This window comes from Capra hircus, chromosome 18, assembly GCF_001704415.2.
Source record: "Capra hircus breed San Clemente chromosome 18, ASM170441v1, whole genome shotgun sequence".
In the NCBI taxonomy this organism is placed as follows: domain Eukaryota; kingdom Metazoa; phylum Chordata; class Mammalia; order Artiodactyla; family Bovidae; genus Capra; species Capra hircus.
Window position 1 is genome coordinate 49,922,319 of NC_030825.1, and position 67,882 is coordinate 49,990,200.

The following is a 67,882-nucleotide window of genomic DNA, read 5'->3' on the forward strand; positions in this document are numbered from 1 at the left end:
ACTCACTCCTGTTTCTCTCCAATGACAAGGACCACCGCCAACCACCATCAGAGGGCCACCAAAGAGCTTTGTGGCACCGGACCCAATAGTTAATTCTTAATCTTCATCTGCCGTGCCCTGTTAGCTGCATCTGGTATCGTCCATCACTCCTGTGCCCAAAACACTTTCTTCACTTGACTTCCGGAACACCACCCCAGCTTGAATTTCCTCTGGCTTTTCTGGCTGCCCCTTCTCAGTTCCTTTCTTAAAAGTTTATAGGGGGCGGTCCTAAGATGGCGGAGGAATAGGACGGGAAGACCACTCTCTCCCTCACAAATTCCTCAAAAGAATATTTCAACGCTGAGCAAACTCCACAAAACAACTTCTGAATGCTGGCAGAGGACATCAGGCATCCAGAAAAGCAGATCATTGTCTTCAAAAACAGCCCCCAGTCTCCTCTGTCCATGGGATTCTCCAGGCAAGAATAATGGAGTGGGTTTTGATGCCCTCCTCCAGAGGATTTTCCCAACCCAGAGATAGAACCCGCATTTCTTATATCCCTTGCATTGGCAGAGAGCAACAGAATGATTCCCAGACACTACTGGAGTAGATGGCATCGAACCTGAGTTTCCAACAATGATGCAGATTAAAAATTCTCAAAAGATGGAAAATCCTTTAAATCAGAAAAAAGTTCTGAGCCCCTGAAGCACCTGATAGAGGAAATCTTCCACCGCCTACTGGGGAACTCTTTTTAACTTTACATTAATGGCCGTAACAATGTTCAGAATTGATGGGGGAAGCTCCTTTCCCATTCTCATTTATTTCAGACTCTCCCAAAACTTAATGCCTCAAGTTCTGAAGATGAGAGCAAAAGATTAAAAGGGAATACACACCTGCCTAAGTTTTTCTTGACATCTGTGTGAGTTGTAATAAAGTGATAATTTTAAAATCCCCCCCCAAAAAAAAGTTTATAGAAGCACAGTTGACTTACAATGTATTAATTTCTACTGTAGAGTAAGGTGATTCAGCTAAACATATATATACAATGTTTTTCATTTCCTTGGCTGCACCATGAGGCTTGTGGGATAAAAGTGCCCAGACTAGGAATTGAACCTGTGGCCTTGGCAGTGAAAGTGCAAAGTCCTAACCACTGAACCACCAAGGAAGTCCCTCCTATTCTTTTCCACTATGGTTTATGACAGGATTTGAATGCAGGTCCCTGTGCTATACAGAGGACCTCGTTGTTTATCCATTCTCCATGTAACAGTTTGCATCGGCTAATCCCAAACTTCCCATCCATCCCTTTCCCACCCCCTCCTCCTTGGCAACCACAAATCTATTCTCTATGTCTGGGAGTCTATTTGTTTCACAGATAAGTTCATTTGTATCATTGTTTAGATTCTACGTTTAAGTGATACAGTATTTGTCTTTCTGACTTACTTCACTTAGTATGACAATCCTTAGGGGCACCCACGCTGCTGCAAATGGCCTTATTTCATTCTTTTCCATAGCTGAGTAGTATTCTATTGTATGTATGCATTGCATCTTTATTCCTTCCTCTGTTGATGGACACTTAGGTTGCTTCCCTGTCATAGCTATTGTAAATAGTGCTGCAAGGAGCATTGGAGTATATATATCTTCTTGAATTATAGTTTTCTCTGAATATATGCCCAGGAGTGGGGTTGCAGGATCACATATCAGCTTCCTTTTAAGAGTCATGTGTCCTCGGGCTCAGCCCTCAGTCTGCTTCTCTTTTCTATCCTCCTTCCCATCTTCCTGAGAGCATCAGTCTCTTAGTATTCAAAGGGGGATACCCTAATTATTTCCCCAGCCTGGGCCTCTCTAGGCTCTTATGTCCAACTGCCAGCATGACCCCATCTGGATGTCTTGGAGTCATCCTTGACCCATCTCTTTCCTCTGACAATGTACCTTAAAACCTGCCACCTCTGAACTTCCAAACATAACCAGACTGGCTCACTCCTCCCCTTCCACAGCCTATAATCTGCCCCTGCTGCCTTCAGCTTCTGCCTGAACTCTCATAGTAGCTTCCTCACTGTTTTTCTGCTCCCACCTCCCTCCCCACCCTCTATTCTTCATAGGACTGTCGAGAGAGATCCCAATAAAACCCAAACCAAGCCAGGAATTCCCTGGTGGTCCAGGGGTTAAGATAGGCTACAGTCCATGAGGTCGCAAAGAGTCGGACATGACTGAGCAACTTCACTTTCACTTTCCAGGGGTTAAGACTCCACGCTTCAACTGCAGGGGGTATGGGTTCAATCCCTGGTCAGTGTGAACTTCACACATTGTGCAGTGAAGCCAAAACAAAACAAAACAAAACAAAAACCCAAACCAACTGACACACCTGTTTACTCAATACTCTCTCATGTCTCCCGTATTATCTGGGTAAAAGCAAAAGTCCTTATAGTGGCCTTAAAAGCTCTTAATATCTGCCACCATCCCTCCTCTGTTACATCCTGGATCTTGTCTTTCAGTACTCTCTTTGCTCACTTCTATCCAGCCGCACTAGCCTTTTTCTGGTTCTGAGAGTGATCCTGACATCAGGTCTTTTCACGTGCTGGCTCCTTTTTCTTGAACCCTCCTTCCTTCATGATTCACCCCTTCACTCCTTCAGATTTCTGGTCAAATGTCACCTGATCAAAGAAGCCTTTCCCTTATCTAAAACAGTGCCGATCCCATTTCTCCATCCCCTTGCTGCTGCTGCTGCTGCTACTAAGTCGCTTCAGTCGTGTCCGACTGTGCAACCCCATAGAGGGCAGCTCACCAGGCTCCCCGGTCCCTGGGATTCTTTAGGCAACAACACTGGAGTGGGTTGCCATTTCCTTCTCCACTGCATGAAAGTGAAAAGTGAAAGTGAAAAGTGAAAGTGAAAAGTGAAAGTGAAAAGTGAAAATGAAGTCGCTCAGTCGTGTCCGATTCTCAGTGACCCCATGGACTGCAGCCTACTAGGCTCCTCCATCCATGGGATTTTCCAGGCGAGAGTACTGGAGTGGGTTGCCATTGCCTTCTCCGCTCCATCCCCTTAGCTTGCTTTCATTTTCTCTATAGAACTTATCACCAAGTTACATTGAAATATACCAAATAAACATTGAAAGTATCCTTTGTTTCTGCCCCCCAACTACAATGTAAGCTTCATGCCTGCCTCATTCGTTGTTGGACATTTAGGACATTTTAGTACCTTGAGCCACGCTTGGCACATATTACTCAAGAAATATTATTGAATAAATAAATGAACCAGTGTCCTTGGAGCCCAACCATTCTATATGGCGTTGAAAGTTGTTGCTGAAACGGAGGTGTCAACGCTTGCAGTTAGTGATGTATCCCCGCCGTCTTTTAAAACGGCCTATCTGCACAGCGCCAGAGACGCCTGGGTTTCCTGGTTTACCTCCTCACTCTCTCTGGCTGCTGCTTCTCAATCTTTGTTGAAAGTGTCGATTTCTTTGTTCAAACCTTATGTGTCTCCTCTTCTCAAGGTTCTATCTGGTGTTTGTTTCCATTCACCCTTCATACCTTCCCCAGGCTAGGTCACTAACTCCCACAGCTTTACTTACTATCTTGGATCATTCTCAAACATAGGCTTCTGGCCCCAATATCTCTCTTAAGCCCCAGTCCCAGGGGTTGCGGTGCCTCCTAAATCCTGTTGCTGGGTAGCCAACACTGGACTCAGCAACTTCCTAACCTCAGCAACTTCACCTCTGGGTCTCCTCCTCAGGGAAGCCCCCAACCCCTCCCCCTCCACCTTCCAGCCAGAGGACCTTGTCTTGAATTTCTCCCTCCCTCACCATCTGTGGCCTCGGAGTAGGTTCTCCGAAGCTCCTGGGCATCGGTCCCTGGCACCTACTCCTCCTCCTCTTCCCTCCTCCCCTGATGCAAACGCCCCTCTTCCACCCCAGCTGGCTCCCCGAACACCCAGCTCCAGTTTTATTCCCCCCAATCCATCCTCCATATAGAAGCCAGGGACAGCTTTCCAACCTTCCTCTCCCCTCAACCCCCCGACTCTCCTTGGGGCGAAGACCTTCCATGGCTCCTCAGCGCCCTTGGGACAAGTCCAAACTCTTTCAGGTGGCCAAATTTCTGGCCACGGCTTATTTCCCACCACTCCCTGCCTTAAACTCTACATTCCTCTCTGACTCCCTTTCTTTGGGTTCCTCTAACAACCACGCCTGTCACCTGGGAGCCTTCAGTGAGTGCCCCCGCAGTGCTTAGTTCACGCTGCTCCAGGGCAGTGTGTGAAATGAATAGGTCACTACTGGCAGAGCAATGACTCCCATTTATTGACCGCCTGCTTTGTGCCCAGCGCTTTGTATACATCGTCTCTTTCAGTCCTATTCTCAATTGAGAGAAGCAATAGACTCAGACGGACAAGGCAATGGCATCCCACTCCAGTACTCTTGCCTGGAAAATCCCATGGACGGAGGAGCCTGGTAGGCTGCAGCGTATCGGGTCGCTAAGAGTCGGACACGACTGAGCGACTTCACTTTCACTTTTCACTTTCATGCAGTGGAGAAGGAAATGGCAACCCACTCCAGTGTTGTTGCCTAGAGAATCCCAGGAGGGAGCCTGGTGGGCTGCCGTCTCTGGGGTCTCACAGAGTCGGACACGACTGAAGCGACTTAGCAGCAGCAGAAGCAGCAGTAGACTCAGGGTTGCGATGGAGAAACTGAGACTCCAGCTGCCCTAGCGTCTGCCCGCAACCTGGATGATCAGGGCGTCGTGGGGCCCAGGCCTAGAGCCCGGCTTGAGGGCCAGGCGGACCACCGGGCCTTGAACGCCAGAATCAGGAATTGTGACTTAGTTGCAAAGCTGAGGTAGACAAGCGCGAGACTGCCCCCTGCGGGCCGGGAGGCCCAATCCCGGGCGCCGCCGGGCCCGTTGCCCATGGCAACGCCCCGCGCGCCCCGCCTCTTCCCCCCCTACCCCGCAGGGCTGACTGCCCGTCAGCTGAGCAGCCGACCAATCCGACGGGGCGGGAGGTGGGCCTCGTGGGCCTTGTTCAACCCCCGCGGCCCCCCTCTTCGCCGGGACCCAGCCTTTCTCCGCGCACACCTCCCGCCCTTCGGACTGCCCTCGCCGCCCGTTGGCGAGCGCGCGGTTCGTCACCGCGGCGTCAACTAATGCTGGCGCGCGGCGGTCCCGTCGGGGAGGGGCCAGGGGCGGTGACGCACGGCGCGGTGACGCAGCGCGACGGCGGCGGTGGCGGCGGTGGTGGTCGGTGCGGGAGGAGGGAGGGGAGCTCGCGGGCCGGAGAGGGGGCGACGGTGGTGGCGGTGGCCTGAGGAGGCCCGGGCGGTGGCGGCGGCAGCCGAGGCGGTGAGTGGCGAGCAGAGCCAGGCGGGCGCGGGGCGGCGGCGGGTCGGGGCTCTCGGGGCTCACCTCAGGGCGCCCCAGGCCGCGCGGGCGGCCCCGCCCCCTCAGGGACCCCGGGCGGCGGCGGGCGCGGAGCGCGGGCCTCAGGGGTCCCGACCCTCGAGAGAATCTCTCACACTCGTATCCGGAGTCGCCTTCACAGGCCGCTTCTCAAGCTTCTCCCCGAATTCCTCGCCCCTCGGGGTGGCCCGGGAGCCCAGCCAGCGGCCCATCTCGTGATCCCCCCGCCCAGGTCTACCTCAGACAGCTCCCTAGAGGGCACGCCCACAGACCCCCCCGAATCCACTCGAAGCCCTCCGTCCCCTCCCGCCGTGCGCAAGGCTTGTCGAGAGACCATCCCTGATATTTCCACGTCTGCTCCAGACCCTGTCCTACGCCTCAAAAATCTTCCTCAGAGAACCCTGCTCTGGCCCTAGATTCCCCGTCCTCCTCCTCAGTCTAGAAATATTCCCCCCGGGCCACTCCTCGTATTCCAACAATATGTGTCAGATATCTTCTCCAGGAGCCTCCCTCATAAGCCCTAAAAATCTTCAGATCAGAGACTCCCCGAAATCCCCTCCAGACCCCATGCATTCCAGAAATCTCCCCCGGCGACCTACTTCTTACATCCCAACAATATCGCCCAGACTTCCTTCTCACACATCCCAAGAATTTTCCCTCCCATCTGTCCCCATACCAGCAATCGCCTTGGAGATTTTCCATTTATGGCCCCCAAATCTCAGAGCCCCTTCCCCTGGAATGCTCCTGATGTACCCTGGAAAATCTTCCAAAGAGACTCTCTGAAATGGCTCGGATCCTCAAAACTCACCTGGAGCCCCACCTCTCCCCCAATTCATCTCCCATATACACTCCCTCTCCATATACACATCCCAAAAGTCATCTCTTTGGACCCTTCCACAGGTCCCAAAAATCTCTCCCAAAGATCTCTTCATGTTCCTCAAATCTCCCCACCCTAAATGCTCTATAGAGCACCCTCACATACCCCAAAAATCTTCCCATGAGACCCTCCTCACTTATGCCAAAAATCTCCAAAGATCCCCTGAATCTACAGAGAACTTTTTCCACATTCCACGAGCCTCTTCCAAAACCTTTTTTATGTATCCAAAATCTTTCCCATTAACCTACACAAAATGTTTCAAAAATTGCTTCCTAGGATTCCAAAAGGTTTCCCATAGTTTCTCTCTGATATTTTCTTCAATCCCCCTTAGAATCCTCCTTTCAAGGTCCCTCCTTATAGACCCGCTTTCTGATGAACTTTCCTCCTCACAACCCTTGTAAACCCTAAGACCCTTTCTTCTCAACCCCTCTGAGATGCAGTTTTTTAAGACCTCCTCATACCTTCTCAGAGACCCCCGGAACCCCCACGAGCCCTCTGAGATATGCACTTAAAACCTCTCCTAGAGACACTTCCAGTAACCCTTGAATCACTACTTACAGACCTCCTGCCTTACTGAGAGTGGAGAAGGAAATGGCAACCCAATCCAGTATTATTGTCTGGAGAATTCCATGGACAGAGGAGCCTGGGGTGCTACTGGGGTGCTACAGTCCATTGAGTCAGACTCGACTAAGTGACTAACACCACCACTACTACTACTTACTTACTATGAGACTTTTCCTAGATAATTCCCTCCCTGAACTCACCCTTACAGCTTCCCTCAAATCCTCTAGAACCCTCTGTGAAAGACACCCAACGCCAATGCAGTCTTCCCTCAAAATAACTCTGAGCTCATTTTCTTAGAAAGTCCCAGAATTCTTTCTGAAAAACCCTTTACTATGACATTGCCACGTTCCCTCTCAGAAGAACCACCTTCCCCATATACCTTATTGAAAGCTTTACTGAGATTTCTCATCTGAGCTCTTTGAGAATTGTTCCTAAAAAGACCTCTGTCATCCTGCTCCAGTAAATCTAAGATCTCTCACAGAAGACCACACATCCACAGACTCCTTTTAGAGAATTTTTTCCAAAATTGCTGTGCATCAACAACTCTACCACTTTGTGAGACTTCCTCAGAACACACTCTCTGATTCTCCCTCTGACATCTCCAAGAAACCTTATTCAAGGCCTTATTACATATCCCTTTTAGAACCTCCATTTATACCCTTTCATCTCCTCCATTCTCTTTCCTGTGAAATCAACTTAGAGATCCTTCTCAGATCTGAGCTTCTTTCCCCCATTATCCCACCATAGGCCCCCAGCATCCTACAGACTTCCCCTATCAGGAGCCTCTGTGTCCCCTTTTATTAAAAGATCCTCAAGAGATACCCTCACCCCTTGAAGTTTCAGCCCTCAGAGCTCTTTCTCTCAGGACATTTTTCTTTGGCTCTATCTTCATAGACCCCTCCTCCCTTCAGATCTTCCCTTCAGAGATAGACAGACCCTTCCTTAGACTTTTCTTGAGGACTCCCTCAATTTTCCTCTCAGAAGTTTTCTCCTTCCTTTTCCACATTGAGAGCTTCCTCACAAAAGAATCCCTCCCCATATAGTAGTCAAAGTGTTGACCCTGGACCAGCAGCACAAACATCACCTGATAACTTGTTAAAATGCAAATTCTTGAGTCCCAACCCAGACCTACTGAATCAGAAAGCCTGGCAGTAGCTATCTGTTTTTAGGAACCTTCCTGGTGATTCTGATGCATGCTCAAGTTTGAGAACCACTGCCCTCTAAGAGGATTTCCCTTTCCCCACATAAAGGCCCCTTGAAAGATGCCTCAGAGTATGCCTCTGTGCCCTTCTGCTCACCCCCATTTTCCTGGGAGCCCCATTTGTGAAATCCTTACCTTCCAGAAGATTCCTTACTTTCCTTGAAAGGTTTCTGGCTTGTCCACAAGGTTACCCACCCTCTGAGCAATTACTTCAGATTCTGCCTTTGAATGGTTCCCTTTCAGATCTTCCTCAGCATTTTCTCCTTCTGGCTTCCTCTCTACTGCTCCATACCATCCCACATCCTTCAGTGTTTCTGGTTCAGGTTGCTCCCTCCTTGAACACACATGTCCATCTCTTCTTACCTGTTCCTCATCTGTCCTCCACATAAACACCCTTCCCTTAAGGCACCTTCCAGTCTTCATTCTCTTACTACCCAGGGCCTTCCATTGTACTTCGTAGAGTGCCACTCATCTTCTCCCTTGTAGTTTTTCATGTACTTTTCCACTCACGCTGACCAGATAGGGAGTTTGGAAAGTACTGGGATGTAACTTGTCCTTCTCTGAATTCTACAAAGTGGGCTCTTCCCTCTGTAAGTTGTAGGGAATCATTGGCTAACCGGCAGCTGAGTTCGAGAAGAGTAAACAGATTACAAGGGTAACACTGGGGTCTGCCTTCAGGGAGCTCACAGCCCAGTAGAGAGGTTGGTCAGGTACATGGGACAGAATGTGAGGTAAAAACTATATACTGTGGGAATTTGGCAGTGAGAAAAGGAACCCTCTATCTGTAAAGACTTCATAGAAGAGGTGGTAAGACTGGGTGCTGTTCCACAAGAGTTGGGACAAGGATGATTGGCCTTCCAGGCAGAGGAAGCAGCTTATGCAGTTGATCAAAAGCAAGAAAGACTCTAACCCATGGCATCTATTCTCTTCACCTGAAGGACACAGATGAAAGAAAACAGATCTCCTCTATCTGCACTGTATTTGCCAGGTGCAGTTTAGTGACCCAAACAGTAATAATGATCATTGTTTATTGAGTAATTATTATCTACCAGTCACTGTTTAAGTGCTGCACGTGTATTGTCTCATCTCATATTCACAGGAACTCTGTGAGGTAGCTAAAGTATGATTATCCTCATTTTACAAAGGATGAAATTGAGGACAAGTGGCTCAAATAGGTTTCTGGCTCTGTCCATCCGAGGATGATAGTGTCTGAAGTCAGAGTTGGATTTTCTCTTCAGGTAGACAGGATTTGCATCCCACTCATTGCTTACCCGTTTTGTGACCTACAACAAATTACTGAATTTCTCTAGTCCTTAGTTTCCAGAGTTAAAAAATGAAGGTAATAACAATACCTTACTTTATAGAATTGTTATAAGGCTTAAATAGTTAATATGTATATAGTACTTAGAACAAGGGCTTCCCTGGTGGCTCAGATAGAAAAGAATCTGTCCACAATGCAGGAGACCAGGGTTGATCCCTGGGTTGGGAAGATCCCCTGGAGGAGGAAATGGCAGCCCACTCCAGTATTCTTACCTGGAGAATTCCATGGACAGAGGAGCTTGGCAGCCTACAGTCCGTGGTATCACAAAGAGTCGGACACAACTGAGTGACTGACACACAAACACACACTTGGAACAATGCCCTGTATATGAAAGTGCTCAGTTTCAGGAAAAAAAAAAAAAGCTTGCAGCAGCCAAGACTCTAAAGATGTAAGTGCCATTACCTTAGCTCAAGTTGGCTTAATTAAAAAAAAAGAATTAATTGCCTCGTGTTACTGAAAAGGCCAGAACTAGGATGGTTCCTAGATAGACCTAGCTGCATCCAGAAGTTCAAACAGTCTTCCTAGTAATCGCCCCATTTCTCCACTGACTTAACTTCATCCTCGGCTGGTTTCTGCTTTGTGACAACAAAATGGCCCTTAGCAACCCCAGACTTGAACTCTGCCTCCTTAGCAGTCTCAGTGGAAAGAGAACTCTTTGCTGAGAGCTCCAGTTTGAAAACAGTTTCTTCTCTGAGCTAAGTGTGAGACAGTGGCAGAAGATCCTCAGAGACATGTTTTAGGTGAGCGGTGCTCTTAGAGATTCTCTTGCTGAACCAGATAGAACTGTGATTCCATCCTTTGACCTTTGAGTGTTGATGATAGTCCCCTCCTCACTGTTCCCCAGCCCCAGTCATTCTCTTCTCTATGATTGTTTGGATCCAGAGATTGTTTTTGGCTAGTCTGACCCCACCAGACTTGACTTTGGGATCTCACTGGTAGAAACAGAGCTTCCCTGGTAACTCAGCTGATAAAAGAGTCCACCTGCAATGCAGGAGGACACGACTGAAACGACTTAGCATCAGCAGCAGCAATGCGGGAGACCTGGGTTTGATCCCTAGGTTGAGAAGATCCCCTGGAGAAGGGAATGGCCTCCCACTCCAGTATTCTGGCCTGGAGAATTCCATGGACTGTATAGTCCATGGGGTCGCAAAGAGTCAGACATGACTGAACAATTTTCACTTGGGAGAAACAGGAATGAGATGACTGACTTGGTTTGGTTATAGTCTTGAGGTAGTAGAATCCAGGAGTACTGGTGTTCAGTTCCCTACCTCAACTTTGGGTTTCCAGTACTCAGAGCTTTAGAAGAGGGTTAAATAGGTTACTGTGAGTAAGTTTTGTTTTGTTTGTTTTAGGGTAAATTTGTTGAATAGAGTCTGCTTGAGGGCAACAGAACAACATTATTATATAGAGTATGCACATCTCAAATGTCTCCAGCAGTCAAACAGTTTATGAAGGCACTTTTTAGGTACTGGAGATACAGCAGTGAATGAAATAGTCAAGGTCTTAGAGCTCTTGGATCTTATATTCTGATGGAGGGAGGATATATGAATAAGTCAGATAGGTGTGTGCTATGAAGGAATTAAATTGAATGGGTTAGGGGATTGTCCACTGTACACAGGGTGGTCAGAATTGGCCTTTTTGAGGAAGTGACAATTGAGCCTGATAACCTGAAAGATAAGAAGGCACCAGTTGTGAGAGGATCTGAGATTTGGGCATTCTAATTTAACCATTGTTGCATGTCAAGAAAAGACTCCTGCAAGGTGGGGAAATTTTTCACAGATATTTATTAACAGTCTGTTATGTCCCAGGCACTGTGCTAGAAATTGAATATATAACAATGAATAATACAGCCACAGTCTTCCTTTCCCTCATGGATCTTCCAGTCTAAGTGTTTCCGGAAGAGCTATAGCCTTAGAAGAAACACTTTTTGACAATGATATCAGACCAAAGATTCCTTCCTACTGGGGAGATGAGGAAGACTGGGGCACACATGAACCCAGATCTGACTGATGAAAAGGAACCAGCCATGTGATGACCTGGGGAAGGACATTTCAGGTAGAGGAGTCAGCCAGCACAAAACCCCTGAGATGTGTAAGGAGATCAGTGTGGCTGGAGCATAAGTGAGGCAGAAGGGGTAGAGGCTTGGAGTGGTTCACAGAGGCCAGATTATCTGGGGTCTTGTGGGCCATAAAAAGGAGTTTACATTTTCACTTACAAGCATTTGGAAGCTCTTACAGGATTTCTAAAGCAAGAAAGTAACATGATCTGTTTGTTTTTAAAGAAAATTTGGTTTCTGCAAGGAAAATGGGCAAGAATGGAACAGGAGGCAATACATTCATCTAGATGAGAAAGGATGATGACTTGAATATGGTGGTAGTAGTAAAAATGGAGATACGGATACCTGTTTGGTGTTGAGCAAACAGGAGTTGATGGTGGGATTAGAGCGAGGAATCCAGGATGATAATACTAGCTAACATCTCTGTGCGGGTATTTATGCCTCACGACTCTGAGAGTAAGTGCTCTTATTAAACCCATGTTACAGATGAGAAAACAAGCACAAGGTAAAATCACTTACTCCAAATTATGCTAATTTCCCATAGCTCCCCAGGCTGTGTTATCTTCCAGGAGGTCCTTCCTGGCTTTTCCCCTCCTCTCTTTCCCTTCTCCAGGACCATTCATACAAAAGCCACAGTCTTGGTTGAGGCAATAATATATATGTTTTGTACACATGTTTTAGGAGTTTCTGAAAATAATTGTTAGTTTTCATAAGACAGAAGTTGGGCTCCCTTGGCTTCTCACATTCTCCTATTCTTCTCAAATTGAGATAGTGAATTAACCATAGGTAACTACCCTATTATCGTAATCATGAAATGAACAAGTTCCTCCAGGGGCTACATGGATGTTCTACGAGGGCTAGGGATAGGTGGGAAGGCTAATAGGACCCCTCATTTGTCCAGAGATGTTGCCATTAAAGTGTGTACAGTTTGGTTGAACTTTCTAGGCAGTAGAAGGGAACATACAGGAGGCTGTAGCATTATACACAGAAACAAGCAAGAACTCTAAAACCAGAGTGCTTGGCCTTAAAAATCTCAGCTTAGCTGTGTAATCTTGGATAGGTGACTTAACCTTCTCTGTGTGCCCGTGTCTTCATCTGTAAAATAAGGATATGTATATATGTGTTTATAGTTTTTGAGATCATACAAGCTCATCAGTGGAAAGCTACTAGCATAAGGCCTGGCACATAATACAATATGTGATATGTGAAGACATGTGAAACATCATTCTAAGCATCTTATGTACATTGTTTCATTTCATTCTTAAGCTTCACTGAGGAAGAAACTGAGTTACTTGTGGAAGATCAGCATGGCAAGTTAGTGTCAGTAGGAGAGCTCTGGTTCAGCCAGGTTTGACTGACTCTGCAGTGCTACTTCTGAGAGAGGATAGCTGACCTCCAGAGGAGCTTCCTGTATGTGGGCTGCTTTTCACTGTTTGGAGAAAGAGCCAATGACTAGTTTTTCCTGGAACATCTTAGCCAGTTTTTGACTCTCTTTCCCACCTTCCAGGGTTGGAAGATGCTTCTCAAGAAGGTTCCTTGGTCTCTTAGAGACCAAGTATGGTAGCCATATTGTTGGATTATTTGAAGGACTTAACCAGAAGGGTTCCCTCTAGTGTCTTTTCTCAAAGACAGGGAGTCATTTTTTGTCACCTAAGGATAAAGAGACCAGAGCAGTGGTGAATTCTCCTGTATGGGAACAGTCAAGGCTTAAAGTTGAACCCAAATCAGACTGGCCTCGGCCCAAAAGGAATTTGTTGGTTCATGTAACTGAAAAGTCTGGGATGAGGAAGTGGGGTGAGAGGCTTCCAACTAGCTAGAGACAGGTCTGATGATGATATGAACAAGTCTCTCTTTTCTCTCCACTTTTGACTTTGCTTTCATCTGTATTGGCTTCATTCTGAGATGGGCCCTCACTGTGAGGTAGCAGCAGTGGCAACCAGGAATATCAGGAAATAGTGTATAATCTGAGCAGCCCTAACCAAGAACTTATTTTCCCTAGTATTTACAACAAAGTCCAGGGAGGGCTTTCCGTGGCCAAGTTTTACTTTATGTCTACTCTTGGATCCAAGAAGGACAGTTAATTCTTCAAAGGGAATTTAGGGGCCTGGTACCAGAAGATGGGTGTGGATGTTTGGCAGGCAAATCCACTGAATCCATCATAGTAATTTGCTACCACAGTAAGATGCCTTCAAATAGTCAGTGCTGATGCTTTTGCCCTGGCTAATCTCACCAAGCCAAGTCATCCTTTCTCACTGTTGCCAAGCACCCAGGAGAGAAGCTGGAGGTCTTTGGCCCTTTGGTGGAAGAAAGCCATCCAGTCCTCGTCTGCAGTCACCATCCAGACCAAACACCCAGCATTCTTCTGTCTAAAACATAGGAACACTTCCTTTAGGGGTTATTTTTAATTATGCATTTATTTTTATTGAAGTATAGTTGATTTGCAGTGTTGTGTTAGTTTCTCATGTACAGCAAAGTGAATCAGCTATGTATGAGTAGTCTTTTTCATATTCTTTTCCATTATTGTTTATTACAAGATATCGAATATAGTTCCCTGTGCTATGCAGTAGGACCTTGTTGTTTTATCTGTTTTATATATAGTAGATTGTATCTGCTGCTAATCCCAAACTCCTTATTTTTCCCTCCCCTGATAGTGACCGTTGGTTTCCTAAAGCCCCAGGGTTTCATGCAGAGTCTCCAAGCCTTCCTTGGACACTAACTTGGTCCTCTCTCCTCATCACGTTTCCTGAGCAGTGGAATGGCTTGAAGATGTAGGACCTTCTCTAAGCCCTTGCTAAGTGTTAGCTGCTCAGTGGTGTCCAACTCTTTGCAACCCCATGGATTATAGCCCACCAGGCTCCTCTGTCCATGAGATTTCCCAAGCAAGAATACTAGACTGGGTTACCATTCCCTTCTCCAGGGATCTTCCAGACCCAGAGATCGAACCCCAGTCTCCCACACCGCAGGCAGGTTCTTTGCTGTCTGAGCCACCAGAGAGGCCCTTGAGAGGGATATATATCAGACTTTTGATCTTTTCACAGTTTCTGTCTATCTGGCCTAAGCCACAGGCTTTGTTTCTTCTATATAGGGTTCATTGTTGCTGTTTTAATATGAATTCATTTCCAACATTTAAAAATAGGGGGATTTTAATTTAAAAATCTAGATTTCTGGCTCCTCTTTAAAAAAAAAAAATATAACAATATTGGACCCAAATTCCTACATGGCAGCAGTTGATTAGAGCTCAATAGTAAATTCTCCCTTTAGACAATGTGTGTGCTTTTCAGCTCACCATTGCACTCACCGGTCTGCTCCATTCAAAATCTGGCCTTCTAAGCATCATGTTTGAGATCCTGCTGTGTCCCAAGGCTTTGCTTCTAGCATTTGGCTTGGGGAAGAAGCTGGATTAATGTTCAGTCAGTAGTTTTATTTCAAGGGCACAGTGCTGTTGCTTAGGAAAAGTAGCCCCCCAGTAAAAATGGTTATAGGCAAGAGTTCACAACTTAGGTCTGTTTGTGGATTTGGTCATCTTTTTGCCGTAAACACTGTTAGCATAGCAAACATCCCATCACAAATGTTCCCTCTGAAATAGTAACATGTCCTTCTGTCTTATGCGTTGCCACCCAGTGAAGGAATCCCTCCCACTCCCAAGGGATGTTCATCCAGCCTCTGCTTGACCACTTCCAGCAGCCAGGGAGCTTATTACCTCCTCACATGGCAGCCAGTTCCATTCTTGGACAGATACATTATTTTAAAATTCTTCCTTATGTTGAGGCAGCTGCTGTCTCCTTAGGACTGAAAGCCACAAAATACTGGAGCCGGGAAGGGAAACTGACTTTTTCAGGCACATGAACTACCACTCATCTGTCCAGTATCCAGGGGAAACATTGATAATCAATCACAGCACTCTCTCACTGAGCCAGAAAGTAGAATGCTGCCTTAGATTTCTTTAAAATTAAATTTATCTTTAAAAATTACAAAAGTAATTTGTGTTCATGTGGAACTAGTGAAATAGCACAAAGTTATATGAAAAGAGTATAACTAATTCCTCCCTCTCCCCAAGGTAACCAATGTGAATGGCACAGGGTGTATCATTCTACACATTTCTCTATATACATAGGTGCATAGGCATTCATATATAATATATATAAGGAGTTTATGTACAGCTTTTTTTTTTTCACTTTACAAAAATGACTGAACACATTACTATGTACTTATGGACTAATTGTAACACTCTACGTTGTAGTTAAAGATCAAACACTACACATAGTTAGAAGCACATTGTTTGTATTCAGCTGTCAGAACCAAGCACATTTTTAATTACTACATAATATCCCCTTGTATGAGGTATTCTCCAATTTATTAATCGTTCTCCACTGATGGATATTCCTATTGCTTCATTTTTTTAGGATCCTTCTCACCACAGTGTTCCAGGCAGCCACTACCAATTGATTGGAGTTAGCCTGTGAGGTAAAACCCACTTGTCATGTCTGACCAGTCTAGCTCCTTATCTCACACCTCCTAGAGAAGGGAAACAGACTAGCTCAAAGATTAAAGTGACACAGTGGCTGGGGCAAGACTAGAACTGAATTTTCTTGACTTTCAACATTTCTCTTGTCTCAGGTTGCCTCTCACTTAGAGCCATCTACCCTGATTCTCCTCTGAAGTAAATAAACAACTCTAATTCTTCTGTGCGCTACCCCTTCAGGTATTTCAAGTCAGTTATGCCATTCCTCCTGAGTCTTCTCTTCAGGGGAAATTTCCCCAGTGCCTTCAAATTTTTCTCTTAGGGCAAGGTTTCCAAATCACTTTACCGTCCTTTTGATCATTCCTTCTGTCGTCTTTGCCCCAAGGGCTGTAGAAGTCCCAAGTGTGGCTCCCATGCTCACCTTCATTCATCCATTCATTCATTAAGTATGTGTTGAACACCTTCTAAGTGCTAGTCACTATTCTGGGCCCTGGGCAGCTGTGTAGCTTGCAATTGTTGGGAAGAGAGAAACAACAAACAAATAAGATATCTGAGGGTGCCAAACTATATAGAATAAATTCAGTAGAGTGACAGAAATTTCTTAGATTTGGATGATCAGGGAAGATCTCTCTGAGGAAGTGACACTGAGCTGAGACCTGAGTGACAAATAAAAGCAAGCCATAGATAGGTTGGGGGAAGCTGTGCATAAGTCCAAGTGAACAAGAACTCGGTACACAGTGAGGTTGGAGCGGCCACCAGAGTCTTACAGGGAGCCCTCTACGCATTTTATTTAAATGCAGTGAAAAGTCATTGGAGGATTTTAAGCCAGGGAGGCAATATTTGATTTGTCATTGGGTTTTTTTTTTTTTTTATGTATTTATTTTTATTTTTGGCTGTGCTGGATATACGTTGCTGCTCAGGCTCTTCTCTAGTTGCAGGGAGCAAGGACTACTCTCTAGTTGCGGTGCTTGGGCTTCTCATTGCAGTGGCTTCTCTTGCAGAGTGCAAGCTTTAGGGCCCGAGGGCTTCAGTAGTTTTGGCACGTAGGCTCAGTAGTTGCAGCTCATGGGCTCTAGAGCACAAACTCAGTAGTTATGGCATCCAGGCTTAGTTGCTCTGTGGTTTATGGGATTTTCCTGGACCAGGGATCAAACCTGTGTCACCTGCATTGACAGGCAGATTCTTTACCACTGAGCCACTGGGGAAGCTCCTGATAGGTCGTTTAGAAAGATTTCTGGGAGGGTTGTTTAATTGGGAATAAGGTTTCATTTCCCCCCACATTTTCTCTTGTTTCTTGTATCCAAAAGGATCGACAGCCAGGCCAGTTTGCTCTGTTCAGGTGGCCCATGAGGGTCTGTGAGGTGAGGCACTGCCGTTGCCAGGTGTGCCTCCCAGCTGTCCTCAGCAGGAGCTTGAAATTCAGGGAGACAGCAGTAGCTCCCTAAGACCTAGCCCAGCAGGTTCAATGAATCTTTGTATGGAGTTCTCAGTCCTCTTGGCGGCCAGAGGGAGATGGAGCCAAGGGCACGGGTTTCAGGAGAGACGGGAAATGTGAGTGGAGACCTGGATCAGGAGCCACTTAAAGAAAGGCTTCAGAGTAGTGTCCAGAAAGCAATCAACTGAAGAATAGATCTGTTGTCTGCCCAGTTGACACAGCTTCTGTGTGGTTCCTGCCTAAGGAATTTGGACACTTCCTTGCTTTGGAGTTTTTAACATTTGATGTATCCCCTTCTCAGGTTAGTATCCTCTTGGCTTTTAGGAAAATGGATGACAAGCTCGCATCTCTGAGAGCCAAGGGGGCATCCCACTCCAGAGGACTTGAGTCAGGAGTATCCTTAAGGGAATGAGGAAGAACACTGGGAGAGATTCACCTCAGAGCAAGGGTAGATGGGGTCTTAGAGATCAGAGTGGGAGAGCTTGGTTGGAGGGGATGAGATCCCCTCCGCCCCACCAGCATGTTAGAGATCTTTGAAAAGACCTCCTACCGTTAGGCACCCAGTTGCTGATCAGATGGCTGTCCATGTACCTGAGATCTCCACTGGGGTCACCACTCACCCATATCCCAGCTTTGTGCATCTTAATTTGAAATAATACACAGACTCTGTAGGATCTTTTTAGCAGGCAAGCAGTGACTCGGCCCAGCCCCCTAGAAGAGGTGACCAGAGATCAGCAAGGTCAGGACATGTGCTCAGCATCACATGTCTGCTTAGTCATGTCACCTGGGGCCAGGTCTCCATTAACTCACATCTTTTGCCATAGTGTGCATTGTCTCCTGTTTCCATCTAGAAAATCTTACCAACTTACTCTCCGCTTTAAATCCACTTCCTTTGGCCCTGTGACAGCCAAAAGTGAGGGGCAGCATCTTCTCCTTTGTCTGAGTCTCTGAGTCCCAATCAAGACTTTTCTCTGGCTCTAAAGGTTGGAGGGAGAGTTGGCTTAGTATCTGGTGTTGGCTTTGTCTTTCTCCCAGGAGCTCAGCAGAGTTGAGCTAAAGGGGAAGACAGGCCTCCTTAACCTCTGAACCCACACTCACCAGACCAGTTCCAGCCCCTTCTCTCTGACCCGCTTTCTTCCTTTTCCAGGAGCCTGGAGAGGCGTGGCTGGACCAACACCTCCCCTGATGTGAGCAGGTGTCCTCTTCCCCTCATCACCCATTGCCACTACGCCAGGGAACGTCCTCAAGCCCTGGCCCTCAGGGGAGAGGAAACAGGAGCCTGGAGCCGAGACCATGTGACGGCGCTGGCCCTCGCCACCGCCGTCCCCCCACCCTGGCCCCAGGCCTGGCACCATGATGTTCCGAGACCAGGTGGGCATCCTTGCTGGCTGGTTCAAGGGCTGGAATGAGTGTGAACAGACAGTGGCCCTGCTGTCACTTCTGAAGCGAGTCACGCGCACCCAGGCTCGCTTCCTGCAGCTCTGCCTGGAGCACTCACTGGCAGACTGCAATGACATTCACCTGCTGGAGTCAGAGGCCAACAGTGCTGGTGAGTCTCCACCCCCAGAGATGGGCGCAAGGTGGGAGGGAGACCTGGGATGGAAACATGTCAGGTGGCTGAGGAGGCCTACCCAGCAAAGGTGCTAAGAAATGTGGTTCTAGGCTTGTTAGTAGGTGAGGAGTCCCGGACCTCTAAAGTCATCATCATGTCTCTTCTGGGGCTTTGCTGTCAGAAATCCTCAGATATGGAATGGGACACTCCTGGGGGAGTGCAGTGCAGATTAGAAACTACCCACAGCAGAGGAGGGATTACATAGGGCAGCTGACAAGAACAGAATGAAGCCATTACCTGTGAAAGGGGGATGGAAGGTGAGCATTCGTTCATTTCTCAAGCTCCAGGACATCAGAGCTAGGAGGGAATTTTAGAACTCTTCCAAAAGTTACAAGTCATATTATTCTTTATCCCCCTCGAAGGTAGGTTGCACCTAAGGCATAAACAGTTTCAAGAGAGTTTTGAATTTACACGTAGTCCAAATTAGTTTCCTGAACACTCAGTAAAGTAAAGAAGTACTCTTTGTCTCATGAGGGTGACACTGGTGTGGGTGAAGCAAGGCTTCTCTAGAACCTCTCCCTCAGACCTGAATTGTAGATAGAAGTCAGTCCAGAGAACTATCTCACAGGGCACTGCTGAAGCCATTCAGGCCTTCTGGGGCTTCCCAAGTCTGGATGGAGAGGTGTTGACCTTGGTGACAGGTGGGAGAGATGGAAACCAAAGTGAAGTGAAAGTCGCTCAGTCATGTCCAACTCTTTGCGACCCCATGGACTATACAGACCGTGGAACTCTCCAGGCCAGAATACTGGAATGGGTAGCCTTTCCCTTCTCCAGGGGATCTTCCCAACCCAGGGATTGAACCCAGGTTTCCCTCATTGCAGGCGGATTCTTTACCAGCTGAGCCACAAGGGAAGCCCATGGAAACCAAAGAGAGGGAGTATATGCACCTGCAAGCTAGCTGGATGGGGGTGGTACCCAGGGACCCATGTAGAGTGTGCCCTAATGTTTCCACCTTCTTCCTCATGATAGCAGTTCACACTGAGTCCCTACAACAAGCCAAGTACTAACTTTACTTATATAGTAACTTTGAAAAGTGTTCTTCGTGACTCTAGAATCAGACTGTCTAGGTTTAAATCCCAGTTCTGTCACTTGCTATATAATCAAGTAACTTCACCTTTCTAAGCCCTGGTTTCCTCACCTTAAAATCAAGATGAAAACTGTGCTTACCTTATAGGTTAGTTATGGGCCCTGAGAACAATGTCTGGCATGTAGTAAACATGTTAATTGTTGTTTTTATTGTCAGTAACTCGTTTCGCCCATATAACAACCCGTTGAGATAGGTAATGTTGCTTTCCCCTTTTTATAGGTGAGAAAAATCATCATGGGATGCTAGGATTGGGATTTGGGGACCCCCAGAACTGCTTCCACCTCTTCTGAGGCCTACCCACCTTAGCAGTCACATTTTTTTTTTTTTTAACATATCACAGAAGTGCCATGGTTTTAGGGGAAGTCAGTTCCTCAGGCCAGGAGTCACCAGCTTATGTTCCTGTCTCAGACAGTGAGCAGCAGGAACCCAGCTTGGCTGCAGCCAGCTCACACCTCAGCTGTTTCACAGTTCTCCCATCCTCCCCACCAAGGAGGGTTCTTCTCTGTTCTAGCACCAGGGCAGGGGACCTGTGGTTGTGGTATGGCTGTACCCCCAGCATAGGAGCTCCTTTGGGGCAGACCAGTGTCTTAAGCAGCTTGGTCATGCATCCCCACCATCCCATTCTGAGCAGAGAGTTGGATGAGCCCTGGGTGCCAATCCTGGCCATCTATCAGAATCGCTGGTTGCTTACTGCCGTTTATTTACTAGAGCATTTTTAGTTTTCCTTTTGTTTTCAAAATTTGCAGTAAAATCAAACCATATGAAAGATGAAAAGTGAGGTCTTCTAGACTTCCACATTCCCAATTTGTGTATGTTTTATAAGAGATTCTGTGCACATTAAAGCACATTCTGCACTTGAGTACATTCAAGTTCTCCCTCCAGCTTTTTCTTTATTTTGATGGTTTTAGCACATAGAGCATCACACATATTAATTTGGTTTTTTCCACTTAAAAATGGAACTTTAGGATCATTCCTTATTCAACACATACACCTCATTGTTGTTAATGGCTGCTTGATAGTAAGAATAGTAAAGTAACAGAGAGCCTGACCTGTGTATCAAGCAGTGCTTTACTTATATTATTCATAATCCTCACAACAGCTCTGTAAGGAAGATCTTATAACTCCCCCATTTACAAATGAGACAGGTCTGTGACTTGCCTTGATTGTACAACTGGTCAGAGGTGGAGCTGGAGTTTGACTCTAAAGGTCTTGCTCTTAAAAGGAGTACTATATTGAGTACCCTTTAAGCATCTCTAGGATAAATTCCTAGAATTCTGTGGGACTGCTAGTTTGAAGTTATATACATTTAAAATATCTGTTGTTACCACATTGCCGTTGAAAGACATGACATACCTTATACCAAGAACCTGAGACCCATCTCAGACAGTTGGCCTTAAGATGTTGTGGTTAATGCCTGTCCTTGAGAACTGCCTTGCAATGACTTGACTGGTGAATGAATATATGAGTCAAGGTCTTTATCCCCAGCCCCATGTCAGGTGGTAAGAATAAAACAAGTTGGTACTTAGGTGGATGGAGAGTTAGGGAAAACTTAGAGTGAGGGAAGAGAGGGCAGGCCATGGTGTATTCTGGAGTCAGCAGGAAGCCTGCCAGGATTAGAGCAAAAACATGACTGGAAAGAGAGGTGATCATAGAGATCAGTCCTTTGGACCCTAAATGCCTCGTCCTAATAGGCATGGGGGCTCCAAGCCTGTGTTTCCGGTCTCACTCCCAACCTCACTGGTGAAGGAAGGAGCTATGCACTAGACTTGGAGACCTGCCTTGTAGGAGGAGCTCTGCATTCTCTTGTCCATTATGGCTTTCCCATCCTGTTGTGTTTCCCAAATTTACGTCATCATCAGAGTCACCTGATGGGGGAGAATGTGACTTAAAATCAGATTCCTGGGCCCCTGTCCCAGACCCACTGAATCAGAATCCTTAGAGGATAGGCCTGTTAATGGGCACCCTGGTTCTTCTGCTGACTAGGCAGTTTGAGAGATGATTCTGTACTGATGATTCATTTGTCATGGGACATGAGAACAGGAATCAGGACACCCAAGAGTTCTAGATCAAGCTCTGCCACTAACACCTCTTGTGACCTGGGCCAGCCCCATCCCTCTTGGGCCTGAGGATTCTCATCTAGACAAGGAAGGGATTGTTCTAGATACTCTCCTAGTGCAGCAGTAGTTCCTAGTATTTTATGGAATGGGCACCTCAGAGAACCTGTCCCTCCTTCCCACCAAGACGCACACTTACCCTGCAAACCAAATCTTTGAGTTCAGTTGGTCTACCTTTTCTTGGATAAGGATTACCTATTATAGGGTCTGATGCTCTTTGTCAATCCCTTTGGGCCAGGAGAGCAGAACAGTGAGGCAGATTCTCTGCCTTTTTCTGGGGGTTTGTACTTCATGTCTCACCCACCCAACCCTGCTACTTCTTTCAGTTCTCCCAGGGAGAGCCTGGGTTCAAGTTTGGGTCTGGGTCAGAGCTGCTTACCCTCCCATAGCCTCCTCAGAATGGGCCAGAGAGTACAGAGAGCTGAATTTTGGTAAGTGGGTCCCCATGGTGGCTTCATGTCAGAATCACTTTATAAAAAGAACCTGAGGCCTAGGTCCTATCTCCAGAGATTTTGGTGTTTTTTAAGCTTGCTGTTTGGCACTTACGTACATTCAGTGGAGAACTGCTGTTCTTGCTGACACTGACTCTGGGTGGGCCCATTAAGGTGGTGAGGGTACTGTCACATGACCTACTGCAAGTGGAGAGTTGGGAGGCATGGAAGAGGCACTGGTCTGGGCTGTCCCTTCCTCTCAAGCAGCTAGAAGGGTAGAAGGAAGTCCCCCAGCCCACGCAGCCAGTGTTGGTTTCATGGGAGCAGAGTCTGAGATAAAACCTGGAAACAGAAAAGCAACACCCCAGGGGTCTCTGGAACCAGGGAGGGAGAAGCCCCAGGTTTCCCGTTGTCATTATCCCTGTTCCTTGTCTCAGTGCTGTCTGCCCTGCCTACTTGCAGCTACAACAGTAATCCTATCACCCGCGCCCCACCCCCGCCTTCCCATGATGACTTGGAGCCCAAGGGTGGGGCCCGGGAAGCTGAAGTCTCCTTCTCTCCCTGGTCCTCTGGCTTCCTGGGCCACATTTCCTGCGTTTCTTCTCTCCTCCTGTTCTCTGAGTCAGAGTCCCTGTATCCAGCAGGTTTAAGCCCTTCCCTCCTTGGCTCATTGAATCTGGGTGGGGAAACTGAGGTCAAGAGGGGGCTGTGGCTGAGTGAGTCACCCAAGCTCAACTCTGATACCTCCACCCTCCCCTTTCAAGCTCTACTAACACAGTTCATCAAACAAAAATGTGAGCCCCTTTGCCCTCCCCTACGTTTGTGTGAGATGGGGTGAAGCATAGAAGAGCATGTTGGAGCCAAAACCCAGCCCCTCTGACTAGTGCCACAGGCTGCCGCGATTATTGCAACAGCCCAGCATGTAAAAATGAGTTTCTTCTTATGGCAGTCTCCAAGATATATTTGGCTCCTGTGATTTGCAGCACCCAGGGTCATGACCTACTTAGCTCTGGTCACCTGGCCAAGGAGAGCACTTTTACACAGTCTCCCTCATCCTCTGGAGTCCAGGTTTGCAGCTTGGTGAGCTGCAGTCATTGACGTCATGGCATTCCCCAGTCCCCTCCCCCATCCGCCCACCTCCAGAATTTCATCACTGCATATTGTGCCTCTAGCTCAGAGGAACCAGAAACATGTCTGTTTTTGGTAAATAACTGCATGAAATTCCCCACCCTTGTCGGGAATCTTAAGGGGGAGACCCAGATGTGCTCTCCTATGTGAATTGCTCCCTCTAGCCCCAAAATAGCTTGACTCTAGATCTCAACCAGCAGCCAACAATAATAGTTGAAGTGCATGGAGCAGTTAACACAGATCAGATGCTTTGCACGATTATCTCATTGAATCTTTAAAACAACCCTGTGTTTTAAAGGCTTTAAATACCCTCATTATACAGAAGAGGAAACCAAGGCTCAGAGAGGTTAAAGGACTGGCCCACAGTTATACTGACTTGTGTCTTAGAGGCAAAGCTAGATTTTGAATCCAGGCAGTTTTGCCTCTTGAACTTATACTCTTTACACCATATAATCTGCTAGGACATGAGACAGAGTGACCTGAGGACAGAGTGATCCTAGACAGGGTATATTATACACACACAGACAATACTGCCTTCCAGGGGACCGTCTGGGTTCAGCTGTACCAGTATTCATTGGGGCTCTGCTGTGCCTCAGCTCTGGGCCAGACTCTTCTGATCTGGGCAGGAACCTAGAAGTTTCATCCCCACCCATCATTTTCAGCCCCCACTGGGCTCACCCCAAGGGCCCTAAGGCTGCCCAGAGTCCTTGGACCAGCTCCAGTGTTCACTGATGCTTTCCAGTCTTGAGAGGCCCACCCTTTTCAGCACATTGCCGCACAGATACGTGAACACACATTTCCCTAGGGTCAGCCTCCATTCATCTAAAACCACTTTCCCCTTTCACTGCAATAGAACAAGGTCCTTCATTGAGCCTAACCCTTGGGGCTCTTCTGTCATGTCCCCTGGCAGTACCAGAGGAGAAACTGTGTCCCTTAGCTCTGGAGTCCTGGCAGTACTCTGGGAGTGGGGGAGGGACTAGACAAGGCTTTTCTCTGTCCCAGATGCCTCCAGCTACCCTGTAAGGACTAAACAACAGCAACTGAGAGCATCAGGGTAGGGCTAAAGGGGTAGGCCAACTGCGCTGGAGGAGAAGGGAGAAAATCACCTATCACTGAGTCACATACTGAATGTTTACTATGGGCACACTCTGTCAGGTGCTTTATGTGGATAGTCTTCCCTAAATCCTCTTAGCAGCCCTGTGACCCCTCTTTTACAGAGGAGGAAGCACGTTGTCCCAGCATCTGTACCACACAGCTGGGGTGCAATCCCTTGACTTTCTGTCCCTCATCTTCAGTCACTGTATTTCTTCTTCCTTCTCATCAGGAACTGAAAACTTGGGGACTTAGTCAAGGAGATAGAGTGCCAGGGAGTTCCTTTCCCTGTGATCCAGTGGCATATGGAGGTGGGAGAACTCAAACAGTGAAGGCTCCCTGAAGTCAGGAAGACTTGTCCCGCCTTGAAAAGATCTTTCGATATGGAGATGACCTAAGAGAACGCTTCATGGTCATGGGGAGCTAGTTCAGGAGATTAAAGATGGAGGGGATGAGGTTTCCTGGCCTCGTGTGCCAGGTCCTGAAAGGGATCTGGAAAGCCAGGAACAAGGGGAAGAAGAAGATAATGGTATTGGAGAGATACAGTGGAGGGTTATGGGATTATGCTTAGTACTGTTATTGTGTAGTTAGTTCTATTTTGGCCAGTACTGTGGATAAGCATGAACTGATGACTCTGAATAAATGGATGAACCCTTGAGCACTTTAACAGCTTAGGGTAGAAAGGCCAGGCAAGAAAAGGTGCACTGATATGGCCAGGAGTTTGGACTTGTATGTGTTTTGTTTTCTTAGAGCTACAAGTGTAAGAATTAAAAGTTTATATGAATTCCCAAGCCACAGATTTCCAGACACATCATTAAGAGAAATAAATGTGTATAAAAAAGGTATTTCTCAGGTTTTCATGCCATGTTCCCAGTGGCCAGGTGTCCAGCCTATAGTGTGGGCAGAGGTGACCAGAAGTGCTTAGAGTATTAAGCCTTAAGGATATTGAGATGAGATACCATTGGAGGCAGAGGGACCCAGATCAGGGCTCACTTGAAATCCAGATGCCTGAAATTCTGAGCCTCTTCTGTATATGTCCATTCCTAGCCTCTCTGTTTCCTGGTCTGGGAGTTAGCTTATGCTTTGAGAATCTTTGTGGGTATTTGAAAAGAAGAAGCTTGTGTAAGGTATAACCACGATGGTGTTGGGAATGACAGCTGATGTTTACTGAGGACTTACTTCACGTCCTGCTTTGTGCTGTGGTCTAAATTCATGGCAACCATGCCAGGTAGGAATGATTCTAAGTCTCTGTTTAAGCTAGAGAAAGGGCTCTCTGCAATGATCATGTTTATGTCAGTAAGTAGGAGAGGAGGAACATGGGCCACATCACTGCCTGTTCTTTTTCATCACTCTCCCCTCTGGGGTCCTAGCTCCATTCAGCTCCTTTGTGCCTTTCTGAGACCTTACCATTAGCCCAATAACTCACCTCTCAGAACTCCCTTGTTTATTGTTGGAAGATCATCACTGTGGGTGCAGGTATGAGCTCAGTTGCCCAAGAGTGAGAATAGAGTTGATCCTGATCATTGTCTTTTTTTTTCAAGTGTTGGTATTCTTTGTCCTTTTTCCTTTCCCCGTCAGCATTACCTGCCATCCTCCACTCCATTAAGCTAGTCGTGGAAGTGATAACAAGGTTTTCAAGGAGGGACAGTCAGTCCTATAACAGTTCCTTCCCAAGGCCTCCTTTGTGGGACTAGCTTGGGGCCTTATTCTCTGGGAGCTCACTTCTGAGAACAAGGAAGCCTCACTCATCTTCACAGTACAGATAGGCCCTCAGACTATGGGTTGGTATAGAAAGGAGACATCACCAGATCCCCAAGGCGTGGAGTAGCCAGGGAAGACGTCCTGAAGAAGGACAGGTGTTTAGGCAATCCATAAAAGACTCATAATTTGGATAGGAGGAAGAAGACTGTTGCAGACTAAAACCTTGATTCTCAGCCTGAGTGTAGAAGTTTGGATAAATATGGCATTTAGAGAGCTCCAGGGAAGATGGGGTATCCTAAACCAAGTCTTTATCTGGAAGAATGCCCTAGAAATGAAGGTGATGTTGGGCTAGGAGCTCTTGAACTTGAGTCTATTGGTGCTGGTTGCCATTATAAGCTTCAGGTCAGGAACATGATATCCTGGTGTGCTTTAGGAAGATAAATCCATCTGGTATACAGAATGAACTGGAAGGGTAGAATCTAGAGGCTGATTGCAGTTTAAAAAGCAGCCATCAGCATTTATTAGATATGTTCTATATGCCAGGCCACATTCCATTTTTTATTAACTCATTGAATCTCAGAGCAACATTGTGAATTGGGTACTAAATTTTTCAGGTGAGGAAATCAGTGCTCTGTGAAGTTCAAGTGACTTTTCTAAGGTCAAGCTAGTAAGTTGGGGGAGTCCGGACCGTCTGATTCCCAAGCCCAAGCTTTTTTTTTTGGCTGCACTACACAGCATGTGCCTGGAGAATCTCAGGGATGAGGGAGCCTGGTGGGCTGCCATCTATGGGGTCACACACAGTCAGACACGACTGAAGTGACTTAGCAGCAGCAACAGTACACAGCATGTGAGATTTTAGTTCCCCGACCAGGGACTGAACCCTGCCCTCTGCACTGGACTGCCAGGGAAGTCCTGAGCCCAAGCTTTTAACCAATATATTATATTCTGTTGTCCTCCTAGTCAGGATAAAGGCTGTTTTGACAGGGGAAAGAGGGTAGAGGCCATGAAGGTAAGGAGTAGGGATACAATAAGAAGAGCAGGCCTGGGGACAGCAGGAGGGACTCAGGTTCTGGAGTGGCATGTTTGGCTGATTAGGAGCCATAGCAGGTTTCTGAGAGTAGGAATAATGAAACCGGAAAAAAGAAAATTACCGTGGAAGCAGGCAGAGTATGTTAGATATCACCTATATGAGGGACAAGATTGGAGTCATGAAAGGAGAAGGGAAGTGAGATTGGAGCTGAGGGAATGGATTGTAGACACCTTTCCTGGTTTTATGGAGGGTCCCCCACCCTGGCTGCCCTGACATTCCCTCTTGTCCCCTCTGCAGCCATTGTCAGCCAGTGGCAGCAGGAGTCCAAAGAGAAGGTGGTGTCCCTCCTGCTGTCCCACCTACCCCTGCTTCAGCCGGGCAACACGGAGGCCAAGTCAGAGTACATGAGGCTGCTGCAGAAAGTGCTGGCCTACTCGATCGAGAGCAATGCCTTCATCGAGGAGAGCCGCCAGCTGCTTTCCTACGCCCTCATCCACCCGGCCACCACACTGGAGGACCGCAATGCACTGGCCCTCTGGCTCAGCCACTTGGAAGAGCGGCTAGCTAGCGGCTTTCGCACCCGACCTGAGCCCACCTACCACTCTCGCCAGGGCTCGGATGAGTGGGGTGGCCCTGCAGAGCTGGGCCCTGGGGATGCAGGGCCAGCCTGGCAGGAAAAGCCACCCCGGGAAAATGGACATGTGCCCTTCCACCCACCCAGCTCAGTGCCGCCAGCCATCAACAGTATTGGGAGCAACGCAAATGCAGGTGAGGAGGTGGGAGTTCCTGGGAAGCCATGCCTACTTGAAAAGGGTCAGACTGGGCTCTCTCTTCACTCACTCTGTCCCTGGGCAAGTCACATAACCAACCTCTCTGGGCCTGTGAGTCAGTGTAGAGGTTGTGAACTGGCATTCCCAGAGCCATTTCTGACACGCCAACATGCTTTATTGAGCCCAAACTCAACAAAACTTTGGTTTTATTTTGTTACATTTTAAACTAAATCAGCAATGTAAGGAATTTTCCCCTAAAAATCCAGATATCAGCTTTACTTAAAAAATCAAATGATCAGGTAAATCAAGGCCTGTGGTCTGGTGGCAGTCATAAGATGGAGTTAAATATTGGTTACCACCTTTAGACCTACACGTGTCCCAATAGGCCTCTGCCGCAACCATCCAACTTCGGGCACATGTGATAACTGCCTGACCTCTGAAAGCATTGAGTTCATGACCATAATTTGAAGTTCTTTCTAGCTCAGACATTCTGGATTTTTGTATCTGGCTCCAGCTTACCAGACTTATTTCTGAGAAGTGTATGTTTGTAAGCCTGTTCATATAAGATGTAACTCATACTGCAAGGCATTAGTAATAGTAGATAACATTGTTTAGCATTGACTGTGCTAGGTGCTCTATTTTCAAAAGCATTTTGCAGGCATGGTCTCCTTTAATCTTCATCACAACAGTATCATTAGCCCCATTCTGCAGATGAAGGCACTGAGACGCAAAGAGATGAAGTCTTGTATTCAAGGCCACAAAGCAGGTAGTGAAACTGGCCAGGGTTTAGACCAGGCAGCCGGATACCAGTGCTTGCCTCTGATGCTATGCTATCCTCCAACTAAGTGGTCTCAAAATGACTCTCCTAGTTAGTACCTCCAGAGGCTGGGGTGAGCAGGGGGCTGGTATTCCAGTCAGATTTTTGTTTTATGTTTTTTTAATTTTTATTAGAGTATAGTTGCTTTCTGGTTTTTAAAGTGTTAGTTGAAATGAATAGGATAAAAGAGACTGACATTTCCAAGGACTGATGAAGTGATAGTCACGTGACCTGACTCAGGGCAAGAAGTTGCCAAGATTTAACTTCAAAATGCCAGCTGCCTTTTGCAAGCCCTGGTTAAAGCAGGCCAGGTGAGGGCGACAATAAAAACGTTGCCTGTGCCAGGGGCAGAGTGAACCTTGGGTCTTTGGTACCGAGCTGTATGGCGCCTAGTACATATCAGTTACCCCTGAGCCTCTTTCTTCCCCAGTTGAATATGGATATCCTAGTCACCTGCTTCCCTCCCAAGTGTTGGCAAGAATCAGGAAAGATAGAGGGATAGAGGGGCATTTCCAGGAGCTCTAGCAACAACCCAAGGTGTCTTGGACCTTTTTTTCCAGTCTCAGAGCATGACAGTTTCTGTGTCCAACTTGGGAGGGTATATTGATAATTCTAGCTAAAATATATTCAACGTTTAGTCTTTGCCAGGAGCTGTTCTAAGAACTTTATACTTAAAAATTCATTGGCTGAGTCACAGAAAAGTCACTTGTCCAAGGTGGTATAGCCAGAATTTAAATCCCAGCAGTCTGGCTATACAGCTCATATACTTTATTACTGTGCTACACCACCCCCACCTAAAAGTGACCCTCCCAGAGATGCTCATCGAGGGGAGGGGTCATCCATGCAGGGTGCCCATACTTGCAGCAACTTTAAAAGACCAGGCTGGAGCAATGTTGGATAGGGGATTTGAACTAGAAGAGAAATCGGACATTTCAAGTACAGGGCATAGCATGGATTGAAGGTATAGGGATGTCAAATTGGAGGAAATGGTATGTAGACAGGTCTGGCAAGGATGGAGAGGTGCAGGGATTTAAATGAGTAATAGCCGTAGCAAATACTCATGTTTACCATGGGCCTGCCCCTGTACCAAAAACTTCGCATGAAAGTGGAAACAAAGGAGGAAATGAAGTGACTTGCCCAGGATCGTGAAGTTAATAGGTGGCTGAGCCAGAATTTGAACTCAGGTCTGTCTTGACTCTCAGATCTCAGTATGTTCAGTTCAGTTCAGTTCAGTCGCTCAGTCATGCCCGACTCTTTGCGACCCCATGGACTGCAACCCACCAGGCTTCTCTGTCCATGAGATTTTCCAGGCAAGGATACTGGAGTGGGTTGCCATTTTCCTTCTCCAGAGGATCTTCCCAACCCAGGGATCGAACACGGGTTTCCTGCACTGTAGGCAGATTCTTTACCAACTGAGCTACAAGGATTAGGGTCACATTTGGGGGCAAGGGCAGGAGGGCTTGAAGGATAAGATGAAGCTTTTCAATTTAAGGCAATTGCAGGAAACAGGAAGTCATTAAAATATTTTTGAGTGGGGAGTGAGGATTGGCCTGTAAGGGCAGGCAGGGTGGGTTTGGGGTTCTGCCAAGGACAGACCAGGGTTTCTTGGAGAGTGCAAGGCCCTGGATATCTGGCCAGCATTCCTGTTTTTATAGTTCTCATGCTGTGGCCAGCCTCCACCCTAGTGCGGGGCCAAGCAGGGCTTCTCAGGAACTACACAATCGTTCCAATCAGGATAATTTCCTGTCCTCTCAGCCTCGCCTGCCCCCTTCTTGGGTGAGAGGGGAGAAGGGAGGAAGCCAGGGGCACCAGGACAAGCCAAAAAAAAAAGCCCTGTGTTAAGGGTTCTCCAGCCCCCCATGCCCAGAGGGTGACATCTATTACAAGTCCAGAGACTTTGGAGGAGCCCCATGCAGAGGATCCCAGAGGTCACAGATAATGGGTGGAGGGTAGCCTTCATCGGTGGGATCAGTGCACTGCCCCCTCCCTGAAGTGACTTCCTGGTTAGGAGCGTAGATAACTGTCACAGGTGAGGGAAGGTGCTTTGGGGGCCTGTGCCAGGCTGGGTGTCCTGAATCTGGGTATCAGTGAGGCACTCACAGGAAACCCAGCCGTTCCATCAGAAATGAGGCTAGGGTTCTTCTGTCTCTGCCTCCTAACTCTTTATGGGAACTGGGGTGAGGGACTTCTGTTCCCTAGACCTTGATGGTCTCACCTACCCAGCATGAGGCTTTTTGGCTTTGTTTTCTTTTCCTTTTTTACTTGGGGTACTTCTAGATTTCCTGTGTCAAGCTCAGAGGCCCCCTTAGCACTCTTAGGATAATGGGTGCCCTCCTTTTGGAGTCATTGAATTTTCAGGCATTCCTGTGTCTTGGCCTGTCTTGGGGATGCAGAAATGGTTGGGCAAGCTTGCCGCCATCCTACACAAGCCCAGATTCCAGTGGGAGGCAGCCTAGGGAAGGGACAGGAGGGCTGGACTTGAGATAGCAACACAGGGGCTCAGGGCACACAGAGGAGACAGTTGCAGAAGAGGGGACATTTGAGCCAGGGATGAAGGCCAAAGTGGCTGGCAGTTAAGGGTAGGTGACTGGTGAGCTACGGGAAGGGAGGAGCATGCATAAAGGTCTGGAAGCTCGTGGGCACCTGCCTTGTCCTTAGAATGGTTAAAAATCAAATCGGATCCCTTTTCCTATCCCAGGAATGGGATGGATGGAGGATATGAAACATCCGGTGAATGAGGGCCTGGATTCACCCTTGTTTGGGCTCAGAACAAGAAAACATCCTTTGGGAGGTGTTGAAGCCCAATAATAGATGTTGAGGAAGCAGTTTATGTACCTCATTCACTTATTTTACACATAGTTGTGCAGAACCTCCTCTAGTAGAAACCCCCCTGTAATTACTGAGTTTAATTAATAATGTTTAAGACAGGATGGGGCCCTGTTGTCACAGGTCTTGAAGCAGGGGGTACAGTTATAAACAAGTGAACAGATAATTAGATAAGGTCATTTAAGGTTGTGATCGGTGCTGTAAGAAAGACAGGACATAGTAATATGATAGGAGGTTGGTGAGGAGGAGCTACTTCTGACTGAGGGTTTAGGGAGAGCCTCCGAAGAAGTGATGCTTTTTTGAGAGGAGACCTGGAGGAGCCAGCTGCCAAGATCAGGAGAACAAGGAGGAGGAGCAAGCTCAGAAGTCCTGAAGCTGGAACAAGCTCCACTGTTCCAGGAACAAATTGGGAGTAGGGGTGTGGTAAAGGCTAGAAAAGCTTGAACCAGAGGGATGAGTTATGAGAGATGAGACCTCAGAGATGAGCAGGGGCAAGGTCCTGCAAGGCCTTATAGGTATTGGGAGGAGGGTTTGAATTTTATTCTTTTTGTAAAGGGAAGCTACAGGTAGGATTTAGTCAGGGACTAAGTGGGTCAGATTTGCATTTAAAGGAAGATCAGTGTGGCTGTTGTGAGTTGAATAGACTGTAGGGGATGAAGATGAAGGCAAGAAATTTTGTGAGGAGGCTGTGATGGCAATTCCAGCTAAGGACTCCAGTGACTTAGCCCAGGGTGCTAGCAGAGAAAGTAGAGCAGTTCAGAGAAGTGGCTGACAGCTTGCCGATGGGTTAGGTAGGTAGAAGAATGAGGGAACTAGCAGTAGCTGGTAGGTAGTTCCCCTCAGACCCCAGGGTCCTTTCCCCTTGTTGGGTTCTGAGGCTGAGCTGCCATCCATGGCACTGATCAGGGGAACATGGTCTCCTGTGGTCAGATTCCCAGTCCTGACCTCTTGTCTCTCTCCCACTCTGGCCAGGTCTCCCCTGCCAAATCCACCCCAGCCCGCTGAAGCGCTCCATGTCGCTCATCCCCACGAGCCCCCAGGCCCCTGGTGAGTGGCCGAGTCCAGAGGAGCTTGGGGCCCGGGCTGTTTTCACCACGCCCGACCACGCACCCCTCTCACCCCAGAGCAGCGTGGCCTCCTCTGGCAGTGAGCAGACGGAGGAGCAGGGCTCCAGCCGGAACACTTTCCAGGAGGACGGCAGTGGCATGAAAGGTACGGTCGGGGAGACTAGCTCTAGGACCTCCTCAAGAGGCTTGTGCAGAGCTTAAAAGGACAGAAGAGAGCTTGGAGCTGCCACCCCTCCTCACCCAATTCTTCCTCTTCCCACGCCCGCCACCCCCCGAGAAGGGGATACAGGTCTGAGGAAAGTGGACAGTCCCTGATCTAAGGGCTCAAGACTGAGCAGAGAGACCCCCACAAGTCCCAGCCTGATTAGGGAAAAGCCCCTGCACTCAGGCAGCCCAGTCTGACTAAGAAAGCTACGACCTAGAGGTGACTGATGGAACAGAGGTTCCAGGAATACTTTTAAGGACATCAGAGGTTATCCTAGGACATGTCCAACCCAGCAACTCAGAAGGATAGGGTGTCCTGACCAGGGAAGGCCACCGGGAAGGGTCTGGCTGAAAAGTAGCATATGGATCCTGGGCTTCTCCCTACCCCCTTCCAACGTCCTACAGCTTTTAAGGCTGCCTGTGATTGATGCCTGGTCCTTCCCCACAACTGTCACCAGGGCCAGATTCCTGAACTTACGCCCTCCCTTCTTTTCCGCAGACGTGCCCTCGTGGCTCAAGAGCCTCCGCTTGCACAAGTACGCAGCCCTCTTCTCACAGATGAGCTATGAAGAGATGATGACACTGACTGAACAGCACTTGGAGTCTCAGGTGAAGCTGAGGGGACCATCAGGGCAAGGTTGAGGGCAGTACCATTTTGACATGACCCTTGCAGTCCAAGCCTCCTCTCTTTGGGCCTTGTTGGGGCACCTTGAGTACCTTAACCTCCCATTTCCAGCTTCCTGTCCCCTTCTGCCCCCTCCACAGAATGTCACCAAAGGTGCCCGCCACAAGATAGCCCTGAGCATCCAGAAGCTGCGCGAGAGGCAGAGCGTCCTCAAATCCCTGGAGAAGGTAAGGACCTGGTATCCCCATCTCCAAGGTCAACTGACTGCCCAGTAGTGCTAATGGCTGAGGGCTCTGGGTCCACCTTGCTGCCCATGTGGCCCCCTACCTCGGGATCTCCCCAACCCTAGGGATCCAGGCTCTGGGAACCAAGTGCAAGTCAGATCACAGGGCTCACTTGCTTCCTCAGTGGCTAAGCTGAGAAGTTCTCCTCCCTGTCTGTCCTGGTCTGTGTCTCAGGAATCTTATCTGTTGACTCAACCCCTTTTCTCCATTTCACTTTTCCATTTCTGACAGCTCTTTCTGATAGAGCAGAGTGTCTCCCTGTGCACACGATCTCTCTTTCCAGTTGGTTATTTCTTATCTGCACCCTATCCTTACATATCTGCCTTGATTTGCATCCCTTTTCCTCTTTCCCTGCCACTTGCCTTCTGGTTTTTGCTCCCTTCAGTGTCTTAGTCCAGATCTGTGGGTTTGAATCTGGTTCCATCCTCAGTGGGACCCTGAGACCCCAGGATTAGCCCACCTTCTCCAGATCTCCATGGCACTCCACCTTGAAGTGGGGAAGAGGGAATATGTATGTACAAATGTGTGTGTATGTGTGTGTGCACACTCCGGCAGCACCTTTACCTGCCTTCTCTGTGTGGTGGAACCCAGGGTCCCGCCAGCTCTTTGCAGGGGCTGTTTGACCCCATACGTGTAGTCATTCTGCAGAGCTGTAGGGATTGGCATGTGACCCAGGCTGTGTCTTCCCCACTCAGGATGTGCTGGAAGGCGGAAATCTGCGAAATGCTCTGCAGGAGCTGCAGCAGATCATCATCACCCCCATCAAGGCCTACAGTGTCCTCCAGGCCACCGTGGCCACCACCGCCGCCACCACCTCTACTGCCAAGGATGGGGGCCGGGGGGAGCCACCGCTGCCAGGTGCTGAGCCTCCCCTGGCTCACCCTGGCACAGACAAGGGCAGTGAGACCAGTGACCCTCCAGCTGCAGAGAGCTACCCCCCTCCACCAGCTCCGGCTCCCACTGATGGTAGTGAGCCAGCCCCCGCTCCCGTTGCTGATGGAGACATCCCCAGCCAGTTTACACGGGTGATGGGCAAAGGTGAGAGCACCCAGGGCCCAGCAGGAAGTTCTGGGCCAGGGTACCAACTGAACCCAGGCATCAGGGGTCAAATCCAGTTTAAATGATGGGAGCAGAACTTTTCAAAGCACCCTGGGGACTAGAGCACTGAAGAAAGGGACTAAGACTAAGGATGACAAGGCCCCTTTCCCTCTGGCATGTCCAGGCTGATGATGAGAGACAGCCCTTACCCTCAAAGCATCTCCAACCTGAGCAGAAGACAAGACATTATGTCATTGGAAACTGCAGACAGCAAAGAGTAAACAGATAAGGCAAATCCATTGGTTCTTTCAGAGGGGACTGAAGTCCACGGGATGGGTATCCTGATGCTCTTAATGGGCTTGCCTTTTCCTAAGGCAGCACAGCGTAGGCAAGTTTACACCTGGGTCTGAATTCTTTTAGCTGTGTGACCTGAGGCAAGTGACTCAACCTCTCTGAGCCTCAGACTCGTCAGGCTAAAAATCTCTCCATTGATGAGACTATCACAAGACTTAAAAGGAAAAAAAGTATCATTGACTTCATATCTGCCGTATGCCTGGCAGTACGGTGGGCCCTTTATATATCCTCATAATAAGCCAGGTGCAATGCTTGGCATATAGCTAGTACTCATCCGGCATGAGTTTCCTGACCCACCTTCTCATGGGCCAGGGGAGCTGGAACATGGCAGAGGGCATTCTGGGGGCTGACCTCCCACCTTTTTCCATGTCCCCAAGTGTGCACCCAGCTGCTGGTTTCCCGACCAGACGAGGAGAACATCACCAGTTACCTCCAGCTCATCGAAAAGTGCCTGTCTCATGAGGTGAGGCCTTCCCTAGGGCTCTCAGGAATGGAAAGGCTGCCCGCATCCTCTCAGACCAACACTCCTTATGTGTCCAACAGGGCCCCGCCTAACTGATTCCTGCCCACCTCTCCAGCCCCCATCCTTCCAGTGTTGGGTTCCGTGGATGCCCTGAACTCCCATTCTCAGAGCCTTAGTACATAATTCTTCTCTGGGGAGTAAGTCCCCCTCCCGCCTGCTGATCTCTCAGCTCTCAGTAAAACAAGATGCCTTCACCAGCCCCTCATAACATCAGGTTTCTTGTGCCTCCTGTGATGCTCCCTAGTTACAACGTCTCATGTATCGTCTCCCCAGCTAAATTGTAAGCTGTGTGAGCACAGGTCACCACTGTGTCCCAGCGTTGCCCAGCACAGGACAGGCAGTTGATAAATACTTGAGCGAATGGATAGAAGGCAGATCTGAAAGAAGCACACACACCTCTTTCACCTCCCCCGCCGCTCCCCGCACGCCCCCCCCCCCCCCCTCCAATTCTAGGCTTTCACGGAGACACAGAAGAAACGACTGCTGTCCTGGAAACAGCAAGTGCTGAAGCTCCTCCGGACCTTCCCTCGCAAAGCTGCACTAGAGATGCAGAACTACAGGCAGCAGAAAGGGTAGGCGGGCGGCCAGGGCACAGGGACCTTCCTTTCGTAGGCCCTTGTTGTTTGACAGATAGTGCTTAGAGGGGTGATTGCATCCTGGGCTGGGAGTCCAATTGTCCTCATTCAGTAACTGAGTGGCCTTATATAAGTCACCCAGTGAGGACTTTCCCATTAGAAAATCAGGTGGTGCCCAATTTTCCATTAGAATAGAGTGCTGAGCTAGCAGAATTAGTACCATCTCGATAGCTGGCCCCTTGCCTGTCCCTTGTTCTCTTCACCTGTGTGCAGAGGGCTCTGAAGTCGCTTCTCACCCCAAACAAGCAACAGAAATATCACACTTGAGAACTGAAGTTAGAACTGCTTTGAGTGGGCTTGAGGAAACCTTTGGACTCTCTCCATCTCCATCTTAGGAGTCCCCTTGGGGCAGAAGGAGACAGAATTACAGTGCAAGGACTTGGACAGGGAATCCCTGCTCATGCAGGTCTATGTTCTGTCCTACCACAGGGGTTGTGGGGGGTGAGAGAAAGAGTTAAACAGATGGGCCCATACACCTAAACTGATACCCTGCCTTCTGCTCTCTCACAGCTGGGCGTTTGGCTCGAACTCACTCCCCATAGCTGGTTCTGTGGGGATGGGGGTGGCCCGGCGGACCCAGCGGCAGTTCCCAATGCCTCCCCGGGCCCTTCCGCCTGGCAGGATGGGCCTTCTGAGCCCTTCGGGCATTGGGGGCATCTCCCCTCGACATGCCCTCACCAGCCCCAGCCTTGGGGGCCAGGGCCGACAGGTGAGCCAGCTGGAAGCAAAGAGCCTGGCACTTCTGGGGTTGGAGTGGTGGTGCCTGTGATGTGTGTGTCCATATGTTTGCGTCCAGGTGGGCCCAGCTTAGTGGGGAGGGGACTCCTGCCAACTCCGCCACTTCTGGGTCTGGGTCTGGGCCTTTGCCCTACCCACCCACTGCTTTCTTTCTTCCCATGCCCCATGCAGAACCTGTGGTTCGCCAACCCTGGAGGCAGCAACAGTATGCCCAGCCAGAGCCGCAGCTCTGTGCAGCGCACCCACTCGCTCCCAGTCCACTCGTCACCCCAGGCCATTCTCATGTTCCCTCCAGGTAAGGTGCCCACCCTTAGGACTCTGCCTCAACACTACTCTTAGCTGGCCTTTCTTTTCTCTTCTGGGTCTTAGACACACTATCCCTTGCATACATTTGTTCTCTTTCTCTCCCCCTCTCCCCATCTTCTCTCACTCCTTACCCCCACCCACCCCCCCGTTTTTATCTCTCTCCCTCCCAGTGTCATAATCTTAGTGCTCATCCTGGTGTCTGTCTGCATCTTTTTCGAGGATTGTTAAGTACTCAGTTTGAAAGGAGTGGAGGGGATGAGACAGAGCGGCCAGGTTTCTGTAGAAGGGAGTCCTGCCTATCAGTCCACTAGTGTTCTTTCAGAAGCCAGGTGACCAAGCTGGAACCTGTAGACTTCGGCTCTTTGAACAGGTTCTACCCTAAGGGCTGTCTTCCCTCTGCTTACAGATCAGTCTAGAGATGGGAAATCAGAAGGAGGGCAAAGCAGGCAAAAGGGAGGTTAGAGATGCGCTAGTCTATGGGGTCGCACAGAGTCGGACACGACTGAAGTGACTTAGCAGCAGCAGCAGCAGCCCTGCCTTGCTCAGCAAGTCAGGGGTGACTCCCCTTTGCCAGCCCCTGTGCTGGCACTGAGGCTGCAGAAGCAGAGAAGTCTGGTCTGGAAAGGGCTGCCTCTAGAGAGAGCTTAGATTTGCTTGTGACCCCAAACTCTTTATGTCACAAAGAATTCTTTTTTGAGATTATGTGAGAGGCAGGAGACCCCATTTGTCCTGTTTATCCTAGCACAGGGCTTGGCACATGGTAAGCATCTGTAAACACTATTAAATGACTGGATGGCTGAACTGCAGGAGTGAAAAATGAGACCAGTTCTTTTCACCAGTATGCTATGTGTCAGACAGCTTTCCTGCACTATTGAGTCAAATCCTCCCAGCTGCACTTGTGAAGGCACTGATATTCCCATCTTATTAGTCATGAATCTGAGTCTCAGAGAGGTCAACTTTTTTTTTTAATTATTAAGGAGAGACAATTAGATGGTCCGACATGGTTTGTGGATTTATAGGGGACATCATGAGAGGTGAGGCTGGAAGGTGAAAGAGCAGGGTCTTGTGAACCCAGGTAAAAAGCTCAGAGTTCCTCTAGAAGCAGTGAGGAACCCAGAAAGGCTTTTAAGCAGTGAGTGGTGTTAGGTCTGCCCAGTACCAAGAGTGTGTATGTCTTACAGGCTCTGTGTCTCTGTTTCTTGCCTCTCCTTTCCTTCTCGTCCCCCTCAGCCTCTCCTTCACACCAGCCTCTTGTCTTCATGATTCTACCCTTCACCCCAGTCCAGTCCTTACTGCTTCTGTTCTCCTCTCTCCCACCCAGACTGCCCGGTCCCTGGGCCTGACCTGGAGATCAATCCCACTCTGGAGTCTCTATGTCTGAGCATGACAGAACACGCCTTGGGTGGTGAGCATTTCCTCTTTCCCTGACCCAGCTCCCACCTACCCAGCAGCGTCTCCACCTCTGAACTGAGCAACTCAGAGTCATCCTGAGGGGTCCCTAGGGGAGGCTGGACTCCAGGGAGGGCCTGACTGGGATGACAGGCTACCTGAGCACCTTTTTTTGGGCCTCTCACCAGCTCCTGATCTTCCTCCCTTCCTCCCTTTCTTACCACAGATGGGACAGACAAAACCTCCACCATCTGACGGGACCCACAGCCCAGCGCACCCATAGGCTCCCCGGGCGGCGGGCGGGGGCCAACCCCCAACGGGCTTCTCCGCGACAGCGAGAGGGTGGGCTGGCTCAGCTATACATTCTAATATTTTTCTACTCTCTCACCCTTTTAACTTTTGTTTAACATTGGCACACGCCTTGCTCACTCCCAGGCCCATCGAGGGATCTCTGCTGAGGCCCGGGGAGGTAGGGGGCAGCCAGGATAAAGGGGGCAGGGACTGGCCAGCCTGCCTGCCCCCTCCTTCCCTCCTTCCCCCCCGACCTGGCCCTGTCCCACCCCTGCCTCCTCTAGACTGCCGGCCACCTGCCCCTCCCAAGGAAAAAGTCTCCCCCAGACTCACTGACCCACTCTCTTGTGGGGCCTGCTCAGAACTATCTGACATTTGGGGAGAGATGAGTGGGGTAGATAATCTGCTCTCCTGAATGTTATTTGAGAGGAGCTGAGGAGATAAAGGCCGGTGAGGAGAGGAGCGTGTCTGTCTGCCTGTCTCTCTCTCCCTCTCTCCCTCACCTCCTTACACCTTCTTCTTCCCCATTCCCATCATTCCCCAAGGACAGGAGCCACCCTCCTCTCACTTCCTTTTGCCCTGTTTATCAGAGGTTCTCTGCAATTAATTTCTTAGGTCTATTTAAGATACATATTTATATAGTTCTTAACGGTTTTTCTCTCTGATCATTCCCTCTCATTTTTAGAATCCTCAGGCCTCTCTCTGAGCCAAGAAAGTGGCAGGGGGAGCCTGAATTTTACGAGGGGAGAGGGCAGAGCCCCCTCCACACCCCCTAGCCCTTCCCCACCCCACCCCTAGCCCTGGCTCCGCAGATGCAGAGGTCGAAGGCTGGGAGCCAGGGCAGCCAGTGAGGTCAGGAAGTCTGTTGCCTTAACGTCTCCTACCCCCACCAACACAGATTCTTCTCCACTCCCAAGTCTAGCTGCTGAAAGACTTGGGGGTAAAGAATAAGGGAAAGGGGATGGTTTTTGGTTTCCTTCCCCACCCGTATCTCCTTTTCTTTTACCCTTCCCCCACCCCACCCCCTCATTGTCATGACCTCACTTAAGTGGAACACTATATATCATAACCCAGAGGTTCGTCCCAGCCCCGGAATCATACCAATCTCTGTTCCTACTGAGGGGTTGTGCTGGGGCCCAGTTGGAGGGAGGGGATTTGGGGGTTCAGGCTATGGGGAAGCCAGGGTCCCCTCTTCCAACCCCATCCCCTCAACGCTCCCCCCCTCACTGGGACATTCTCAAGCTTTTCACACCGAAAAGGAAAAAATGTTATTTTTAGATACATTTTATGATAACTTTTGTTATGAATATGGCTGGTAACCATTGTGTATGTTATTAAAGATAACAAAATGTTGGGAAAAAACAAAAAACCAAAAAAAAAAATTTTAAACCACCACCCTCCCTGCACTCACCCACCCATTCCCCAGTCCTTCTTGCCTCTGCCTCCCTGGTCTGGACCTCCCTCAACTCTGACCCAGGGTTGGGGAGGAAGCCAGGGGGTGGGGTGGCCCTGGGGACCTGCTCTAGGTCCCTACCTCCTCTCCCAGTGCCGGGCTGGGTGGGGTGTCAGGTTTATTTATGTACCTCTTGCACACTCATCAACCTATGCAAGTCCCCCATCCCGGCCCCTCCATGTTTCTGTGCCTTTGCTCATTCCCCTCCAACTCCCAGGGCTTCTCCAATCCTCCTCCTAGCCCGGGGAAGTGGGATGGACAGGGGCCACCTCGTTTTTTGGAATCAGCAGGGTGTCCCTCTTAAGAGACCCTCACCTCCTCCCAGCCAGTCCTGTCTTGTTCACTACCCATCAGGGTGAGCTGGGTCTGCCTGGCACTGGGAAGCGGTGAGGGACACCCCCTACATAATGGGAGGCAAGAGCTGCCCCCTTCCCCCTACCTGTCAGCAGAGTGTGCAGGACGCAGGCGGCCCCACTCTGATGGGCAGGATCCTGACCCACTCCTGCCCCTCCCCAGCCCCCGCCCCTCCACCATGATTTCACCCTCCCTTCTATTCCCAGCCCCACTGGCAGAATCAGCTTTGAGTAACTGTACAGTTTTTCTCGCTGTTGGAGAAGACTTATTTGATGGAGTTTCACTTGTTTAATGGTCTGGGCTTATTTTGGAAAAAAAAAAAAAAAAGAACAAACAAACAAAAAGGATTCTGATCTTTGTTATGCTACATTTCCTGAAAAACATAGTGACCCTGCCTTTGTGGCCTTTGCTTTTGTGCCTTAAGCACCTGGGGTGGTTCAGGGGGTTTCTGTGTGGGGCAGGCAGAATGAGACCATGGTGCCTGGGAGGGGAAGTAAAGAGAAGCTGGCTTTATTAACAGCAAAGGTTTGGAGGAGATGAAAACAAAGCAACAGGCTCACAAAGAGACCACTCGAAAAGTGCCTTCCTGCACAAAATAACTATCTGCGCCAGGGCTGAAGGCTCTGGGACTCAGTCACTGTCACTGTCAGCTTCACTGGAATCAGAAGCTGCAGCTTCACTGCCATCCTCCTGAGCAGAATGCTCACTGCCACTGGGGAAGGGACTGGCGCTCCGGCTCCGGCTATGGCTCCGGCTTCGCTGGCCACCCCCATCACTGCCACTGTCTGAGTCATTGTCACTGCCACGAGCCCGTCCTCTGTCCTCATCATCAGAGTCAGCGTCATCCTCCGAATCAGCATCACTGCCGAAGATCTCCTCTTTGTCTCTGGCGGCCCGGGCCTCATCCTCACTGCTTTCATCCTCGCCGCTGCCACTCTTGTCACTCGCCTCATCTCTGTCACCTTCCTCCCGTTCACTCTCACTGCCAGAGCGCTCATCCTCGCTGCCTTCCTTCTCACTGCTGCTGCCCTTCTCTCGTTCCTCATCTGCAAGGGAGCAAGAAGTGAGACCCAAGTTGACCATCCACCCACCCAGAGTCAGAGTTCGGTCTGTCCAGCTTTACCTGAGCCCCCAGCTTCTTTCTCTTCTGTCTCCATTTCCTCCTCTTCTTCCTCCTCGGGTTCATGGTTCTCCAGCTGAGCCTTCCGTGCCTCCTGGAAGCAGGACAGTTGAGGGGAAGGAGAAGGTTCAATCTGGTTCCTGTGCCACTCTACCAACTACCACCCTCCCCATGGGAGACCAGGGTCAGTGGTGCTTGTTACCTGGGCTTCTAATTCCTTCTCATTCATGTCCCGGTGTTTGACCACAAGCAGTGCATTGGTACCTGACTGAACCCCGGCCTTGGCTCGGCGCTTACTCAGGCGAACTCTGCAGTGGTAGAATTGGGGAGAAGTACATGAGATTCAGTTAAAGACCCCTGTGGGGAATCTGGTCTAACTTGGTTCTTACTCATCTTTACTCATTTATACCTAGCCCAGAAAAGACCAGAATAAATACAGACTGAATAAGGGAAACTAAATTTGGGGTAGGGGACAGGCAAGAAAAAAAGGAGCCCCTTGTGGCTCAAATGGTAAAGAGTCTGCCTGCGGTGCAGGAGACCTGGAGTTCGATCCCTGTGTCGGGAAGATCCCCTCGAGAAGGAAATGGCAACCCACTCCAGTATTCTGGCCTGGAGAATCCCATGGACGCAGGAGCCTAGCAGGCTACAGTCCATGGGGTAGTAGAGTTGGACATGACTGAGCAACTTCACTTTCACAGGCAAGAAAATAGATAGCTCCAAAGGTATCAGTTTGAATGCCTTGTACTTTATATATGTGTATATGTATGTCCTTTACATAAACACATAAATGTATAAAGTAGATTTTAATGTGAATTAGATACCAACACTTAAAAAGAGAATCTGGATTTCTGGCTTTTAGAAAATAAGATTCTATGACTCCACTGGGCCTCTGATCCCCACCCCCCCCAAAACAGCAGCAGTGGGTTGGAGCCCTTTGCTATGCTGGGTCATGGTGTTCTTGAAGGTTGCCAAGGGCTCCAGATCACCTAGACCCCAACAGCCTACTGTGCATTTTACATTTTTTGCCTGGCTTAATGGGATCAGAATTTGTGATCTCTGCTTTAAACAGAAACTCAAGGTCACTCTTTCCCAACCTTTACACCAAGGGTCCCAGCACAGCAATAAACTTGTAACCATCAGGGAAGTTTAGGGGTCATGTTTTTTGAACTTGGGTATCTAGCATTTCATTTATTTAAAACATTAAATTTTACACATTATTCCATATTTTAGCTATGTTTACAACTAAGCAGTCCTACTCTTACATGAAAGCTCCAAATATCTCCAGTATTAGGTAGAGATTTTTCTTCTGGGTTCTTGTGTTAGAACCGGCTCCAGCTTTATAGGCTTCCACTCTTATAAATGCACGTGGCAAATCCCTAGATACAAATGACCTCCAAGGTGGCTCTTTTTGTACACCCCAAGATCCTGATTCTGAAGTACAAGCCCAAGCTAATCTGAGTGAGGCAGGATTGTGCTGAGTACCTGGTCTCCAATTCATTGTAGTAAACACCATCACCCTCTCGGAAGATAAAGAAGTAGTTTTCCTCATAACCCTTGCTAGCCTTGTTCTTCACATTCCAGTTGTACTCTCGAGCAATCTTGTAGTCATACCTGAGGATGAAGGAGACAGGGTCAGCCCCATTTCTTCCCTATGAGGGAGAAAAGGAGACACTTCTCAATACCTAAAACCTAACCCCAACCCACGTACACATCATCTGGTGCATAATCCATCTCCTCTTCCTGGTCCCGCTTTCGTTTCTTCAGTGTTTCCTCCACAGGCAGAAAGTAAGCCACAAACTGGTTCCCTTCCTCATCCATCATGCCCCTGTTTGAGGGGGAAAGAGGAGCAGTGAATACTGAGTGAGGACAGAATCAATGAAAAGCAGGCCGAGGTGGACAGCAGGGCCACTCACCTGATCATGGCCTGAGACATCATCTCCAGTGCAGCTGCACCACTTGTGTCCTTGGGGGCGGGGTCTGAGTCAAAGATTACCTGAGCGCAAGGGTTGATCCACATCTGGGGGATGGAGGCACTGGGGTTAGACTAGGATAGACAGAGATGGCAGGCTGTCCCTCTCTGCCCCCTGCCCTGGATCTGACCTTAAAATCTGGAAAGACAGGCATGACCTCCACTGGTGTCACTCGGGGCTTGCTATAATGCTGGGAGATCTGGCAGAGGCAAAAAAGCAGGGTAAGAAAAAGTACAAAGTGCTCTGGAGCCACAGCTTTATCCCCCCTTCCTCTATCCCAGTCCTTCAATTACAGATTTCTGGGCATCCTCAAAAGTCTTCTCGATAGCTGTAATCTGGCTATCCCTGTCTTTGTATATTTCCTCCTCAGTGAATTGCTGCTTCACAGAAACCCCAATCCTGAGGAGAAAGAGAGAAACATTTAGAGGTAACTGGACATACCTGAAATCTCCACCTTCCCTCTCTACCCTCCCTAACTTACTTGACCTCAGGCTTTTCATTGGAAATGCCATAACGGTTGAACTCAGTGGAGATGTACTCTGTCTTCCGCATCCATGGCACCACCTTCGCATGCTGCTGGGATCTGGAGTGGGAGAATCAGGCACCTCAGGACCCCACTGCCTTCCCATCAGCACCAGTCCTAAGTCCCCACTCAGCACCCCCTCACCTCTTGGAACTGGTGGGGGCCTGAATCTCCTCTTCCAGAAGCTTCTCATCAGCTGGGTCTAGGAGTACTAGAAAAAAGCAAGGTGAGAGGAGGACTCTGAGGGAGGCCCAGAGCTGGCCCTCGCTAGCCTAGAGCAGGCCCTCCCTGTCTCCCAACACACCATTGGGGTCGATGCGGTAGGTATCAGGGTTGATGAGGTCAATGGTAACTCCCAGGTCTGGCTCAGTCAAGAGATCATGTTTGTGCTGTTTTTCCAGGGAAGTTGCTTTGTACTGAACAAACCTGGGTAGGGAAAATATGCCCATTATTGTTTCCTGATTCCAGCCTTACCCCTCACAGCCCAGCTTCCTAGAGGCTAAGGTACTCCAGGGAGGAATTCAGAATGAAAAAACCACGTTGGAATCAGGAGGCTAGCAGCTCTTAAGTGTAAAGAGACTTGGATACTGCTTGCTTCTTAACAGACACCTATGGCACACCTACTATTACAGGTTAAGTACCATTCTGTGCCCTGAACCGTCAGAAAAAGCAGTCCCTACCCTCAAGGATCTCACATTCTAAGGTGTTTCCCAAAGACCCATTCTTAGTCTCACCTGTTCTGGTCGAAGGGATAGGTGATGAACTTCGGGTCAAAGGGGATGTCAGGGAGGCTATTGCAGTACTTGACTCGGCAGACCACTCCAGACCTGGGAACACAGTGGCTCAAAACCTGGCTCCTGCTGCCCCACCTCTGCGCCCAGCCCTACTTGGCCCACCCATCCTGGGGAAACACGATGGAGCTCACCTCTCAGGCAAAGTCCGGTGAGAATTGGGCCTGGTGGGTAAAAGAGAGACGATGACAAAAGATGGTAAGAACAGGATTGACAGGAGAGCGAAGGGGGCTTTTCCAAGCTTTTAAAAGGGAAGAAGAGGGTGACAAATGATAATTCCTCTTGGTAGCGGTACCTCAAGTACTCTTAACAGAGGGAGTCAAGTATGCCTCTTAGAGACAGTGTCCCTAAATGTTTTTAAATCCCTTTTCAAGGACACGTCTTCAAATACTTTAATAATAGAGTAAAATAACTGTTTTTTGGGGAAAGGGGTCTCCAAACGCTTGACTGGAAGAGTAAAAACTCAATCCTCAACAGCTTAATTCCAGAAATGGCAGGGAAGGTGTGGGGGGAGCTAGGGAACACCACGTCCGGGACCCGCCCCCCTGAGCGGGTGTGCGCTCCGTGACGACACGGGCAGACCTGGGGGGCTGGCAAGGTTGTAGACTGACAAACCCACCTGACCCTCTCATCTCGCTGACGCCCACCCAGACCTAGAGAAAAGCGGTACAGTAAGGTGGCGGAGTGCCTACCTGTGGCCATCCTCGCGCTGGGCCTGGGTCTGGATAGTGGGCGCCATGGCGATGAGGCGAGGGCAATCCTGACAAGAGCCTCACAGAGCCACGGCAAACGGCGTGCCGACTTCGGCGGGCGCCCAATCCCAGGCAGGGCTCGGGCTGGCACCGCTCTCCTCACGGATAGGGCCGGAGTGAGGTGGGCTGGTGAGAAGAGTTCCCGGAACACTGGAGTACTACGTAGTACTCAGGTAAACGCGCAAACAACGCCAAGGACTGCCCTACAGGTCCGTCTCCACCAACTGCCGCCAAGACTCTGAGGACCGCAGGTCGCCTCAGCCCGCTAGGGCTTCTGGGAAATAGAGTCTGATTGGATCCACACCCGGATTGGCCAGCGACTGTGCAAAGGCAGGAGCGAGGCGGAAAGAGCCTCTTGTGATTGGTTTATCGATGTCTTATTGTAGCCGTCGGATTTGAGAGTCACGAGTTGGAGGGAGGGTTCTTTCCTCTCATTGATTGTATTGTCTGGGAGGCGGAGCTAATCAGCAAACTTGGCCCAGAGACGAAGACGGGGAGAAAACGGGGAGACGCACTTGTGACGCACTTCCGGTGCGCGAGGCGAAAAAGATGGCTGCATCCCAACAGCAAGCTTCAGCGACTTCTTCTACCGCCAGTGTGTCGGGTCCGGGTTCAGCTGGTGGGTCGGGCCCCCAGCAGCAGCCACAACCACCAGCACAACTTGTGGGACCTGCCCAGAGCGGGCTTTTGCAGCAGCAGCAACAGGACTTCGATCCTGTGCAGCGCTATAAGATGCTCATCCCGCAGCTGAAGGAGAGTCTACAGGTGATGGGTTGGGAGATTTGGCTCTTTGCCATCGGGGGGTGGGCGGAAGGATTGTTTAGTCTGGGAGAGAGCAAAAGAAGCGTTAAGAAGGAAAGAGGAATGAGACTGTCTTCGTGATGCCAAAGCGAAGTTCTGTGGATTGACAGTGTAAGGTGGGGTCAGAGAGAATCTTGAGTTTGAGACTGACCGGAATTTGAGTTGGAGGGAATTTAAAGAAAAAACTTAGCTCCGGACGTTAAAGCCTGAGGAGAGGACTAGCCTTGACTGACCGTGATTGGTGGGTGAGGGAGGACCCTAAGGTATGTCTGGGAAATTACTGGCAAGAGAAAGCGGGCCTCTGGAAAAATATAGATAGTAATTGTTGTAAAGGTATGGAAGTTGAAATTACTCTGCAGTGATAGGAGGAGAAGTAACAAGAGGAGGCCTGAGGTTGGCTGTATCTTAAGGAAGAGTGAAGATCTATCAAAAGTGTCCTCTTCTGTTTCTTCATCTCCCACACCTTTTTTTTTTCCTTTCCCTCTTTAGACCTTGATGAAGGTTGCAGCCCAGAACCTGATTCAGAACACTAACATTGACAATGGGCAGTGAGTACTCCCCTTTCTCCAGGATGTCAGTATCTCCATCCTAGTCTCAAAAACATCCCCCTTGTACCCCACCCATCCCTCCTTTCTCTTTATTTTGAAGCCTACTCCCTACCCTCTGGCCTTGCCCTTTTTGCCCCTTCTACTATCATCTGTCCCCTAGGTCTTGCTTTGGGTCTCCTGGGCCTATACCTCGTTTTCTGATGGATACTTGGTTGGGTAGTCACTTTGTCCCAGAGACTGGAAATCCATCTCCCACCTTCTTCTCCTGGACTGTAGAAAGAGCAGCGATGGACCCATTCAGCGCTTTGACAAGTGTCTGGAAGAGTTCTATGCACTTTGTGACCAGCTAGAGCTCTGCCTGGTAAGGGGCCTCCTAGCCACCAGGTGACCACAACTACCTCAGTTCCTGTGCTTCAGAAACCTTCATTCAGTCAGTTGACACATGCTCACTGAGCACCTCCTATGGCCCAGACCTGTGTGGATACTGCACCTGATACTGGGGACAGAAAGTTGCCCAGTCCTTGCCTTCACAGAGCTTCCAGTTCAGTAGGTGACAAATATATCCTCCAGCAGTGATAGCTCAGAGAGTCAGGGCTCAGACAGGAGAAGCTCAAGACATGGAAGACCATGAAGGGGAAAACGGGCAGAAGGCTCAGGGCTGGGATGTGGGGGTGAGAGGCAGGCAGAGGGGGCAAGGTTAAAATAAGGGGGCTGTAGACATCCAGAGATGGCATCTGACCCCACCTAGGGTGGGTCTAGGGAGGAAGTGGCTCAGGATAGACTACTAGTAGAGAGCACATCTGAGCCAAGGCTGGAACCAAAAGGGAAGAAGGGCAGAAGTTGAGAGGAGGGCCGATGGCTCAGAGCACAGCCTTTGGAGTCAGAGGGACCACCAATCTCTACCTCTGAACCTTGGATTCCTTCTTTGAAAAATGGATTTTGGGGAAGGACTCTTTACATGCAAGATCTTGCATGTAAAGCATTTAACATGGTATTAGACAAGTGGCAAATGTTTTATCTTATAGTGTCATCATCATTTTGGACTGGATTTTAAAGGAAAAGGCAGTTTGAGGAGCTTCGTAGTGGTAGAAAGATGTTCCAACCAAGAGGAACAGCTTCTGCTTTAAGTTCCCTTTAAGAATGTCATGAAATTCAGTCTGGCTGAGGTATGGTAGGCACTGGGGCTTGTTGGATTTTGAATATAGCCGGAAGGTTGCTAGGGAGCCAATGGAGGGTTTCAAGCAAGGAAAAACATCAACCCATTTGTTTTTTTAGGGGTATGCCTCTGGTCGCCAAATGAGGGATGGGTTCGAGGGGCTTAGAGTGGAGGCTGGGGGCCCATGGCAGGATTCAAGAGCCACTAGGTTTCACCAGGGCGGGGTCCTAAGGAAGTGGGGAAGGGCAGGTGGGAGAGATAGTCAGAAGGCTTTGTGCCTGGGCAGTGGGACTGATGGGCTGTGGGAGGAGTCTCCAAGATGAGGCCCAGGGGTCTGGTTTGGATGGTAGAACCCTCCCTGAGACAGGGACCCAGGAAGGGGAGTGGTTTGGGGGGCAGAGTATAGGAGCTCTGGAATTTTAGGGCAAGTGGGCACATCAGTGCAGAGTTCAGAGCAGAGTGGTGTATATGTGGGTGAAACACCTCCTAGAGGGCATGAGAATGAGAGGAGGAGACAGGATTCAGGAATTGCCACACTTAAGGCGTAGGTAGTTTAACAAGCATCTAGAAGAACCAGCCAGAGAAGCAGAAGGAAAACTAGGAGGGGCAGGTGCCACCAGAGAAGCTAGTGTCGATGCCAAGCCTAGGGTTAGGAGAGTCACAATAATAGTAGTTGACATCCATCAACTGGCATTTAAATAACTTGCTAGGACCTATGCCTGTGTCTCACACACTGCGCTCACCATTCTCGTTTTATGAGGTAGCAGAAGTACTTATCAAACCCATTTTCCAAAGGAGTTAACAGGCCCAGAGAGGAGAAGCCACATGCTTGAGGTCACCCAGCAAGTGAGTGACAGGGCCAAGTTCTGATCCCAAGACTCCAGGATTTCAGAGGCTGAAAAGCCTACCCCAGGCTGGCCCTTGGGGTGGGATTGGCAGTACCCGGAGTGAGGCTAATACTGCACTTTGCTTGCCTGTCCACAGCGCCTGGCACATGAGTGTCTGTCACAGAGCTGCGACAGTGCCAAGCACTCTCCGACATTGGTGCCCACAGCCACCAAGCCTGATGCCGTCCAGCCTGACAGCCTGCCCTACCCGCAGTACCTGGCAGTCATCAAAGCCCAGATTGCTTGTGCCAAGGACATTCACACTGCCCTGCTGGACTGTGCCAACAAGGTCACAGGCAAGACACCTGCACCACCTACGGGCCCTGGAGGCACCCTGTGAGCCATCAGGGCTGGGAGTGGGGTAAGGGACAGGGAGGGAATGAAGAGTGGCTTCAAAGCAGCTTTGTCTCTGGCTTTTCTTCCTGCCTGAACACTGTGGCCGGCGCCAGCAGGGGGCAGCAGAGGCCAGCAAGGCGCGCGCAGGGCGGGGCCTTGCCTCTGTGGGCTGCCTTCTCATCCTTGGCTGAGGGTGGACTTTGGATTGTGCCCCTTGGTGATCTCTTCCAGGGGGTCTCCCCTTACCTAGCCTAGTTGTGGAGTCCTGTCTGGGCCCCTCTCCCTCAGTCCATTCTTGATTCTGTCCCAGTTTGGGGGGTGGCTCTGTGTCTGCTCCTTTTCCTAGCTGTTTCTCTTGGTGTCATTCGATCTCCTTTTGTTCCCATCTCCCTGTCTCTGACCATCTCTTGCCCAGTGCCCCTTTGCTAATTGGGACTGTCCCCAGCTCCTAACTGGGATTCTGTGTCTATGCACAGGGCCAGAATGGAAGACAGAACCCCAGGGTCACCTGGGGCTAAAAGGAGCTTCGTTTCCAGGGGCCATAGCCACACCCAGCAATCCCCAGCACCTCTCATGTCAGCTCAACCCCCAGTCTGCTTGACCCAAAAAAGGGAAGTGGAAGGTCTGGGCCCTGACAGCATGCCCAGTCCCAGTCGGGGAGCAACCCAGCGTGCGCCCCCCCCCCCCCCCAGCCATACCCAGGGCCTGCGTCAGCAGCACTCAAACAAGGGGTGTTATGCAATCCGCGGTGAAGCCCTGTATTTTTAGCCCCAAAGGAGAAGTGAAAAGGCCCCAGCAGGGATGAATCATCAGTCCTGGGGAAGAACCTAGGCACCTTGGCCTCAGCTCCGGGAAGCAGACCTTGAGGAGGAGGCTTCAGGAAGAGTGTGCCCCACCGGGCTCCCCACTTCCCCAAGAGGCAGCTTCAGGGAGCTCAGCCATGGCCGTCAGGCCTGGGCAAGTGTAGGGCGGAGCTACCAGCTCAGCCCCAGCTGGTGGGGTGTGAAAGGCCCAAGTGACTCAGCCTGGTTGGGGGACGGATGGCCCCACCCAGAACCTTCTGTACCCTGGTTCCCATGGCATCGCCCAGAAGTCTGTTGTCCTGGACCCCACATCATTGCAGAACACCTGGGACCATGGAGCCCTGCAAATCACGCAGAGCCCAACTCCCCACAATGAAGTTCTGGGAAATGGCCAGCTCTTGTGTGTGTGTTTATACATCCCAGCAGTTCCTTCCCTTTCTCCCTGACCTTCCTTGAAGTACCAGGCACACAGGGCAAGCTCCAGGCAGGGTAGCAGACCTCTCAGGCACAAGCTGAAGCTGCTCTCCACAGGGAGAATTTCTTCTGAGAGGAAGCCACAGCTCTGCCCATTTATCTGACTAGATCAGTCCCCCACCCATGTGACTCCCCACATCTAGGATAATCTGCTTAAAATCAACTGATTATAGACTTGAATCACATCCACAAAATTCCTTCACAGCCTCATCTAGATTAAATAACTGGCGGCTATAGCCTAGCCAAGTTGACAAATAAAACTGACCATCATAACCTTGTCAGTTTGGCACCCCTACACATCTCCTTAACCACACTTAATCTCCAAATCAACACAAAAACAAAGTCCCTGTTCCACCTAACATGATAACAATTACTTGCCTACAACACTCTTTCCCCGAGAGCCTGTTGGCTTCCAGCCTGGGGGCACACAGCACACAGTCCACAGGCCCACACTCATGAGGCACAGCTGGCCCTGTGAGGTGGCATCAACACAGCATCACACACAGATGGGGGCAGGACATCCCAGCAGCCCTGACCCCAGACCTAGCAGTGCCGAAAACCACATCCCAGCAGACAGACGAGAGACACCTGGTGGGCAGTGGGGTGAGGGATGTGCAGTTCAGCAGCACACATGGTGGGAATTGTGCACCAGGAAGCTGAGTTCATGCAACACGCATTTGCTGTGTGTCTGTTTGGGGCCAAGCCCTGTATAGTGTGAACCAAAGATCCCTGCCATGCTGGAGCTGATATTTTAGTGACAGTTAAGTGTGATAAAGTAAAACACAAGAGTGTCAAGCAGTGAGAAGTTCTAAGAAAGAAAAGAGACCAGAAGTAGAAGGGGGGGTGGGGGTGGAGGGTAGTGTTAGGAATAGATCTAAAGGTGTAAGGTTTGCACATGGAGGATTGTTACTTTATGGGAAAACATGAAAGTTTGAGAGTTTAGGTTGGGGGGGTAAATGGATGGTACATGTATTTTGTTGGTTCAGTTGCTCAGTTGTGTCCAACTCTTTGTGACCCCATGGATGTATTTATTATTTGTTAAATGGATAACAAGGTTATTTTTAAACCTTTTCTAATCCTTGACCCAGGTCATGAAGGCCTCCCTGAGAAGGCAGTACTGGAGTGAACTTAAAGGAGAGGGAATAAGTCCTGGACATTCCAGAGGGAACAAATGCAGAGGCCCTGCCTGTGGCAGAGCTGTGCTGGTGCATTGATGGAATAACGTGGATGCCAGGGCCACAGTGAAGAGGCAGGGTAGAAGAGGACCTTAGTGAAGGTTCTTACTGGATTAGCAGGCCCAGAGGAAAACTGTACAGCCTGGTGCACAACCACCCACTCCAGGGAAGGGTGTACATGAGATGCACAACTGCACAGGGCAAACCAGACCAGGAGAAACAGGCACACAACCCCTCTTCTCTAGTAGAGAACAGCGTGACCCGCCATCCTGCAATCATGGTTGTCTCGGTCCCAGATACAGTCCCACAGACAGACTCGAAGAACAGTCCAACCATATGAATACATAAACAACCGTCTAACTACCACTTAAGCCGCTATCTCCTACCCCATCTCAGACTTTGCCCATCACCAGCTGACTCAGCCCTGTCCTCAGCTCAACGTTATCAAAAGCAGTGAGGCTGGCTTTAGATAAGGCTTCTCAGGTTCAAGTGTGCCTGCCTTTTTGCCCCTGCTCTGCCCAGGAAGGCCACCAAGAGGAGCAGGAGTGCGCCAGCCACCCTCCCATCATGCGCTGCAGACGTCAGGGACCAAAGTTCACCAGTTTCACTGCCTTGTGACCTGGCCACAGAGGAACTGCTTCCAGACACTGGCCTCCTGGGTGTTTTCAGCTACACCCCAAGGACACAAACACAGGAACAGTATTCACATACCTGATAACAACACAGTTCCAGAGGTCTTGAACACAGCTAAGCCACCTAGAGCCACACAGGCTCTCACACACACCCTCAGCTCCCAAGCTGTGTGCTCACAGCTCCTCATCACCCCCAAGGACACACAGTCACCCTCAGCGGCCTCCCTCAAGGAGTTCCCAGCTCTTAGTCACTCCAGATCCCATGGTGGTTCAGAGCTACACACAGATGTGCAGGTAGGTATGGAAGTCACAAGTTCTCATGGGATGCCACTTCAGAGGCAGTTACGTTTGAGTACACACTCCCTCACCCAGCGATGGTGAGTGTCAACACAGTATGGTCACACAGGCAGAGGCGGTTTCCCGTGTTTATTCTCAGAGCGGTGTCAGAGGGTTGTAAGGACACGGCCTTGACATAGGACAGTGGGCTCATTTGTGTCCCACACCTACTTGCCCCACCACACACCCAGGCGCTCCAGGGCAGCCCCCCTTTGCACATGCGGCGCTCACGCGGTCCACACGCACCGCACGGCACACCAGCCGCTGGGCCCGCGCAGCTGCGCACACGGCTCCCGCCAGTCAATCACGCCAGGAGCACACGGGCCCAGGTCACACGTGCAGCGCGTACACAGTCCCCAGCTCGCCCGCGCACTCGCGCCGGCTCTCACACCCCCGCGTTTCCCGTCCCCGCTTGTTTTTCTGGAAACTCTGCTCTCCATTCCCCTCCCCCTAGGCCGGAAGCGCTCGCTGTATTTTTAGCCTCTCTGGTTTCCGCCCCTTTCCCCCCAGCCAGCCCGTCCGGGACCTGCCCCCCTGCGCCCCGCGGGGGACCCCGGCCATCCCCTTCCCCACCGTCATTCCAGAGGGGATTCCCGGCTTTCGCCGAGGCCACGGATTTTCCCGCTGGCTACGTGGGGAGCTGGGCGGAGTCCTGCTCTGAACTTCCTCCTGAGCTGGGACTCCTGAGGCCTGGACGGGGTGGAGCGGGGGATGGGAGCCTGGCTCCTCAAACAGAGAGAGAGGGGTGGGGGGGGCTCGGACTCCTTCGTTTGAGAGACAGGGTAGCTGGGAGCCAGGACTCCTGAGTCTGGTGAAGCCACGGCCTGGAAGCCGGGTGTCCTGGGTCTGAGCGAGGAGGCGGCTTGGAAACCCGAACCCCTTGATCTAAGCAAGAAGGGGCAAAGGCCGGGATTCTCAGTACCCCCGTCCCTGTTAGTGTTTCGATGGGTGCGCAGTCCTTCGGCGCGCAAAGCCCCTTCCAGTCTCTTTGAGAATCTCCCAATCCGAAGCGCCCTGGCCCTTGGGCCGATGACTCAGCAGATGGGAGAGGGGAGGGGGTCAGCCTGACTCAGGAATGGGAACTGCTCCCCGTCTCCAGGGAATCGAAACTGGTATTCCCTCCTCCAGGATCGCGGCCAGAGCCGAGCCGGCCCTTAGGAACCCCAGAATGCCTCCCACCTCTCGTTCTCCCGCCCCTTAGTCCTACTACCGGCACAGGGATTTGGAGCCCAACTGGGCGGCGGGTGCCGGGCATCTCCCTTTTCCCCCCTCTTCCCGTAGTCCTCAAGCCTCTGTTTACAGGCGACCAAAACCCTGGTTACAGAGAGGAACCCGGGCGTCCGGGTCGAGCCTCCTCGTCACGGCTTCCAGGAAGCCCCCCTCCCCCGCCCCTTGCGAGTGAGTCACTGGCGAGAGGGAGGCTGCAACCGTGCCAGAGCCGCCCGCAGCCGCCCAGCTCACGGGACCGGCCGGGAAGGCCCCTCGGCCCGAGAAAGCGCCGCACCAGGGATTCCCCCGTGCTCTGTCGGACGAGCAGATCAGCGTGCCTAGCAGAATCTCCCCACCTCAATACAAGCCCGCAGTCCGCAGTCACAACCTGCAAGAATGAACTTTCCACCATAATAACTGCACTCCGTGGCAATGATTTATTTCTACCACCGTATTTTCAGTCAGGGCAGCCAGCTCTGGAGACCCCCTTTAAAAATTAGTGCTTTTACCATATCTTAAGAGAGCATCACTCAGGGCAACTCCTTTACAATAAAAGACTTGTCAATGAGGGGAGTGATTTCTGCAAACGCAGAGTTCTTTCAAGGCACATCCCTTTATGAGAGTCCCATCCGACCATCAGTTGGGGATGATCCATTTCTTCCATTTGAGACAGCTTTCCAGCAAAGAAACCCTCCATCATAATAAAAGATCTCCCCCTTTCCAATCTTGAGTTTTCTTGAGTGCAAACTCCCTTTAATATGATTTAAGGCCCTGGTATTAAGCTAATGCCATTCACTAACAGAATAACTTGGCCTCTTCATGCCTGGGTTTCCCGGTGTTTAAAATGGGCATAATACCTCCTTGGGTTAATGTATGTAAGACACTTTCTGCAATTGTGCCTAGCCCAGAGGAAGCCATCAGAAGCGCCATTATTTGTGTGAGGGTGAGAGGACACAGCGGTCCTGTATTTGGGAAATGAGGCCCCTTTCCAACCTCACCAGGTGTGTGGGACCCCACCTCACCCCCAATCCTCGTGAGTGGGAGCAAAGAGGGCGGTCCAGGTCTCAGGATCTGGGCAGTTCGGGAGCAAGACCGTCCAGGATTGGGGAGGCTCTTCTCTCACTGTTTTGCTCCTGCGGATTTCTGTCTATGGATGTTTGTTTCTTCCAGTTTTCGCCCCTTCTCTCTTTGTACGACTCTCCCTCCCTCCCGCTTCTCGCTCTGAATTTGTCTCTTTGGGGACTGTCTACGTCTCTTTTCAAGCTCTGCCTTCCCACCTCCCCTCCTCTCCTCACCCTGTCTCCCCCCCTCTGTGCATGTCTCCCTGTGTGCGTAGCTCCCCCCCGCCGTGTGTGTGTGGGTCCCCATGTTTTTCTCTTTGCGTCCCTCCATTTCTCTCTTGCTCTCGGTTCGCCTCTCCCCGCCCCTGTCGATCAGTGTCGCGCGCGCACGCCCTCTCCGCCTCTGCCCTTGTCAATTCCCCCGGGAGCCCTGCCCCCACCTCCGTCCCTGTTCCCTTCTCTGCGCCTCAGTCTCCAGCCTTGAAAACTGGGCCGACACCCCCACCCCCCACCTCACGCACTCCCCGCGGGGTCGCGACCGCCCGCGGGCCCCGCTCAGGCGAATTCGGGCCGGGATCCAGGCGGAAGGGCTCCGAACCCGGGCCGGCCGTGCTGCGCTGGGGGCGCGCGTCCGGGAAGCGCCCCTCCTCGCCCCGCCCTCCCGGGGCCAACTCCCCTTGGCCCCGCCTCCCCTCTGGTCGAATAAAAGTGGCGGCTCTTCCACTCCACCGCAGCGTGACTTCAGCGCTCCCACTTTCCGTCGGCTCTACATCCTTCGGCCATCTGCGCCGCCATGGATCTCGCCGCCATCTACAAGGTGAGCCCCCCAACTGATCGGCACCCCGACGTCCGCAACACCTGACTCCCTTCTCAAACCAGGGCTTTCTAGGGCCGCAAACAAATTCCTGCCCCGGACCCGCCCTCCCCGCACCGGTTTCCCTTCTCAAACTGGAACTCCTTAGCGCTTCACACCGGCCCGGGGTTCCTGCCTCCCGGATCAGATCGGTGTGATCCTCTGGGGATGAAAATGGAGCCTGTGACTTTCTGATCTCGGCCCCAACACGAGTAGGGTGGCCCTCGGAGATGGAAAGCTGGAGAACTTTTCTCAGACCGGGGCTGTCTGGAGGCGGAAATGGCCCCCACACCTGGATTACCCGAGTAGTTGCTGAGGGCGCGGTTTTGCGCGGAGGCGTTTCTGGGGCTGGAGTCTCAGGGTGAGCGGGAGCTGACTTCTGTCTCTTCGCTCCCTGCCCCAGAGGATCTTGGAACTCTAAACCCGAAGAGATCCGGACTCCTGGCTTAATTTTGCCCGCTGTTCCACTTGTGAAATTGGAGAAACCGATGAGCGGGGTCAGATCCCGAGAGGCCCAGAGGCTTAAAAAATTGGAGAACAGCAGTCTGTCCTGACTTTAGGGCCCCTCTGATCCAGCCGGGGGAGCCGAGATTAGTGGGTCCCTCGGTATGAGCTTAAATCGCGAATAAACCTCCAAATCGGGATCCTTGAGATCCGGAACCCGATTTTTTTTTTTTTTCCCTTAGGGCGGGTGGGGCTGGGGCCGGGAGCCCACAAACCGGACTGGCAAGCCCTTGGTTGCCCTGCAGCTGGGGCGGGGCGTCACCCTGTATTTTCGGTGTCTTAACCGATCGTTGTTTCCACAGAGCCTCCTGTCGCTGAGCCCTGAACTGCCATCCGACCTCGGAGAGACTGAGTCCAGCACCAGCTGGGCTTCCTCGGGACCCTGGAGCCTCAGCTCATCCGACTCCAGCCTGCCTGAGGCCGCTGCCCGCCTGCCTGGCCGCTCCACCAGCCTGGTGGAGGGTCGCAGCTGCGGCTGGGTGCCCCCACCCCCAGGCTTTGCGCCCCTGGCTCCTCGACCCAGCTCGGAGCTGTCGCCCTCACCCACCTCGCCTACCGCGACTCCCACCACCTCATCCCGCTACAAGACTGAACTATGTCGGACCTTCTCAGAAAGCGGGCGCTGCCGCTATGGGGCCAAGTGCCAGTTTGCCCATGGCCTGGGTGAGCTGCGCCAGCCCAGTCGCCACCCCAAGTATAAGACGGAGCTCTGCCACAAGTTCTACCTCCAGGGTCGCTGCCCCTACGGTTCGCGCTGCCACTTCATCCACAACCCCAGCGAGGACCTGGCTGCCCCCGGCCATCCCCATGTGCTGCGCCAGAGCATCAGTTTCTCAGGGCTGCCCTCGGGCCGCCGAACCTCGCCACCACCAGCAGGCTTAGCAGGCCCTTCCGTGCCCTCATGGTCCTTCTCGCCCTCCAGCTCCCCACCACCGCCACCCGGGGACCTTCCACTTTCACCCTCTGCTTTCTCTGCTGCCCCTGGGACACCTGTGTCCCGAAGGGACCCCACCCCAGCCTGTTGCCCTTCCTGCCGAAGGGCCACCCCCAACAGCGTCTGGGGGCCTGTGGGTGGCCTAGCTCGGAGCCCTTCTGCACACTCCCTGGGATCTGATCCCGACGAATATGCCAGCAGCGGCAGCAGCCTGGGGGGATCCGACTCTCCTGTCTTTGAGGCTGGGGTTTTTGGGCCACCTCAGCCACCTGCCGCCCCTCGGCGACTTCCCATCTTCAATCGTATCTCCGTTTCGGAGTGACAAGTGCCTGCCTAGTACAGATCAGCTGGATCTTAAAGGGGGCCATTTCTCTTGTGCGTGGGTTCCACAAGGGGTCCCGGGGCTGTAGGGAACTGAGGGACTCGTAATCATGTAGTTCTCCCCACCTTCCAAAGTGCATTAACTCACTCCCCTGACCCCCGCGCTGGGGCAGGTCCTCAGCGTGCAGGCTGTTTGGGAAGGAGTGTTTTATGGGGTCTTTTAAAAAAATGTAGCAAGTTTGAGGGAGGTAATAAGCCTCTTCAACTTCACCCCTGCCCAATGCTGTGAATAATAAGCCCCCAATGCCCCCTTCCAGTTCTTCCTAGATCCTAAGGCTCCAGTGTCTGGTGATTGGAGCCTCACCTGAAAGGGAATCCTGGTGCTCAAACTTCCCTCCAAAAGCAAGTAGCCAAAGCCATTGCCAACGCCCGGCTCTCCCACCCCCGCCTTTGGGCCCTTTATTTATGACGACTTTATTTATTCTAATAGATTTTATAGTATTTATATATATTGGGTCGTCTGCTTCCCTTGTATTTTTCTTCCTCTTTTTGTAATATTGGAAACGATGGAATAATTATTGTTATAAGTATACACTATAATATATTAAGTAATATATATTGTTAAAAATTTATTTTTGTGGTTTTCTGGAATTTTTAAATAAAAGAAATCTGTGTGTAAATTGGAATCCCGGCTGTTGTGCGGTCTTGAGGCAGTAAGATGGGAGGGGTGGACGGTGTGGCCTTTTTTAGAAACTGGAATCAGCCTCGGGTAGCTCCTCCAAACCTACCCAGAGCCCAGGCGCTGGCGGCACTTACCTGGCAGGAAATGACGTCACCGGGCCCAGCCGTTCACCTGAGAGGGCGGGGCCAGGTGAGATCACCCGAGAGGAGCCGGGAGAGCCAGTTCCCGGGGCGTGGGGGGCGCTGAAACTCCTGTCCTGCACGACTCCTCGACCCAGCTCTCGGCAGGGCGCGGGCGGGGACGAGATGTTTCCGTCCCCACGGGGCCGAGGGAGGAGGGCGGGGCGGAGTGGGGAGGACGGAATGTGCTGGGGCGCGAGCCCAGGGCGGGCGAAGGCAGGCGGCCGGCGCGGCGGGTGGGGGAGGGGTCGTCTCGGAAGCCGGGGCGTCCTGGGGTCCGGAGAGTGTGGGGATACGCAGGTTTTCGGAATCTTGGGGGAGGCATCTTGAAAGCCTCAGGATTCTAGAATCTCAACATTGGGGAATCTCAGACTTGGTCTTCTGGAGACCTAACACTAGAACGTTTGAAGAATCGCACAACTGCAGACTGGCTTTCCGGGCCCCTTGAATCTCGAATACCAAAATCTTGGCTGTCGGGATTCGGGAGGCTCGGGATTGCGGAATCTCGACTTTTCTGAGCCGTGGAAACTCGCGGTCTCTCGCCCCAGGCGGGGTGGGAGTCGGCGATCGCGAGGCCCCGGAGGGTGGGTTTCGGTCGGGGCGGGGCTCCCGGGAGGGCCGCGTCCTCGGACCATACAAGGCAAGAGGCGGCGGGAACCACCCTGGGGCGGAGGAGCCCGGCGCTCCGAGCCCGGAAGCTGCCCAGCGTCAGCGCCTGCGCCCCGCCCCCTTCCGTCGCGGCCTCCTCCCGCTTCGACCCCTGTTTCTCTGCTTACCCCTGGTTTTCCTCTACCCCGTCTTCCCTCTCCTCTCCCCACCTCCCCCCTCCTCCCTCCTTTCAGTTCCTCCTCGCCAGGCCCTCCAGCGCCACTCTTCCCCTCCCCTACTTCCCCACCCTCTCCAGTTCTTCCCCTCCCCCCAGCACTCGTCGCCCCTTCCTCTTTTAACTTTCCTTTCCTTCTTGCCCCCATCCTCCGTCCTCTGTCCCCTGTTCTCTTCCTTTCCAGTTCCCTTCCTCTTCTCGCTCCCTTTCCTTTCCTCTCCACTCCTCTCTCCCTGCCCACACTCTTCTTCCCCTTGGTTCCACCTCCCTCCTCACCCCATTTCTGCCGCACCCCATTCCCTGCTAGAGTGCTCGTCTCTTCCCCTCCCATCCTCATGCCTCCTTGACCTCTCACGCCTTGGCCCTCTCCCGTAGCCCACTGGTGGGCCCTAACCTTTGATCTCCTCTCCCACGAAGCCCTCCCATCCCCGCGCTCCGTTTTGGGAAAGGGCTGGGGAAAGAGAGAGACAGAAACCTAGAAATGTTGGAGAGGAAGCGCAAGCTACGCAGATATATACAGACACTAGAAGAACAAGAAGTAACACAAAGAGTTCTTCCCTTTGCAAAAAACCAGATACTCTGCCCCTTGGAAATAAACTAATAAACCCTTGTTTGAGAAAACAGCACCTGCCACGAGTTACCAGTGCAGAGAGCCGGTCCTCTTGACTTTTTTTCCCTCAGAGCCACAATCCAAATCAACAGCAACCCTGTCTGATTCACTTTCTTAAGAGATGTTACAGCCCACCCTCCTGACTCCTCTCTGGCCCCACCTGCCCGTAGCTTCAGTCTCTTCCCCACTCCCCCGCTAAACAACCAAAGGGAAACTATCATGACACCTCAGTCAGAACACAGTAATGCCAAAGTCCTAAGTCCTAATCGCCTACACAGCCTGGCTCTCATCTTTGGTCACTCCTGCTCTAGTCATTATGGCTTTTGCCGGTACACCTCAGCCACAGGGCCTTTGCACTGGCTGTTTCTGTTGTACTCCCTGAAGTATCCCAACAGCTTGCTCCCCTTCTTCAGGTCTCTGCTCAAATGTTTTCTCAGAGATGGTCCCTGACTACTATTATTGCAACCCCCTTCCTCCCTACCTTGCTCTACTTTTTCCATGATGTTTATTATCACCACCTAACATATAAAATTACTTAGATCTTAGGTTTATAGCAATCAGCCGCCCCCCCCCCAACCCTTCACATTCGAGTGTCAAATCCTCAGAGGCAGGGACTTTGTCTTGGTCACTGCTGTATCACTCACATCTAAACCCCAAACAGGAACCAGTCACATAGTGGTCACAAGCTTCAGAATTTATTGAAAAAAATAATCGATTCAGAAACGAGGAGAGAGAACTCCAACACACACACACACACGATAGTAACTGAGGTAATTGATGTTAATTAAACATTGTAATTATTTCACAATTTACATGTATCTAAAATTATTTTGTTCACCTTGAACTAACAGCAATTATATATATCGCGATAAAACTGGAAGAAGAAAATCCAAGATAGAAAAAGATGGACAAAGAGACAGTGTCACTTACATAGTTTGCCGAGAACTGACACTGCCTGACACATCTACAAAATTCTTAAACTGAGATTTAGACCCAAATTCCCAGACATCAAAGAGGCAACACCACCCCCTGGTGACGAAGAGGAAAACTGCACATCCCCACAATAGAAAACACTCCCCAACTATCTTTCACCAGAGTCCCAGGATTCTTTCCAGCCTAAAAATTCCGACGATCGAAATGTTTATTCTTTTAAGTGACATAAATGTTTAGGTTGATTAATAAGAATAAATTTATAAATCGGTAAGAGAAAAATCAAAAACTGCTCCAGGTGAGGATCGAACTCACAACCTCGGCATCGCTCCGCTCGCACTGCCATATAAGTACCGCGCGCTAACCGATTGCGCCACTGGAGCTTCGGCCGCACCCCTGCGCCGCGGAGTCCTTCAGTCATTCCTGACCACGTGACCTTGGAGGCTAGCCCCGCCTCTACTTTGCATATACAAATAGGAATCTTTGGATTGGCCGATAGGAGAAAGTGCGTTACCAGTTCCGGCTTCTCACGCCTGGAAGGCTCTTGCTGTAAAAGGGAAAAGTCTGCGAGGCTTTTGGTATGTGGGGGTGTAGCCTGTCCGGGACCGCCTTCTCATCAATATTCAGAATCCAGGGAGGAGGGGTCTTAACCCTTTGCGGGCTGGCCGGCCGGAAGGCGGCCCCTCCCCCCTGCGGGCGGGAACAGGATATGAGCCCGGGCGGGGGGGGAGGGGAAGCCCCAGGCGACCGCCCCCCGCCCCACCGCTGGGACCGGACTCTCCAGCCACAGATGTGGCGCCGCCGCCGCCGCCAGTTCCCGGTGCCAGCCATCCCGAAGCCTGAGGGGTCTACAGTTGCAGACTCCAGCCGTCCGAAATTCTGCACCGCGTCCTGAGAGACCCCGAAGCCCAGGCCCCAGCGTCCAGGCAGGCTAGAGGACCCCAGATATCCAGGTGCCCAGCGCCCCCTCCTGGAGGAGGAGCCAGGAGTCCGGGACAGCAGCCCCGCGCGACCCTGGAGGCCGAGCTTCCTGCAACCGGTTTCGAAGAACTTAGGATCTCAGACCGGAGATTCCCTCCAGAGTTTTTCCCAGAAAGCTGAGCCCAAAACTCCCGGGACTGGAGGAACTTGGGATACGGACTCCTAGAGCCTCATCCAGCCCGTTGGGGGCTGAAGCGCCCACTAAAAGAGGACCCTGGAATTTGGGACTCTCTGCGCTCCTGTCTGGAAGTAGTTTAACCCCTGCTCTTAGAGTTAGGGAACTCAGGAATCCAGCCCTCCCCCCACCCCACGACCCCGTCTAGAAGACTCAGGAATTTGGGTTCCCAGCACCCCTATCTGAGACTCGAGCGTCGAGGCTCCCAGCATCTTCCGTTTAGAGGACGAAAGAAATCTGGACCACTGCTCCCGGTTTTCCGAGAGACCCCGGATTCTGGTTCCCGGAGCCGGAGAGCCCGAAGTTCACACCCCTGACTTGCAGAGACCCGAGAGTGCCGGCTCTGCGCCTCCCCGGGGACCGTGCTAGGGTCAAATAGGAACCGGGCTGCCTCGGTTCGGGGCTGGAGACTCCCGGGGAGGTGAGGGGGGAGGCGAGGGGCCCCGAAGGGCTGGGGGAGGGGGCGGCGCCGCAGCCGCTGAACAATGAGGGGGCGTGCCGGCGGGGGGCGAGCGGAGGCGTCGGCGGGGAGTTGGGGGCTAGAGGGCTGTGGGGAGGCGCTGCGGCTGTGGGGACAGTGAGCGGATCTCGGAGGGACTTGACTGAAAGGGGTCGAGGACTCAGGGCCAGCGCCCCGACTCGCAGCCCTCCGTGGGGGAGGAAGCCGTCTGCAGGACCCTGGCATCCGGTCCCCCAGCCTCCTCCGCCCTCCCCTGGGACCCCGCGGCCTCCCGCCCACGGCTTTTTCCCAGCCCTGCCCCTCGCCCTCGGCTCCAACCGGAGCCCAAACGTTCCCAGGATCCCTGAGCCTCCGGCCCCAGACAGACCAGACTCACAGCTTGGGCGACTCTTGTTCGCTTCACTCTTCTTTGTTTCACCCTTCCCGTTTTTTTTCTGTGTTCTCTCTCCTTGCTCCCCTCTTTCTATCACTTTGCGACTGTCTCCCCCATTAGTTACTCCCAGGGCCCCCTCCCTGGATTCAGACCATCCTCCTAACTCTCACGGGGGTGGGGGCGGTGTGGAGACCGGAAAGTCTATGGGGTCCTGGTATCCCAGAAGGGGGTCTTTCTGCAGAAGCCGCTGAGCCACTCAGCCATGCCCGAGGGAGCCCGTGGACTGGGCCTGTCCAAACCCAGCCCTAGCCTCGGCCACAGAGGTGAAGTGTGTGACTGTGCGGCTGTGTGTGACACTCGGACAGGTGAGCGGGTGAGGGAGGGGTGGAGCCTGCTGGGCATTCATTCTTTCATTCAAGACCCTACAGCCTCCCAGGCTGACCCAGTGCAGGCAACACAGGCTGACCACGACAACCTTGGCCCTCCTGCACAGAGCTCCAGGTCCGGTAGGGAGAGGGACTCATCCTGAGGCCCTGAGGGAAGCCCAGCACACAGTGGTCAGGGCTGGCTGGGATGGGGAGAGCTCAGAGGGCAGTGGGACCCCTGTCTGGGAGATCAAGGGAGGCTTCCTGGAGGAGGGGGATATCTAAACTGAGAATTGAAAGATTAGGTGGGGTGAATTGAGAGAGGGCAGGAAGCGTATTCTGCGCAGGGGCAGAGAGGTGAGAAGAGGCTGCTTATTTGAGTAACCCAGAGAAGCTGAGTGTGCCTGGAGCCCAAAGGGTAAGAAGTGGTGTGTCTTGGGAAAAGTACACGCTGGAAAGGTCTCTAATGGCCACCTTGCAGAGGGCCCTTTGGATCTCAGGAGTTTGGACTTTACCCTGAGGGCAGGAATGGGATTATCCTCGTGAGAGTAAAAGAGTCAGGCTAAATAATAAAGTTCTCCCAGGATGACACATGGAGGTGGATTCAAGGAATGGGGGCCAGCAGTTCAGAGAGGACCCTGCCTGGAGAGGACAGGGCTGGTTAGAGAGGGGAGCTGGTTAGAGAGATGTTGATCAGGGGTGGGTGAGTGTGGGGGCTGAGTGCACTTACTCAGTTGAGGAGCCCCCCTGATGGCTTGTTCCACAACCCCAGCAGCCCCTGCCACCCCCGCCATGACCTCCCCACGAGGTTCTGGGAGCTCCACGTCCTTGAGCACTGTGGGCTCTGAGGGGGACCCGGCTCCGGGCCCCACCCCAGCCTGCTCAGCCTCGAGGCCAGAGCCCCTTCCAGGGCCCCCCATCCGCCTGCATCTGTCACCCGTGGGGACCTCGGGTTCTTCGAAACCCTCGAGGCTGGAGCGTGTGGCCCGTGAGATTGTGGAGACAGAGCGGGCCTACGTCCGGGACCTCCGAAGCATCGTGGAGGTGAGGCGGGTAGGCATCCCAGTGCCGTGGGGACCTGGGCCAGCCCTTCCACCCCCATAACCCCAGTCATTCCCACAGGACTACCTGGGCCCTCTGCTGGATGGCGGGGTTCTGGGGCTGAGTGCGGAGCAGGTGGGCACGCTATTTGCCAACATCGAGGACATCTACGAGTTCAGCAGGTCAGGGATGGGTGGGGTGGTCAGGGGGGTGGGCTAGGGAGCTCAGGAAGAGAGGCTGTGTTCTAACCCAAACCTTGGCGCCCAACAGTGCCCTGTCCAGACTGGAACATGGGGTCTTATGATATTGGGCAGGGATCACGATGGGGAATGAGGACCCAGATGAGGTCCAAATATCAGGATGGATCCAGGCAATGAGATGGGGCTAGCGCCATGTCAGATCATGGAGCACAGTGAATCAAAGACTCCTGTGCAGGCTGAGGGTCATGACAGTGTGAGCATTTGTGTGACTCATCCTGGGAAACCCCGCAGTCCAGACAAACCAGGATGGTTGGCCCCCGAGTGCGGAGGGTGCTAGAGTTCCAGGAGAGCGTGACACCTACGTGTCTTACTGATACTTGTTGTTGTTCAGTCGCTCCATCGTGTCCGACTCTTCGCGACCCGGTGAACTGCAGCACAGCAGGCTTTCCTGTGCTTCACCATCTCCCGGAGCGTGCTCAGACTCATGTCCACTGAGTCGGTGATGCCATCCAGCCGTCTCATCCTCTGATGACCCTTAATTACACTTTTTTTTTGGCCTCACCGCTTGCATTTTGGGATCTTAGTTCTCCAACCAGGGACCGAACCTGGACCCAGCAATGAAGGCACTTAGTCTAACCACTGGACCACCAGGGAATTCCCTAATTACACATAAAGTTCTTGTGGGAGGTTTGTGAGTCATAACAAGTTTTCAGGGTCACAATAGGATGTTAAGGTTATCGAAGCTCTAAGGGTCCTGACACCCCTCTCCCGGGCTGTGCCCCATGAGATCCCCAAGGCTCATGCTGCCTGTGACAAGATCTCAGGCTGAGGAACATGATGCTGCCCAAGGACAGCGTCTGAGCAGGTTGCTACCTCCCACATCGTGATCAGAGGACCCTTCATGTGGACGTGACATCCCATCCTGGCAGCCCACCAAGGCCCAGCCTTCTGGTGTCCTCGCGGGGTGGGTGTGTGGGGGCAGGGTGGTCCTTCACCCTTTCTCTCTGCCCCTCCCCAGTGAGCTCCTGGAAGACCTGGAGGGCAGCAGCAGCGCCGGGGGCATCGCTGAGTGCTTTGTGCAGAGGGTGAGGCTGGGGCCTGGGTAAGGGGGTTAGGGTGGGAGGGGAGCAGGCCTGGGCTAGGCTTGGAGGGAGGGATCATGAGGAGTTGGGCACTGATGTCTCCCTGATTCCCTTGTTGCCCACAGAGCGAGGATTTCGACATCTACACATTGTACTGCATGAACTACCCGAGGTGAGGACTGAGAAGCACCCTGTTGGGCCCAGGCTGTGCCCCACAAGTTGATGTGCGCTAGCCGAGCACCCCCTACCCCAACCCAGTCAAGTCCCAACACTGCCAGACTGCAACCATGTCCGCCTTCTCCCTAACCTCAACCAGCCCCTGAGCGTTCCCAAACCCTGGTCACTCCCTGACTCCTCCCAGCCTGGCCCGCTGTAGCTGCCCATCCCCCTGACCTGTGCTGTGTCCCCAGCTCCCTGGCCCTACTCCGGGAGCTGTCACTGTCCCCGCCAGCAGCCATGTGGCTGCAAGAGCGCCAGGCCCAGCTCCATCACTCGCTGCCCCTGCAGAGCTTCCTGTTGAAGCCTGTCCAGCGCATCCTCAAGTACCATCTGCTGCTGCAGGTCAGCTGTGGGCCCCCGGGGGGCTGCCTGGGGAGGGGCGAGGTCCTGTCCATTGGCCACCTGGTGGTGCATCTGGAGTGCGGACCCTGGGAAAGCTGGGCCAGCGAGGACCAGGGAGGCCTCTGGTCCCTAGAAACTGGGCCAGCTCTGGGGCAGTGTCTTGTTAGCAGTGGGGGCTGGCACCCGCTGACTTCACTTCCTGTCTTTGCTTGCTTGTCTCTCTCGGTCTCTGGCTCTCCATCTCTGCCCCTGCCTCTCTCTCTCTCTCTCTGTCTCTGTTCGTCTCTCCCTTCCTCTGTTTGTCTTCCTCTCCCTGGGCGCCTGCCCTCCAGGAGCTGGGCAAGCACTGGGCAGAGGGCCCGGATGCTGGGGGCCGCGAGATGGTGGAGGAGGCTATTGTGTCCATGACAGCGGTCGCCTGGTACATCAATGACATGAAACGCAAGCAGGAGCATGCTGCTCGCCTCCAGGTGACCCTGGGAGAGGGCTGGGACCCGCCGTGGGCCGGGGGGGCAGGGTGGACCTGAGGGCCTCCGGTCGGGGGTCGGTCAGAGCCTTGGGGTGGACTGGGACCTCATGGTCTGCTTGCTAACCACCCTGTCTTGATTTGCGTGCACTGCCCGCCGGTGTGTTCCTGGGGTCCTGGCAGGAGGTGCAACGGCGCCTGGGCGGCTGGACCGGTCCGGACCTCAGCGCTTTTGGGGAGCTAGTGCTGGAGGGCGCATTCCGAGGTGGTGGAGGGAGCGGCCCCCGACTCCGAGGGGGTGAACGGCTGCTCTTTCTGTTCTCACGGATGCTGCTCGTGGCCAAGCGCCGGGGACCGGAATACACCTACAAGGGCCACATCTTCGTGAGTTCAGGGATGGGGGCGGGGCCGGATGTTGCCTGCCAGGTGTATTCTATACAGAGCTGTAGAGCCAAAGGCGTGGCTAGGGGCAGGGTATACATGAGTGGGCAACTCGCTTAAAAGGACAACGTTTCCTTGAGTCGAGGAGCGAGGTAGGGTTTAATAAGGAGAGGCAAGCAGGGTCAGAGCTATGCAGAGGTGATATGGACCTAGAAGGGGAGGACCTGGATCTGCCCAC

The 67,882-nt window shown here is 51.4% G+C and overlaps 5 protein-coding genes and 1 non-coding gene across 9 annotated transcripts in view; 4 read left to right on the forward strand and 2 right to left on the reverse strand.

Moving 5' to 3' along the window:
* Positions 5,139–39,986, forward strand: SAMD4B (sterile alpha motif domain containing 4B). Of its 2 annotated transcripts, XM_018062388.1 has the most exons (14): positions 5,139–5,307; positions 15,787–15,847; positions 18,428–18,829; positions 27,773–28,243; positions 32,861–33,100; positions 33,659–33,768; positions 33,925–34,011; positions 34,764–35,106; positions 35,838–35,923; positions 36,437–36,555; positions 37,129–37,327; positions 37,528–37,651; positions 38,984–39,067; positions 39,278–39,986. In XM_018062388.1, the coding sequence occupies exons 3-14, from the start codon at positions 18,634–18,636 to the stop codon at positions 39,304–39,306; spliced, it is 2,088 nt and encodes a 695-aa protein (XP_017917877.1). In that variant the 5' UTR covers positions 5,139–5,307; positions 15,787–15,847; positions 18,428–18,633; the 3' UTR covers positions 39,307–39,986. The 2 variants fall into 2 exon arrangements, with proteins under 2 accessions (XP_017917877.1, XP_017917876.1); XM_018062387.1 differs by lacking the exon at positions 15,787–15,847.
* On the reverse strand, positions 41,644–46,724 carry PAF1 (PAF1 homolog, Paf1/RNA polymerase II complex component). Its single transcript, XM_005692396.3, has 14 exons — positions 46,246–46,724; positions 45,688–45,717; positions 45,497–45,589; positions 45,067–45,188; positions 44,907–44,973; positions 44,721–44,822; positions 44,533–44,638; positions 44,370–44,438; positions 44,183–44,286; positions 43,978–44,094; positions 43,752–43,880; positions 42,472–42,577; positions 42,273–42,363; positions 41,644–42,195 (listed from the first exon to the last, which is right to left on the reverse strand). Exons 1-14 carry the CDS (start codon positions 46,290–46,292, stop codon positions 41,780–41,782), a joined length of 1,599 nt encoding a protein of 532 aa, XP_005692453.1. The 5' UTR covers positions 46,293–46,724; the 3' UTR covers positions 41,644–41,779.
* MED29 (mediator complex subunit 29) lies at positions 46,749–50,097 on the forward strand. The gene is made up of 4 exons (XM_018062389.1): positions 46,749–47,070; positions 47,596–47,654; positions 47,931–48,015; positions 49,795–50,097. The coding sequence occupies exons 1-4, from the start codon at positions 46,855–46,857 to the stop codon at positions 50,035–50,037; spliced, it is 603 nt and encodes a 200-aa protein (XP_017917878.1). The 5' UTR covers positions 46,749–46,854; the 3' UTR covers positions 50,038–50,097.
* On the forward strand, positions 56,414–59,021 carry ZFP36 (ZFP36 ring finger protein). Its single transcript, XM_005692398.3, has 2 exons — positions 56,414–56,540; positions 57,383–59,021. The coding sequence occupies exons 1-2, from the start codon at positions 56,517–56,519 to the stop codon at positions 58,334–58,336; spliced, it is 978 nt and encodes a 325-aa protein (XP_005692455.1). The 5' UTR covers positions 56,414–56,516; the 3' UTR covers positions 58,337–59,021.
* Positions 61,850–61,942, reverse strand: TRNAI-UAU. The gene is given in 2 exon segments: positions 61,850–61,885; positions 61,905–61,942. It is a non-coding gene; the product is annotated as a tRNA-Ile (tRNA).
* Positions 62,082–67,882, forward strand: part of PLEKHG2 (pleckstrin homology and RhoGEF domain containing G2) — an 11,071-nt gene continuing 5,270 nt past the window's right edge. Inside the window, exons 1-9 of one of the 3 annotated variants that reach the window (XM_018062390.1) lie at positions 62,082–63,136; positions 63,790–63,913; positions 64,686–64,957; positions 65,036–65,136; positions 66,173–66,239; positions 66,362–66,408; positions 66,647–66,797; positions 67,130–67,267; positions 67,447–67,647. In XM_018062390.1, the coding sequence (XP_017917879.1) occupies positions 63,811–63,913; positions 64,686–64,957; positions 65,036–65,136; positions 66,173–66,239; positions 66,362–66,408; positions 66,647–66,797; positions 67,130–67,267; positions 67,447–67,647 (1,080 nt within the window). In that variant the 5' untranslated portion in view covers positions 62,082–63,136; positions 63,790–63,810. Of the gene's footprint in view, positions 63,137–63,235; positions 63,914–64,685; positions 64,958–65,035; positions 65,137–66,172; positions 66,240–66,361; positions 66,409–66,646; positions 66,798–67,129; positions 67,268–67,446; positions 67,648–67,882 lie in introns of those variants that run through there. The other 2 variants (XM_005692399.3, XM_013971101.2) reach the window with 2 other exon arrangements.

Bases quoted from the DNA above. Each gene is read 5' to 3' on its own strand.
- SAMD4B (XM_018062388.1), top strand. From the start codon at position 18,634: ATGATGTTCCGAGACCAGGTGGGCATCCTTGCTGGCTGGTTCAAGGGC. The intron at 35,107-35,837 runs GTGAGAGCACCC...CATGTCCCCAAG, and splicing joins TACACGGGTGATGGGCAAAG to TGTGCACCCAGCTGCTGGTT. The intron at 36,556-37,128 runs GTAGGCGGGCGG...GCTCTCTCACAG, and splicing joins AACTACAGGCAGCAGAAAGG to CTGGGCGTTTGGCTCGAACT.
- PAF1 (XM_005692396.3), bottom strand. From the start codon at position 46,292: ATGGCGCCCACTATCCAGACCCAGGCCCAGCGCGAGGATGGCCACAG. The intron at 44,974-45,066 runs GTGTGTTGGGAG...GCTTTTTTCTAG, and splicing joins CTACCGCATCGACCCCAATG to TACTCCTAGACCCAGCTGAT. The intron at 44,823-44,906 runs GTGAGGGGGTGC...CTCCCACTCCAG, and splicing joins GCCCCCACCAGTTCCAAGAG to ATCCCAGCAGCATGCGAAGG.
- MED29 (XM_018062389.1), top strand. From the start codon at position 46,855: ATGGCTGCATCCCAACAGCAAGCTTCAGCGACTTCTTCTACCGCCAGT. The intron at 47,071-47,595 runs GTGATGGGTTGG...TTCCCTCTTTAG, and splicing joins AGCTGAAGGAGAGTCTACAG to ACCTTGATGAAGGTTGCAGC. The intron at 47,655-47,930 runs GTGAGTACTCCC...CCTGGACTGTAG, and splicing joins ACTAACATTGACAATGGGCA to AAAGAGCAGCGATGGACCCA.
- ZFP36 (XM_005692398.3), top strand. From the start codon at position 56,517: ATGGATCTCGCCGCCATCTACAAG. The intron at 56,541-57,382 runs GTGAGCCCCCCA...TTGTTTCCACAG, and splicing joins ATCTCGCCGCCATCTACAAG to AGCCTCCTGTCGCTGAGCCC.